General features: G+C 49.0%; 1 protein-coding gene across 3 annotated transcripts; it reads left to right on the forward strand.

The window, feature by feature from the left end:
* The first annotated feature begins 4,984 nt into the window (after nt 1-4,984).
* On the forward strand, nt 4,985-53,798 carry psda (pleckstrin and Sec7 domain containing a). 3 transcript variants are annotated; one of them, XM_085427672.1, is made up of 22 exons: nt 4,985-5,321; nt 7,494-7,664; nt 7,758-8,414; nt 15,575-18,073; nt 18,481-18,583; nt 20,582-20,856; nt 20,934-21,202; nt 22,070-22,304; nt 22,384-22,643; nt 30,795-30,965; nt 37,159-37,356; nt 38,779-38,859; nt 39,283-39,395; nt 39,471-39,529; nt 40,519-40,608; nt 46,692-46,735; nt 47,468-47,658; nt 47,754-47,824; nt 48,354-48,511; nt 48,653-48,797; nt 48,880-49,023; nt 49,857-53,798. In XM_085427672.1, the coding sequence occupies exons 4-22, from the start codon at nt 15,743-15,745 to the stop codon at nt 50,178-50,180; spliced, it is 5,262 nt and encodes a 1,753-aa protein (XP_085283798.1). In that variant the 5' UTR covers nt 4,985-5,321; nt 7,494-7,664; nt 7,758-8,414; nt 15,575-15,742; the 3' UTR covers nt 50,181-53,798. The 3 variants fall into 3 exon arrangements, with proteins under 3 accessions (XP_085283798.1, XP_085283800.1, XP_085283799.1); XM_085427673.1 differs by lacking the exons at nt 4,985-5,321; nt 30,795-30,965; XM_085427674.1 differs by lacking the exons at nt 47,754-47,824; nt 48,354-48,511; nt 48,653-48,797; nt 48,880-49,023; nt 49,857-53,798 and having other exon boundaries at nt 46,692-46,778; nt 46,817-47,491.
* Nucleotides 53,799-54,136: the final 338 nt, after the last annotated feature.

Raw genomic sequence — 54,136 nt, forward strand, 5'->3', positions numbered from 1 at the left:
ACACATATCCAGAGGTGGGACCAAGTCATTGTTTTGCAAGTCTCAAGTAAGTCTCAAGTCTTTATCCTCAAGTCTCAAGTAATGTCAGGCAAGTCCGAGTCGAGTCTCAAGTCACTGGTGTAAAAGTCCAAGTAAAGTCACAAGTCTGAAATTTTGAATTTCAAGTCCTTTCGAGTCTTTAAAAAAAACGAAAAAATAATGTTGCAGTTATGCTAAATGTAAATATTAGACCATGTAATTTTTAAATCTGTGTTTTTCTCAACACATGACAAAATAGTGAACTTAGAAAATATACACAAATTGTGAAATTGCTCCTCTTTAAAATGCAGCTCAATTAAACCTAGCTCCAAGAATAATTTTCACCGACAGTTCTGAGATAAGCTGCATGTTATTCTTGGATGCGCTTGTAGGACTGGCTTTAAAATCGCATGACAAAAATATCATACATAAATAAATGATTTTTTTTTTTAAATATCATTTAAAAAAAACTGTATCACCAACGTAGCCTGGAAAACATTTGCTAGTTAGATGAAGTCAGCCATCTCATCGTAGCATATTTATATGCATATTTATAATCATACGGTTCTTGGAGTGAGTGTATACACTCATGAAGTTTAGTAACGTCAGGTCACTGCAACAAGCCCAGGTACAGTTTACCGACAGATGGGTGCAGGACCTTGAAATGCACCGTGTAGAAAGTAAAGACCATCGTATGTATCATAAGTTTACCAGTCTCACAAATTGTCGTCATAAATACACATTCATTAACCGTTTATTAATAGGACCTTTGAGCTCAACGGTAATTAATTAGCAGTGGAAATAATTTCTGGTTCATCACAGAAATGTAGCAGTGACAATAATACTGTATGTTGTAATCGTACTGGACAATTAGTGATACAAAAAACCTGTTTTACCCTGTGAATAAAAGTACATGTTTTTGTCAATGTACCATAATAACAGAAGCGAAACGCAATATTGTGTCAGGACAATTCACTATTTATGCACAATAAACAAAGGAGCATAGCGCGACAATTTCTGTTCAGCGCCAGACTTGCTTGTAACCTATATCACCAATTATGTTATGAAAATGACGCATTAACTACAACAGCAGACTGACCTGTGTGGAAATGCTTGGAGCAGACTAACCTGTGAGCTGGAGTGTTCTGGGACGTTATATTTGATCTTTGAATGGCTGCAATCCAGGCCATCCGTCGCCTCTTTGTTACTTCGGAAACATGGCTCGAACAATTTCTCTTCAACGAGGTAATCCGATAACAACCGATCTCTTTACCCGTCGGCTTCTCGTGGCTGTCATGCGACCGGCTATTGCAGTTAATAATACAACAGCTTCTTGACATTTTTGTGTTTCTTTTTATCGCTGTGTAACTGATTTTAATTGAAAGCCTGCGTGCGCTAGTACCGCTTGCCACGAGTTCCCAGAATCCTTTGCGGTTCTACCCGTGAATGACGTCACATTTTCAATCTCTATATAATATGCATGTTAAATTTTATATTTGGGGTAAAATATCAAGTCTTTTCAAGTAAACCGGTTCAAGTCCAATTCAAGTCCCAAGTCATTGGTGTAAAAGTCCAAGTCAAGTCACAAGTCTTAGAACATTTTTTCAAGTCAAGTCTAAAGTCATAAAATTAATGACTCGAGTCTGACTCGAGTCCAAGTCATGTGACTCGAGTCCACACCTCTGCACATATATATATATATATATATATATATATATATATATATATATATATATATATATATATATATACATAGCTGATCTACAATACGGCAGCAGTGATCAGTGAGATGCTTGGCTACAAGTTGAACAGCGACAAGGGGCAGTACCCTCCATGGAGAAGGAGGCTAGAGGGCAAGATCAAAGTAGCACGGAGGGAGGTTAGCCAACTAACGGAGTTGCAGAAAGGTGCGACAAAGAAGGTGCATAAGAAATACAGCAAGCTGTCCATACCTGAGGCCTTGGAAACTGCCAAGCAAAGACTCACAGCCTTGGCCAGCCGCTTGAGGAGGTACACCAGAGAGATAGAAGGCAGGAGAATAAACCAGCTGTTCTCCACAGAACCAGCAAAGGTGTACTCTCAGTGGCAAGGGAACAATAAGAGAACAGCACCACCAAGGCTGGAGACGGCGCAATACTGGAAGGGCATATGGGAGAAGGACGCAACCCATAACGGCAATGCTCAGTGGCTAGTGGATCTGAGGGCAGACCACAGCGACCTCCCTGAACAGGGTCCAGTAACCATCACAGTGGCAGATATCCAAGAAAGGGTCTCCAGTATGAAGAGTTGGACAGCACCAGGGCCCGACATGGTTCACGCCTACTGGCTAAAGAAGCTGACTGCACTCCACGAGCGTCTGGCAGCACAAATGAACCAGCTGCTAGTTAACGAGAGACACCCGGAATGGCTAACTGAAGGCCGGACGGTCCTGATCCCCAAGGACCCCAAGAAGGGACCGGTCCCCTCCAACTACCGACCAATAACCTGCCTCAGTACTACATGGAAGCTCCTGTCAGGCATCATATCGGCTAAGATGAACAGGCACATGGGTCAATACATGAGCGGGACACAGAAAGGAATTGGCAAGAATACCAGAGGCGCAAAACACCAGCTACTGGTAGACAGAACAGTCAGCCGAGACTGCAAGACCAGACTGACCAACCTGTGCACTGCCTGGATTGATTACAAGAAGGCCTATGACTCAATGCCCCACAGCTGGATACTGGAATGCCTAGAATTGTACAAGATCAATGGGACCCTAAGAGCCTTCATCAGGAACTCAATGGGGATGTGGCGTACAACACTAGAGGCCAACTCCAAGCCCATAGCACAAGTCACCATCAAGTGCGGGATCTACCAAGGAGATGCTCTGTCCCCACTGCTGTTCTGCATAGGCCTGAACCCCCTCAGTGAGATCATTAACAAGACTGGCTACGGATACCAACTACAGAACGGAGCAGTTGTCAGCCACCTCCTGTACATGGATGACATCAAGCTGTATGCCAAGAGTGAACGAGACATCGATTCACTGATCCACACTACCAGGCTATACAGCAATGACATTGGAATGTCGTTCGGACTGGAGAAGTGTAGTCGGATGGTAACAAAGAGAGGGAAGGTAGTCAGAAATGAGGGGATTGAACTACCAGAAGGAAACATTGCAGACATAGAGGACAGTTACAAGTACTTGGGGATCCCGCAGGCGAATGGGAACCATGAAGAGGCCGCTAGAAAAGCTGCAACCACCAAGTACCTGCAGAGGGTCAGGCAAGTCCTGAGGAGTCAGCTGAATGGTAAGAACAAGATCCGGGCCATCAACACGTACGCCCTGCCCGTGATCAGGTACCCTGCTGGGGTAATAGGCTGGCCAAAGGAGGAGATAGAAGCCACTGACATAAAGACAAGAAAGCTCCTTACCATGCATGGAGGGTTTCACCCCAAGTCCAGCACCCTGAGGCTGTACGCTAAGCGGAAGGAAGGGGGCCGGGGACTGGTGAGTGTCAGCACCACAGTCCAGGATGAGACAACGAACATCCAAGAATACATTGGGAAGATGGCCCCAACTGACCGAGTGCTCAGTGAATACCTCAGGCAGCAGAAACCCAAGAAAGAGGAGGGAGACGAGGAACCATCATGGAAGGACAGGCCCCTGCACGGTATGTACCACCGGCAGATAGAGGAGGTGGCTGATATCCAGAAATCCTACCAGTGGCTGGACAAAGCTGGACTGAAAGACAGCACAGAGGCACTAATCATGGCAGCACAAGAACAAGCTCTGAGCACAAGATCCATAGAGGCTGGGGTCTATCACACCAGGCAAGACCCCAGGTGCAGGCTGTGTAAAGATGCCCCAGAGACAATCCAGCACATAACAGCAGGGTGCAAGATGCTAGCAGGCAAGGCATACATGGAACGCCATAACCAAGTGGCCGGCATAGTGTACAGGAACATCTGTGCCGAGTATAACCTGGAAGTCCCGAGGTCAAAATGGGAGATGCCCCCAAGGGTGGTGGAGAATGACCGAGCTAAGATCCTGTGGGACTTCCAGATACAGACGGACAAAATGGTGGTGGCTAACCAACCGGACATAGTGGTGGTAGACAAACAGAAGAAGACGGCCATAGTGATCGATGTAGCGGTTCCGAATGACAGCAATATCAGGAAGAAGGAACACGAGAAGCTGGAGAAATACCAAGGGCTCAGAGAAGAGCTCGAGAGGATGTGGAGGGTGAAGGTAACGGTGGTCCCCGTGGTAATCGGAGCACTAGGTGCGGTGACTCCCAAGCTAGGCGAGTGGCTCCAGCAGATCCCGGGAACAACATCGGAGATCTCTGTCCAGAAGAGCGCAGTCCTGGGAACAGCTAAGATACTGCGCAGGACCCTCAAGCTCCCAGGCCTCTGGTAGAGGACCCGAGCTTGAAGGATAAACCGCCCGCAGGGGCGTGCTGGGTGTTTTATATATATATATATATATATATATATATATGCTGTACCAGATCATTACGTCATATCTGGAGAAAATAAAAAAAGTGAAATAGAGGAAATAGAGGCACTGCTGGGACACCTGAGCAGCGCTGTGTGACGTGGAAACAGGTTCAGGAACGTTATCCCAGTGGATCCCAGTGGATCCCAGGACACTAGGTTTCCGTTATGAATATGCTAACATACAAAGGTCTACCTGTCCCAGGTTTTTTTAGGAAACATTTTTATTATTAAAAGAAGTAATTTTAGAGGTGAAAGATAGGTGTATACAAAAACTTGTTTTTACATGAGACAAACGTCTGACAAATAATTTTAGGATTCATATTAAACAGAATAAAGAATAAAACATCCACAAGTCTAAAAGCAGCAGGATAAACACAGTTTATTCGAGCTTTTATTTTGAAAGTTAAGCGTACGCGTAATCGATTGTAGGCGTGTCTTCCGCTCGGGCCTGTCTGACGTAGCTCAACGACCCGTTACGTCACCAAAGATGCGGAAGTTGGAGTCACCGTGGAGAACGTAAACTAATGTCAAGCAAGCGCCTGAAAAAGCGAGCAAAGAGCGGCGGAAGCGCGAGAACAAGGAGCCGAGCGGACTCTTCACCTCCGGCTGGACTTTCACTGCTTCCGCCATGGAACCTAGTTCACTTAGCTAGCCGTTACAGTTACTACTCCCGCACTTCGCCGTTACATCTGTCGTTACAGACAGCGTTACCGTGAAATGGAGCGAGCGGGTGACCTGGAGTCCGCCGCGGTGCCGCCGAGCTGCTGCAGGGGTCTCTGAAAGCTGCAGACCCCGCTGCATCCCATCGTATCCCGGAGGTAAGTGGACTGCGTGCGAATCTCCTTTGAAAAATATGACATTTTGAGATGATTCCCTCATGAATGAAATTTAACAAGCGGGAGAACAAAGCTGGGGGTCTGCCCCCGGGGCAGCAGCACCTGCCCATTATTCCGGGGTACGTTTGACCCCACAAACAGTTTGCCATCAGTCACATTTCTACTTTTACAACCCTCCCCGCGCCTCTTCACAAGGATGGTCCACCCTGCCGAGCGGTGCCAACAGCGATGCCAGGCTCTTGGAAAAGTCGACATTTCAGATCATTCAGGGCTGCTGAGTCGATGAAGTGCATGCCGGACATGAAAATGTCTGCCTGTGATGTAAATGAAAGGTTTAGTATGACACGCAGGGATGTGAAGTGTGGATTTTACTGGGGGGAGTGGTAAAAACACACATTTCTGAAAGGAGTTTGGGCTGCTGCCGACAACAGCCGGAACCAGAGCTCTAAAAAAGCAGCAAAAACCGACCCTTTGTTCTTGAAAAGGCTTCTTGCTGTAAAACAAAGTCCCAGCGAGCATGTTTAAGTTGTGTGGATTAGATTTGAGGTCATTTAAAGAGAAACTGCAGCGGGTCCCCGTGTTTATTCGTGTGGATGTGGACAGGCGAACAGTGTTCAGGCTGTCAGTGCTCGCCTTGAAGCTGCTAACAAACCCAAACAGTGTTCGTGAAAGTGGAAGACTCGAACACGATGAGGTCATTTCTGAAGTTGTTGCGTGCTTCAGTCGTTGCTGCGTTTCATCCCTACAAACTGCACGAGTTATTTTCAGTTTCTCTTTGATGCTTCTCATTTCATCTCACAAATAAAAGCAGGAACTCTATCGCACGTTTCACGTCTTCACTTCAACGTGAAATTATTAGCTTAACGCTTTTTAAAGTAATCCAGCACACAGCAGGCCTCATCAAGATCACTGATATCAGGATAGAACAGCTCTGTGATTATTATTATTACACGGAGAGTTAGAAAGTCTTTAAGCAGAGGGGAGCAGAGAAAAGACCTCAGCCCGAACATCTCCAGCCTCATCCAGCTTCTTTCCCTTCAACAGATAAACTGAATTAATTTTAGAAGCGATTCTTGTATCCAAACATTTCATTTTACCTGTAAAAACCAGACGTGCATCTTCAGTATGACTTTATTCTGAAAGGTGAAGTTATGTAAAAATCTACAACTTTTAAAATGTTACATTTCTACTGATAGTTTTTTTTAAAGACTTATGAGGAAATAATAATGTTGTAAGTGACTTGTTGTGGCCCACAGGCAGTAATCTTAGGAGCCCACAGTGAGAATCACTGACCTAAGGTTGGATTTTTATTTTCACGAGAGTGAATTTATTGAAACAAGAGAACGTTTGGAGTGCAGGAGGTGTGGGACCTGACAGCTGACGAGGCACTAATGAGTCCACGGGACGATGACGGGGCTTAAAGGTACAGCAGCAGCGCGTCGTCAGCATAGCAGCGAATATCCTGTGTATCCTGGTCAGCAGTAGTCTAAGCACAGATGGCCTCCACGTGGCAGCCTGGTCAGGTGAACCACCTCAGCTGGGTCCTTCAGACGTGGAGGACTGAGCTGCACATCCTGTCTCCGCCCCTCAGAAGAAGCTCATTTCTGACACTTGCACCCGTCCTTCTGTCACCACCCTAAGCCCGTGGTCATAGATCAGGGTAGGAACGTGGTTCGACGAGTAGCCGGACAGCTTCGGCTTCACTCTCAGGTCATGGCTGTACGAGTCTGTCTGCTCAGCTGTTCCCTCACCCACGAGCAGAACCCAGAGATGCTCCCAAATAGGCAGCTGAGGACTCGGAGGTTCTCATTCTCATTACAGCTGCTTCGCATTGAGCTGCAAAACACCACAGAGCGAGGCAAGACCACCCAGCCAGAAACCATCCTGCACCTTTGTTTTAAGAATGCGGAGCGATAATAAACAAGTTCCTCTGAAAGTGAGCTCTTGGAGGACGCCGTGCTTTACAGGAGAAAATGATTACACTGCTGTCGGTCTAAGCGGAGGCAGAGACGATGCTCAGGTCTACAAGAACGAGCACTCAACACACACCGAACTCACTGATATCAGACAACAGGATCACTGTAGTGTGTCACGCAAAAGTAACTAATGCTGCAAAAACTCATGTTTAACTTATAATTGAACCTATAATTTCAGCTGTTACAAAAGACATCGGCACCTCAAGAAGGTTTCAGGAAACGGGAGATTAAAAATGATGAATGATAACAGGAAAAAACAAGTGTATATTTTTGTGAGTTTGGGATATTCTTCATCCTGAAACTGGATCCAGAGTGGAGCCGACCAGCACTCCCAGCAGCTGCGACACAGGTAAGAGGACCCGTGCAGCTTGGCTCAGATTATTTTGCAGCTGCGTATTGAGTGAATCTGTAACCTTCTGCTTGTTGCTCCTTTGTTTCCCAGCTGTCTCCGCGAGTAACGTCCTCGCCTCGTCTCTGGAGGGGGTCGGCAGGAGAGACTCAAACAGGCCACGAATGTATAAACGTACCAGCTTGATGTGTGTATGTGCTGAGAGCACGGCACGTGGTCACTGGGCTGTCAGAAGAGCGCCCCCTGTGGAGCAGCTGCAGTTTTCCCCTGCAGGTGTACGCTGATGTAACGCAAAGAGTGATGAGGTCACAGGCTGTGGGCCGGTCCCGCTGCAGTGACGTGTGACATCACAGTTTAATCAGCCTGTAATTCTGCACATTATCCTGATACTGGACACCCCCCGCTCCCCGTGCTCCCCCCACCTTTCCTAAGCTGCCATCTGTCACAGCTGCCCGTCATTGGCTGTGAAGGAGCCGGGTCTGCGGACGGCGGAGCGCCCGATTGGCTGGCAGACTGTCTGGAAGGAGGAGGGGTAGGCGGGGCGTCAGCTGATTACAGGAGATGGGAAGTAGAGGTGGAGGAAGACGAGGAAGAGGAGGAGCTGAGCGCAGTCTGTAAATCCACGATGAGCCGGCGCTGCTGCAGACAACAAGTGTTCAGAGAGGAAGAGGAGGCCGAAGGAGGATAAAACCAGCTGTAGCACGCAGAGAGGCGGGTTACCACGGCAACTGCCGCAGCGAGGACACACAGGTAAGGTTACAGCGGCAGGCGTGTGTGTGTACGTGTGGTTTTATGTGGTGGATTGAGCTGTGTGTGGTGGGAGGAGGAGGAGGGAATCCTATTAGCAGAGTCCAGGAAAAGAAGGACTAAGAGTGCTTATCACACACACACACACACACACACACACACACATACACACACACACACACATACACACACACACACACACACATACACACACACACACATACACACACACATACACACACACACACATACACACATACACACACACACACACACACACACACACACACACACACACATACACACACACACACACATACACACACACACACACACACATACACACACACACACACACACATACACACACACACACATACACACACACACACACATACACACACACACACACACACACACACACACACATACACACACACACACATACACACACATACACACATACACACATACACACACATACACACACACACACACATACACACACACACACACACACACACACACACACACACACACACACACACACACACATACACACACACACACACACACATACACACACACACACATACACACACACATACACACACACACACATACACACACATACACACATACACACATACACACACATACACACACACACACACATACACACACACACACACACACACACACACACACACACACACACACACACACACTCTGACAGCATGTCAGGTATCTCACACTCTTTATATCTCAGGTATGAAGTAATCTGACCTTTCACTGCAGTAAAACTTTGTAAAAATACTCTGAAACAAGTAAAAGTACTTCGTGGTTAACTCTGGGAGGAGAGCTCAGGGTGTCTGAACGCTCCACAAACAAAGGCAGTTTGTACCACAGCAGCATGTAAGACACGATTATTGAACGCTCTCATCCATGTAGAGTCCAAAAAATCATTTTAAAGGTCATATTTCAAGGAGCTGCTGCAGTTATCAGGAGACTTTACCTCCCAGCGGACAGAAGCTTCCTCGGTTGGTCGATTAGTTCGTGTAATCGTGAGACTTTGGTTTTAACAGGAAGGAAGAACAGCAGCTCAAAGCCTGGTGGCTTCAGACAGAGTTCACAAAGAATGAACTTCTGTGAACTTTAACATATAATAATGTGCAAGAGATTTATTAAGCTGCAAACAGACATGAACTGCACAATGCAGACACAAACAAGCTTTAGTGTGAGCAGCTGTCAGCTCTGTGAGGATCCTCAGGAAGACGTCTCCTCAGCTGAGGGCGGCTCTGCGGAGGCCCGTCCGTGACTGATGGTGTCCTGCTGTGTGGTGTCAGATCCAGGTGTGCTTTCTCTGCACTGACAGTGTGTTTGCATCGTTGTCATGCTGGAACAGGAAGCTGCTGTCAGTCAGATGTTCCCAGATGTTCCTGCGTGGTGGATCAGACTCTGTGATTCATCAGTTTATCAAAGATCTCCAACAGCTCTGACTGAGCTGCAGCTGAAACCATGACAGAGCCTCCACCCAGCTTCACAGATGGCTGCAGACTCCAGGTTGCCTTCATTAAGAACAGCTTCTCGATCAGCTGAAGGTCCAGATCATCTCTCAGGTCCTGTTCAGCTGCTGTCGAGTTTTTATGGCCTCCCACTTCCTCTTCTGTCCACTTTCCTCAGGGTTTTGAGGACACACTGACACCACGCTGAGATGTGCAGAGTTTCAGCTGACAGCTCTTTGGAATCACCGTGTTGGAGACAAAATCCTGTTTTCATGAGAAGCTGTGATATCGTTGGCATTTTTGACAGATTTGGTAAAGAAACTGGAACAGATGATGAGTTTGTGAGACAGGCTGATGCTAACTAACTGCACCTCTGCTCAGGTGTGTGGGATTCACTGTCATTCCTGTGAGAAAGCTCCCGTACAAGGACTGAACAGGAGAGGAAAAGCAGCCAATGTCCACAGAAGAACTTTAAGGAGCTTCAGGAAGCTCGAGAGCTGCTCAGCAGACCTGAGGGGTGGCTCAAGACTTTTGCACAGCTCTGTGTGGCACATTTGAACAGGCCTGGGAAACAAAGTCGTTTCCAGTCGTCTGGTTTAGAAACTATTGCTTGGCTGCTAAAAGTGTGGTTGGGGCCCCTTTGAGTGGCCGTTAGATAAAAGCGAGGGGGCGATAATAAAATCACCAAAACGGTTTGAAGGCAAAGTGAAACTAGCAGCAGTAATTATTCAAATATATGGAATCAGGAAGTCAAAGTTGGACCACGAACAGGTGAAACAGACAAATCCTTATCAATAATTATTGATCGGTGCACAGCAGCAGTTTAACACACGGCTGCAGTTAGAGAAGCAGAACAAAGTTGACCCCTGACCCTCGTCCTTTCCTCTCGGTTATCTCTGTGAGCGAGGATCGGCAGCGTCAGTGCAAGAGCGGCTGTAAACTGAGGTCAGAGTTCAGGAGCTGCTGCTGCTTTGTGTTTCCTCTGCAGCCAGACTTTTGTCAACGACAGCAGGAAGCAACGCTCGGAGCCTCTTTTACCTCCTCTGACCTTTGACCGGAGAGCTCAGGGTGAGGATCGCAGTCAGTGAGGAAGGACTCGCACGCGCTCGTGCTTCAAGTCGTTCCAGCTGAGAGCCGGCGACGTGTCGGGCGCTCGCAGCAGCTGCAGGAATTAAAGTCACGTTCTGCTTTTAATTGGCTGCAGATATAAAACTTTCCAGCTGCTAAATGCGAGCCAGGCGTCTGGAAAATGACTTCACAGAGACAGCAACAGTTTGCAGAGCTGCAGCTCACAGACCTTCTCAGTGACGCCGTCAGCGTGAGCGCCTCCTTCCATGCGTCGTTTGAACTTCAGTGTTTATGTCCTCTGAAGCACATGTGTGTCCAGGTCAGCGAGTCGGAGAACAGTGGGCTCCTCTCACTGTGACCACAAACCTGAAGCTCCGCCTCCTCAGAAAGTCTGTTAGTACATCTGCCTCACAGCAGCCACGTTATTGGCTGGATAAGATAAAAATTAGCTGAGGTGAAGCCGAATAGACGGCTGAGAGCTATGGCCGCCTGTGGTGCCGTCCACCTGTCAGTCAAAGAGGCCACGCCCCTAACAACACAGACTTTAATCCAGGTGAGCTATGAAAACATCCTCCCCTCGTACAGCTGTTATGAAGGAGGAAATGACCCACACACAGTCTGTGGATCAGGCTGTAAACATGTTTATGTCTGCTGTGAAGGTCTGTGGGGACGGACTCACTGCTGCCTCTGCTGGACCTCAGAGGAACTGCAGCTTTGGCACGAGTTGTGTACCTGTGATGATGTTGCTTATTAAAAGGAGCACCGCCCCCCTGGTCACACCTGTCCATGAAGCAGGTTTGGAGGGATGATCCAGTGTTTTTGTTCAGGACAGGAAGCTGATTGTCTTGAAGCTGCTGTAGTGCAGAGAGGAGGCTTCAGCTTGATTTCTGCTGAGAAGGAAAGAAAATCGGATTGGCTGCAGTTCTGGAAGAACTGTGATTTCTTCAGGTGGACGTTAGAGGAACTGCAGATTTCACAGCGAAACCCATCTCACCGGATTCGTCCGGTGCTGGAGGTGATGAAAGTGGACGTGACGGTGATGAGGACTGATGCGTGAGCAGCAGAGGAGTCAGATTCAATAAAGGCAGAGAGCTGCTTAGAGAGGTTTGGGGGGCGCTTAAGCAGCTCTCTGATGTTCCTCTGCAGGAAAGACAAAGCGCCCTTTGATCGCGCTCCGAAGCAAAAACCTGACACGGCGTCCTGTAGCAGGTTACATCACTCAGGTGTCAGGATTATTTGGAGCTGATGCTCGTTGTGAAGACGAGAGTAGCAGTTTGTTACCAGAAACGCCGTCGCAAAAAGGACGAACCGCCGATCAGATTGTTATTAATGTGTTGATCGTTGCAGCGCCGTCGCTTCTCTGTGGACGTGAACACGTCGGTGCAGAAACACGGGACCTGAGTATGACATAACCCGAGGGCAGCACTTACATCTGATTAAAGCACTGCTGGACCCTGTCAGCCTCAGATGCAGGTTTTACCCTCTGATAGCTGTAAATGCCGCTGATCACGCCACGGAGTCGCTCTCCTCGCTCTCCTCGCCCTAAAGCATCATTCCTGCTCTCCGTTCATCACAGAGCAACGTCTTCCTGCTCTACAGTTTGATGTGGATTTGATGAGTTTGTCCTGTTTTCCTGTTCGTGGTGAACGTGTTTTAATAATGATCGGAACGCTCAGTTTTTTTTCTACTCCTGGGTTTATATGATGTCATAGAGAGTGGGTATCTTGTATGGTCATCTCGGGACCAAAGGAGTCACCCACTGAGTTGGTAGCCATTGTGGAATTTCCACAGATTCATCTCAGAGGTCTGCAGGACATGAAAACTGCAGGTATAGATGTGATTAAAGTTCTCATTTTAAAAGGAGGCTTAAAAACACTCAGCTCCACTGATGGCTCCTCCCACCAGACCTCTGAGTGAACGCCATGGTAATTCTGACCGTGGACGCTTCTGTTCAGCCTGATTTAAGTAGCAGGCCACCGCTTTTATAAATCTCTGCTCTCAGACCTCCGGTTAGTGAGGGGCAGCCAGGAGAGGCGAGGAAGCACCGAGTTAAGACAAAGAAGGATTATTTTGAACCATGAATCATGCTAAGCTGCTGCGGTAGGAGCTAGAAACGAGCCGACAGGTCGCCTTGTTGTTTCTGAGAGGAGACGCGCACTGACTCGCATCTCAGCACCAACATCTGCTCCACATCCGCCGTGGCGCACGCTCTAAAGTTCACTCAGCAGAATAACAAAGTTCAGGTTCTTTGTTCTGGATCTACTCGAGATCAGGAGATCAGAGCAGCAACACTTTGTGTGTGTGTGTCATTTCCTCTGACAGAAACCAGCAAAACTGGTTTTTAAGCCGTTTCACACCCCCACACGTGCCAGCAAGGCGCACGATTGCAGGACGAACACGCACACGCGTGTGGAAGACGCTTGCAGGTGAACGCCGACGACACTGAAAGGGACCGAAATGACCTTTCGACCCTCTGCTCAGCACGTGTCACGCCTGATCAGCATCTCAAACGTCTCCTGTACGCCACTGTTTCCTGCAGCCTCTTGTGTTTTCATGTGACCTCTCCTCGTGATCTAAACTGCTGACCTACATCAGCGAGCAGCACAGAAGCTCAGATTTACTGTAAAATGTGGAACAGGCGAGCGGCGACGACACAGATAGGAGCTGTAAAAAGCCGAGAATAGAAGCACGAGCGGCCTCAGTGAGGTGGTTAAATGGAGCGTGATGGAAGGAGCGGGCTGTGTAAAACACGCCGGTCTGCGCAGACGTTCCTCCGGACACGCTCAGGAGGAGCGGTCACAGAGGTCACGGTGTGGCTGCCGACTCCTCACCTGAACACCCGTCAAGCTGCTTCTGCTCCTCCCTTTAACAGACGAGCTGAACTCACGTGTCAGTCGCAGCCTGCTCGCCCACGCGCTCCTGCCGCCCCGTTGGAGGACGGCCAAGGGCAAGAGAGCACATGTAGATACCAGAGAACTGAGAAGGGCAGCAGCTTGTCTTTCTCAGCTGATAATGAGCCACACTGCACAGCAAACACCTTCCTCACCCCTTTGATCGAAGGTTTCACTCCCAAGATCTCCCTGAGGCCACGCAGAGCCTCCTCACCCCTCAGCTCCTGTTTAGTCACAGTGACGTGCCGCACATCATCCTCACCGACCGACCAAACAAGTACATGTAAACTTTAAGACTTTGAGTTTTTCGCTCCAAACATTCAAACGCTCCTTCCTTCTACGATGAGCTCTGTGCATGAGCAGTAATCCTGTGACTGCTATAAACAGTTTATCACAGCGTTTTTCTTCTTCTAGATCTTTATGACATCGTACAGAGGGGATACCCCCATATGGTAATTTCAGAAGCCCCACCCATGTGCTGTTGAAACAGGGGGTGGGGGTTAAACGGCCTACTTCAGACAGAGGATTATCTGAGGAGCTGAATTATGGCAACGTATGATATAAAGAACCTCAAATCATGCAAAGCTGTTGTGGTCGAATCCACATTTGGTGCTTCTGTAACCAAATTGTGAGCCAGAACCTAGAACCCCTCCAAGGTTCCCCCAGAACCTCCTGAAGGACTGAAACCATGAGCGTTTGGCGACGGTCTCCCTCGGAGTCGGCCTGGTGCACCCTGGAGGAGAGGAGCTGTTGTTTTGACAGCGTTGCTTTCATTTTTCTGTCCCTGAGGTTCGTGCTAGATAAAACCTCCTGTTGTGTTGCTCTCTGCTGGGTCTCCTCTTTGTGGGCCCGGCGTTCTTTGAAAAATGCATTTTAATCTCAAGGAAATGCTTTTAAAATAAAGTTTAAATATATATTTTTTAAAAAAGAAGTGTGAGCGTTATCAGAGAATTTCCCGCTCTGAGTTTTTTCCTGACATTGTCTGAAATTCACTCGTTCTCATCCAGTTTCCACACATTCACCTTCCTAACCCACACTGTGGGGCTGGACTCTGCTTCTGATGACTAAAACATGAGGTGTTTGGTTTCTAGCAGTGAACCAGTCTGAGGACACTGTGACCTAAATACAGGATTGGGTGAGAACTGATGAAGCGTGAGGTCAAACATGATCATCAGCCTGAAGCTGTGCAGTTAGTGGGGTGGAAAACGTCTTTCTGTCACACTTTACATGCAAATTTCATGTGGTACAGTCGAAACCATATGATTGGTAGCTTCTAGTGACATCTGCAACTGTTATAGTTACATAATAACTACTTCCTGTTGATGATGATCATTCTGCGATGCTCAAAGCATTCACCCAGGAAAAGCCTCAAATTCAGTTTGTTTGTACTTTCTTGGTTTGGAAAAGATCTTTTTTTTCAGTCTCCAAGTTTTAGGAATGCTAGGTGTCTTTAACCTCTTAACATCCACTTTGTTGCTGTGGACCAATCCAGACTTGGAGCTAAGGGTTCGGCTTATGCCTAAACAAAACCCAACCCTGCAGAGGTTGGCCTAGTGGGTGAAGTGGATGATTTGATATCTTGAGGAAATGGAAGGTTTAAAACAGCAAAGCTTAAATGATCAAACCTTTATGGATTCAACCCTTGTAGAGGATAAACTGGAATATTAACTTTGAACTCTGTCTGTGTTTCTTGCTGCAGGTCGAAGAGAAGATGTGCAGCTGCAGGATGGAACTGGTACCCCAGTCCTGCCCCTCACCAAAGACTAGATGAATTCTGTGCTGGACACCAACAAGTCTAAGGACCTTTTGGACTTGTAGCACAGGTCCACAGCAGGGAACTCTGGAGCGTTTTAAAGGAAGGGCAGATATGTCCCAGGCCGGTAAGGTCCTCCACCTGTACGTCGAGGTGAGGTCTGTTGCTGAGGAGGAAGGTAAGGTGCCGGGCCGAGGAGATGATGGTTCCAGTCATCTGATGCTTCAATGTCCAGATGTTCTCCCTCACTCTCAGAGGAGCTCTGCCTACTCCAGCCGGAACCCCAGTCCGGATCTCTCTCCGATACAGCACCACATGGGGGGCGAGAACCACAGCTTGCCTCTCTCAAAGACCTCCTCCAGGCAGTCGGTCAACTTCCGGTCGAACGCCCAGCTTCAAGAAGATGCACTGCATGACAGGTTTGGGCAGTTACTTGAAGTCCTTACACCGGGAATGACCGTTCCACGCCACCACGGCTCACTTGGACACATCTGTTCCTCAGACATGGATCCCCACCAGAGGAGGGTGTTTATCTCACCATCATCAACATCCTCTGGGAGGCTGACTGTGCCCTCCACACCAGTCAGCGGTCGCAGGTACTGCAAGGTCCCAGGGGTGGAGGGCAATGAGGGGAGGAAATCCGTGGTGTCGTTTAGCTACATAGAGAAAGCAAACGTGCACAACACGGCCGCCCGCCGAAATTCTCTGTCTCATAATGAGCCGGACAGTCCTTTCAAGGAAATGGGAAGCAGGAAGGTGCTGCCCGCTCACCTTCGGAAGAGGCTCAGCGATCCAATGTCGTACAATGGTTACCTGTCACAGAGCCACACCTGCCCGGCTCAGAGTCCAGCCCCACGGGACTCACTTTACCTGCAGAGAGCTAACCTGGACTCAGTGGCCAGAGGTGCCACCTACAGGGCCCTTGAGGAGTTTGGATCTCCAGAGCTTATGCGCAGATTTGGAGGTCACCGATTTGAGAACAGCAGCCCCTCCCTGCCTCGGCATTATCAGCCTTCTCGCTGCCAGTCCTGGGGGGGCTCACCTGACCTGCCCCGCAGCACCCTCACCCTGCCGTGCAAGACCCAGCTCATGGAACTGGACAGGACCCTCTCCCGTAGTCCAGTGAACGGATTACCCAGAAGTCCTGCCTCCAACCATCTGTGTGCCCACACTAGCTGCTGGTCTTACTCTGCAGATCCAGCTGCTAAACTGCACTCCAATGGCCCGACTCAGAGCAAACCCAGGCCGTGGATGGGAGACGAGAGCCCTAGACACTCAAGTAAATTTCACCCACCGTTACCTGCAGGGAGGCCCACAGACATCCAGCATGAGGTTCAAACTAACGTATTACCTGCCAGCACTTCCTGCACACCTGGGACCTCTCATCACAGCGCCCATAATGCTAACACTACCAACACCAGCCAAAAAGCCACAGACGGGATAGACAGCAGCTCAAGCAATAAACTGAATTTAACCAGCAGGAGTCCCTACAGGTTGTCACGCTGCAGCAGAGCGAGTGACGCAGCCAGCGATGTCAGCGGCAGGAGGAGTGCCTCCCCATCCTCAAACCTCGATGTGGCTTCTAAGTTAGCTCTGGAGGCCAGCAGACTTTCCAGCATTTTTGCAGAGAGACGAACTCCGACTCCTCCTGAGTCTTTTCGGCCCGAGAGTCCCAAGACTGCACGGAAAGAATCACAACCGTACTCCGCCCTTTATGGACAGAGCTCCCCTGAGCTTTTACAGGTGGATCCCTGGAACCACAGCCGGAAAACTGACAAGGAAGTACCTCACACTAAACCAGGACGAATCTCCCCAGTCTCGTCACAGAAAGGCCTCTCCTCACCAGCATCGCCAGCCATGCCTGCTAGATTGTACCGTGCAGCTGCCTCTCAGTCACCTGAACTGGACCCACGGCAGAAACGGAGCGCATCACCTACTAAGGACATGTCCTCCCTGCACCGCTACCAGCCGCCACAGTACACCGGAGACCACAGGTCACCTGGCGTGGAGCGAAGACAGTACGATTACCTGTCTGAGAGATCACCCAGAGACAGCCCTGAAATCACCAGGAAACCTGTCTCCAGACCGACCGTGGAAGCTTTGCCTGTGAGCTGGACCTCCAGGCAGCAGGAGTGGATGGAGGACAGGCGCGAACTCAAAGAAAACTACCGTCAGGCACCTCCCAGAGTTTACGTTTCACACAAAGACGAGAGTCGTGAAAAGGATGGGGGCGATAAAGGGGTGAAGACATCGGGGCAGGAGCAGCAGAGGCTGGGTGTGGGCGTGACCAAGGATCAGACAGAGGACGTCCAGGACCACAGCGGCGGTGCCGGGCCGTCCTCTCACAGCTCCAGTGGAGTGACGGGGAGCCTGAGGGACAGTCTGTCCCCGGAGACCTCGAGCCAGTCGAGCCACGATACGGCAGACGGTGGCTCCGGGATGCAGGTCGGATGGATGGGAGGGGGAGGAGGGTGTGGTTGTGTAAGAGGAGGTCATCAAGTAGAGTGTGTGTTGAGTCAGTGAGCTCCAGTAAGTCGTCATCTTCACCTCGACTGCAATAAATCGATAATGAAAGCAAAGTAAAACTGCAGCTTTCACTTTGATTCAGCGACTTGTCTTTGTTTCCATCGCGCACGTTTCCTCCCGCTGTGCTGAAACAGGACCGGCCTAACGTTTACATAATGATGATTTTTGCTTTAGACTGTCACAGCAATTAAAGCACAAAAGCTTCTGCACCAGCTCAAACTCTGCTTCTCTTTAATGTGTCAGCGAACGGCACGTATCCAACGCACCGCTGCTTCCTTCCCGTGTTTATAAACACATGTAAACATGCTACTTCCTGTCCGTTTCAGTCAGACGTCGGATCAGCAACAGCTCTGTCCTCCAGGTCGCAGAAGATCGCCCAGGCCAAGTGGGAGTTCCTGTTCGGAAGCCAGAAGAGCCGCTGCAGTAAAGGTGCGGTAGGCAGTTCCTACATGACCTTTGACCTCAGGTCCTACACCGTGGACCAAATCCGCATAAACTCTATCAGAAAGAAGCCGCTTCTGTCCATGTTGGGTCCAGACTCTGTTTCTCAGTATGGACGTGTTTATGTCAGCAGACACACATTATTATAAACTCTAACATCTGTAAATGTCAGATTAATTTTATTGCGTCCAGTCGTAGGACGACACACGACGCTCCACCAATGCATTCTTAGATTTCAATAATTCACTCAGTCAGCTAATTTCATGTCTCAGTTTCTCAGAGTGTAAACTGAAATATTAAACAGGTGGGAGCATGAGCACTGACACCTGGATGGGTTAAAACAGTAGTGTTGTTGGAGGTCACCTGCTGAGTGACGGTGTTGGTGGGCTTTCTGAAGCAGGCGGGGCGTCTGCAGGTAAATACCAGTGTTGATGGCGGCTCTTTACTAATGACTGTTTATGAAGCGCAGACATGTGCAGCAGGTGTGTGTTTCTGGCATCACACTGTAAATGTTACAGCATATATAATTTAACAGCAGCCCTTAAGTGAAGCCACACCCACCTCTTCGTAGATACCACAGCAGGTAAATACGACCTTACAGGCTTTGTGTTCTTCCAACCGTCTGACAGCACCGATGCTGGGACTGCTCGTAGTGGTGCAGCAGCAGCAACAGTGTGCTGATGACCCGGAGTCTGTTTGCAGCAGGTTAAAGGGCCGTTCTGTCTTTTCTCTGCTGCTGTGGAGTAAACACGGAGCTCCCGGAGTTCCCAGCGTCTTCTAAGCCAATTAGCCGAAGCTGCAGCTTAACGTAAGCTCAGAGGGGTTTTACAGAGAGTACAACTGTGCTCACAGGTGCTGCTACACATCACCGCTTCCTGTTCTGTACGTTCTCACTTAAAACCGGGCGTCAGCCCTAAACGACACAGAACCGAGTCTTAAAGTTTGCGCTGGCGTGCTCTGAGCTGCAGCTCCGATCGTGTCGGTGTAACTCTGAGCTCAGAGGTCTTCTGTCCTGTTTGTCCAACAGGTCGTTGTAGACAGTTTGATATTGATAAAGTCAAGTCTCAACATGGAACACAGCTTATCTGGAGTCCTTCTGTGTATAAACTGATCTAATTTGTTTGCACTCGTACGTTTCTGTAGTGAAATATCAGAAACGGGTCCAAATCCAGGGTTTTAGTGCTGGTTCCTCTGTGTTAAACTTTATTCACACCATGATCCATCAAAGTTTCACGAGGATATCTGCTGGACTCAAACAGCTTATCCTTCACCACCGATCGAGGAGCGCAGGAGCAACCCTGGGTTTTTTAACCATTACAGCCATCCAACAGGCGCATCATTAGGAACAGCTACTTTTAACACTACTGATATTTACTCTGGACTCTGAGTTAACTTCAATAATTACTTCCTCCAAACCATCAACGTGTCTTTTAGACCCCATTCCTACAAAGCTGCTCAAAGACGTCCTGCCATTAATTAATGCTTCAGCCTTAAATACCAACCTATCTCTAATAATCAGCTATGTACCACAGGCCTTCAAGCTGGCTGCAGTTACACCTTTACTCAAAAAGCATCTCTAGACCCAGCAGTCTTAGCTAATTACAGGCCAATCTCCAACCAGATCTCTGCCTCTTTTAAACAGCATGTCTGTATCCTGTAACCGGGTTGAGTTGAGCAAAGGACGACCGGATGCAGAACCTCGTTCTGAGGTTACATCCAGTTAAAACGCCGTTTTTCCTTCCCGCTGTCGCTAAGTGTTTGCTCACATGGCGTTGTTGATTGTTGGGGTTTCTCTGTGTTATTGCAGGTCAGTACTTTGCAATATGAACACCTTGAAGTTGCCTCTAAGATTTGGTAATAAACTAGAATTGGATAAAAATAACAGAAAACTGGGGACCAATCAGAGTTTAGCTTCAACACTTCGTAGGACCTGTTTTGTGCTCTTTGACACTTGGCGTTATGAACATCTGCTTTTTCCTCCCGTAGACGCTCCGTCCACGACGCCTCCGACCAGCAGCTCGCCCAGTCCCACCCCACCCTCTTCCCTCCATCTGAAACCAGCCAATCAGAGGAGGGGGCGGGAAACCGAGGGACAAAAGCTGTCTCATCACGAGGTCCAGCAGATCGAGGTGGAACTGGTGACCGCCGACCCTCGAGGCTCCTCCCCCAAGACTGGCATCATCCGGCGAACCCTCAAATACTCGGAGACGGACCTGGACGCCGTGCCTCTGCGCTGCTACCGTGAGACCGACCTGGACGAGGTGCGTGCGCCTCCACCTGTTTGCATCTCACCTGGTTCCTTTTAAAATACGTTATCATCATCTCTCGTATGGTGTAGGTAATGCGGGCGGAGGCAGCCGAGGAGGCGGACTCGGCCTTCGGGAGTAACCGCAGTGTCCTCGGAAACTCCAATTTTAACCCCGCTGACCCCTCCCCAAAATCTCGCCCAGGTGGAAGGAAGGAGGTTGATGGGGAGGAGGAGGAAGACGAGGAAGATGAGGAAGAAGGAGGAGTGGTGAGCTGGGCCAGCGTCAGGATGCAGGGAGACCGACAGAGACAGAAAGCCATGAAGGAGGAGGAGGAGGTGCTCAGCCTGCTGCTGAAGGGGTGAGAGGGCGAGGAAAGGGGCTGCGGGGGAGGGGGGGTGAGCTTTAGTGAAGCAGCTTGTTTCATAGTCGAGCTGTTAGAGTAACTGATTACTCAAAGACTTGGCGATGTAAGCTCAGATTGTTGTTTTCAGGCTTGTTTGCATCGAGCTCATTTATACCACAAACCCTCGAAGCTTTACTGAACTCTGCTTTTCTCTCTTCTGCAGCCGCTGCATCGCTTTTACTCCAGTCTGCTGTCTGTTTGCACACGGCTGCATTTACCTGTACAAATATGCACGTTTTCTGTTTATTGGCTGCGTTATAAACTTTATAAACTACGACTTTCATCAGGGTTTCTGCTCATGTTCAAAGCTCCGCCCTGCCTGCGTGAATAATCACACGAGACGCTGCTACACAGAAATGAAGGATTTATTATCCGACAACCACAAAAGTTGTGTTCAGCTGTAAATCCTGGAAGAAGCTTTTCTCCTGTCAGATTAAACATAACAGTAAAGTCCTGACTTCCTGTATCTTACTTTTCTGGCCTATGACAGGCCACGTTTTAAAATGTCACGCAGTGGGCCGTTTCTGGCCCGCAGGCCGTCTATTTGACCCCCCTGCTTTATATTCAGAGCTGCAGCTGAGGAAGAAGGGCTGCCTGTGTAGGAGGCAGTCGTCTCTCCTGCTTCTTTCATCCTCTTTAACGCACATGCGTGTAAACTGAGAGGCCGTGTGCAGGCTTTTCCTCCTCAGATTCCTCCCGCTCGGCTTTTTAAACTTTTCTTTGATCCCAGTTGGGTCTGATGAGGAGACTCGGCGTGAGCGTCTGAAAGCCAGGATTAAACACGCAGTCAGGCTTTAACACGGTTTAACTCTTCTTCCTCAGGTCGCCCGAGTCCTCCGACAGCCACGGGGGCCTCAAGTCTCCAATCTCCATCGGCAGCCCCCGCCGACCTTCCGACAGCAACCTGGACTCCTTCAGCCGCCACTTCGAGAGCATCATGGAGTCCCACCGGGCCAAGGGCACGTCGTACAGCAGCCTGGACAGCGTGGACCTGCTGACCTCGGGATCCACGTCCGTATTCACCTTCGACCTCCCCACCCTCACGCCAGAGATCCAGGTAGGACGCAGAAAGGAGGAGGCGGGTCGCGGCTTCCTGTGCGCAGCAGGACATAACGCTGTCTCGTCTGTGTGTTCAGAGTCAGATCTGCGAGAGCGCCAAGCAGATTATCGAGCTCAGCTTCGCCCCGCTGGCCCATCCGGACCCGTCCGCCGCCTCTGAAACGTCTCGCTCCGAACTTGCACTCTGCGCCTCGGGGGCGGGGCTCCGAGGAGGCTCCAAGGACGACGGCGGCCCTCCGGTCAGGTCCAAGTCGGAGAGAGAGTCGTGGCGTCGCTCCATCCTCAAAGACGGCTTCAGGAAGGCGAGCTCGACACCAGCGCTCCACAGCAGCATCAGGTGAGTCGGAGCGCTCGCTCGTTCTGCGGCCGACCAGACGAGGAGACGAGCTCCTGGTTAGTGTGTGTGTGTGTGTGTGTGTGTGTGTGTGTGTGTGTGTGTGTGTGTGTTGTAGCACTTTCTGGATGCTGTGCAAACGTGATCTGCAGATTAAAGTGATGAGAGCTGAAAACTGCTGCAGGGACTCAGATCAGCCACAAGGTGGCAGCACAGCTCTGTGTGTGTGTGTGTGTGTGTGTGTGTGTGTGTGTGTGTGTGTGTGTGTGTGTGTGTGTGTGTGTGTCATACAGATGGAGAGTGCAGACATTTGCTTGGCTCTGTTTGGCGCTTTGCTGAGTCGGGACATTTTTCCGTTTCTTTTTTTAACCCTCTGGCTCTGCAGCTGTTTTTAACCTCGTTTTATTTTCCTCCAGTTAATCCTCAGATTAAAAGCCTAAAAAACCAGCAGCAGCTTTCAGCCTCGTTCACCTCACGCACTTCACTTAATGAGGCACGAGGTGAGCTGAACTAAACTATGAATTTAAGTTTGATGGCCGAGTCGTGGTTGTTGAGAAATAGTCGATTTGTGTTATTGGCGGCTCGTGTTTCTGTGTTGAACCTCGGCTCAGCTTCGTACAAACATCATGAAACCGTCATTTTAAAGTCGTGTAACAGCCATCTGAGCAGCTGGAAACACTTTTCAGGCTTTTTGCATTAAATTTCTTAAGTTTCAGTTTGTTTTATATGAATTTTCACAGTCAGACGTATGAGGTCACAAAATAAGAAATATTGAGACAGAGACAGTAAATATCACCAAACATGAGGGACATCAAATGTTTCATTAAATAAACAAAATCCCCAAACGTCTCACGCACCACCGCCCTGAGATCATGCTAAATCAGCTGAAAAATCATCCTCTCGATAAAGCTCGCTGCAGAGCGAGCTCACAGCTCGATAGCAACAAAGAAACAGGAAGTCAGTGGCTATTTTGTGATATTATTAAAGGATAACGTGTGGCGTGATTGCTCAGGTCACCTGACAGCAGCGGCTCGACTCAGCGCTGCAGCTGCTTTTCCTCTGGTTGCTGCTGCCTGCAGGGGTGATGGTTGAACTTCTGTCCATGCAGCATGCAACACGCACAGCTCGACCCGACTGAGTCGCAGGCTGACTGCAGGCTGCTCCCACAGGACGATGAGCGACACGTTTCCACGGCGCTCTCCTTTGCTCCGTGCTCTGCGTGGAGAACAAAGATGGCGTATTTGATGCTCGCCGAGCGGTTTTGGTTGCACATCCTCTCGTGCTCCACTTCCAGCTTTATACGGTTACTTTCCTTTAAACCAAACCACGGCGGTCACATGACGCGGGTCCCATCAGCTGATGGAGTGTGGTCAGCTGAAGCGTGTCCCGCTGCATCCATTGTGTTGCAGCAGTGCATCCCTCTAAACCAGTTCAGCACTTGATGCATTAAACTCATCCTGACAGCTGATGTTTCATTTGTTTATCAGGATGATTAATAAGGCAAAAACAAACAGATTTGATTAGACCAGCATCACCTGCCTCCACCACCTCCTGTCCCAGCATGCTTCTCTGTTACACCGCCCCTCTGCACGGCCTCCTTCACTGCTCCCTCTTCTCCTCCCTCCTCCCTCCTCTGCACATGCTCAGACAGTCTCAGCCTCTGTGGCTCTGAGCGGTCTGAACATCTGAACACCTTCATCTTTAAACCTTCTCGTTCTCTCTTTGTCTCGCTTCCACCGACTTTCCTTCATCTTCTCTCCAGAGCACGCCTCCACCTCTCCAGGCTCTCCTCCGCCCGCTCTCGCTGCAGATCGCAGTGTTGTCTGCAGACTCCTGCCTGACGTCACCTGTCAGTCTGTTCGTCAGCGCTGCAGACAGGAAGGAGCTCAGAGCAGATCCCTGATGTAATCCCACCCCCACCTGTCACTCCTGCTCCACACCTCGGTCCTCGTGTCCTGCACCACCCTCACGTACTTCCTCTCTCTGCAGCCAATCATCTGCTTCCTCCTGACCTTAAACATCACATGTTACCGTCACGTTTGCTTTAATTACAACTTACCAAAATACAACATCTGACTGTTGCCGTGTCCGTACCCGCATCGTTGCAGCTCACTCTAATTTTGCAGATTTCCTGCAGATCTTCACAGTTTCACACGTTCACCTGCTTTGGGCTGCTTGAACCACTCATTTTACTTTTTAACAAATGATAAAACATTTCATTTCCTGCTCAGTTTATTTTGACTAAGCGTCATTTGCAGTTGCTGTTTGTGTTGGCTGCAGCACGGCTGTTAAATTGAACCGTTAGTTCTATTTTTCTCCAGATTAGTTGAGCTAATCTGCCCACGTGCAGCTCGGCTCCTGAAGGATTACGACCTGGAGCGTTTGTATTCCTGCTCGGGCTCCAGCGGAGTGCAGGATAACAGCATTCAGGTGGAAATGAGCAGAATATGGATTTAAATTCTGGGGCGGGATAAAATCGGGTAGCTCGCTCCCGCCCGTTGTTGGCTTCAGCGGAAGAATTCGTACGTTTTCTTGCTTTCGTGTTGTTGAAACGTCGCTCTGCTCACGAACACGTTCAAACATCTGAGGAGTAAAATGGAAACAGCCGGCCTGCTGCTGGGAGCTTTCCCAGCATGAGCTGGAGGAGCTCGCCGTTTTCCTTCTTGGCCTCGCGCCACGGCTTCTGCTGGGTGTGGACGAATTCAGACGCAGTCAAAAACTTTATTGTTCTCAGCAGAAACTCACATCGCGCTGCAGCGAGCGAGGAATTCAGACTTGGACATGAAAACAGGATCACGGCCGAAGCTTCGTATCCTTGTCCCCGCTCATCGAGTCCAGGCGCCTTCACGCTCACATGCGCGAAGGACCTCTGTGCGTCGTATCCTAAGAGGACATGATGCATTCCAGCACTACAGCCCCCGCCCCCCTGCCCCCCGCCATAAATCTAATCCTAATCTGCAGCTTCAAACAGCCTCATGTGGGAGGTCTGTCCTCACAGGGATAGGTGTAAAAACACACACACACACACACACACACACACACACACACACACACACACACACATCAGCCTATAGATGGAAATTCCAGATGGGTTCAGGAAGGGTGGAAGTAAAGACCTCCCACTCCTGTCTGAAAACTAGAAACAGTCTGAAATGTTTTCAGTAAAGCTTCCTCCTCCTCCTCCTCCTCCTCGATGTCATTCATGTGGATGTTTTCCATCTGTTGTTTGTGTGTTCAGACCTTTGACCTCTGACCTGCTTCCCCTCGGTTCGTGGTGATGCTTCTGCCGTGGAGCTACGTCCCTTGCTGTTACTGTGAGCTGAAACACATTCGTGTGCGGCTGTAAATACTCTGAGTTGTGTGTCTTCAGATGGATTCTGATAACCGTGGTGCAGAGCGGCGGCTGCACGCTCTTTTCAACGACTCTACGATCAACTTTCAGCTGGAAGGTTTAAAGATGTGATGTGGGTCGAGCGCAGCAGCAGGCTGTGCACAGATGTAGCCTCACAGTGTGACCTGCTGTTTAAACACTTCCACCAATCAGAGCCGTCGCTGTTTCGGTTTGTGTGCAGTGTAGTCGTGTTTCTGCGACGTTGTGAATAAAACGTTGAAGCGAGGCTGACGTGGTGCAGACGAGTGATGGTTACAGGGTCGTGGCTCATATTGAAGATGTGTGAGCAGCGTTTGGACGAGGTGTAGCTTCTGGCCCCGCCCCGCCGAGCTCTGCATGAGTGACACACACACTGTACCCCTGTATGTGTGTGTATATAAATGCTGTACTGAGTTCAGTTTAATGAGTAAATTCTGAATTTATCTTATTCATGTGAACATTAAAGACAAGTTGCTGCTCGCACTCAGCTGAAATCCTCATGTTCCAAGTTTCTCCTTAAGCTTTCAGTCACGTTCATGCGGCGCCTCGATGAGGCTGAAGTTTATCGAGCCGCTGAAAACTTCCAGGATGGTGAGACGAGACAAAGAGAGGAAGAGGGGAAGGAGAGGACAGAGGGGGGAGGGCGAGGAGCCGAGGAGGAGGAGGGGCGTCCTGGGTCAAATGGGGGAGGAAGCGCATACCTCCTTCCCCTCAGTGCTGGAAAATAAGCCAGCTGATGGACGAGAGAGGCAGCACGAGGAGACGGGCCAGCGGAGAGGAGAAAGAGGGAAAGTTGTGAAGAGGAGCCGCGCCGAGGTTTCAAAAGTGTGGAAGAAAGAAGAGGAGGACTGGAAGCAGACGGATCAGAGAGGAGGCGCTGCTGCTGGAGGATTTCCTTACCGAGGCGCCGAATGAAGGGGAGAACTGGGAGCAGATGATGTCATAGCTTAATGATGTCATCAGATTAACGTGTGGGTGACGTCGCTCCGTTTCCCTCGACAACAGCTCGGCGTGGTTCGGAGGCGTCGATGTGGATGTTGTTTGATCGACGGCTGCTCTCTCACAGGCTCTGTGTGAGAGTGGGCGGGGCCGTGTCGTAATGGCGAGATACATCCTGTGCTGGGGGGGCGGGGCTCTGGAGGACAGGTACATGTATGCCTCGCCCTACCCGGCTGTGTACAGGTGAGGTTAAAGCTTCCTGTGTCTGAAACATGAGATCAGTGATGTCATTGATCTGTAAACATGTCAGCAGGGAATTTATCCTTTTAAATTTATTATTTATTAATTTGGTATTGACAAAAATGACAAAGTTAAATGTTGTCAGCAGGAAACAACACCACAGCATAAGGTCAAAGAGATGATCTGTTCTGGTGTGTGATTGGTCTCCGGCTGTTTTTGAGTGATGCTGAGGTTTAAAACCAGTGCGTGCAGATGCCAAACCCTGCAGTTCCTCTACCGTCCAGCAGGGGCAGCAGCGAGTCAGTCCCCACGGACTCCCATGTTAAAACTGGTACACGAACTGTTATTGGCTCTGTAGATAACAATGGCTCGCATTATTAGGGGCGTGGCCTCTTTGAGCTGCTAGGTGTCTGCTAGCTTCACCTGAGCTGGAGGTGTTTGCGGAGTGCACAGTGAGATGTGAGGATTTGATTTGGATGTTGCTAATTCGCAGACGTCCGTGTCTGAGCGAAGCTCCCATACAGTCTGTGGCTGCTAGCGTCCGTCTACCAGAAGCTTCATATCGCCCGTCTTTCACATAAACACAGATTTATTCTAGCGTCGCAAACGAAAACACCGGCAGCGCTGCAGAAATGGCCGTATCCCTGAGCCTGCTTCTTCCTGTCAGTTTTTCCTTCCTGCTGTCACCAAATGTGTGCTGATAGTCTGTTATTGCAGGTCTTTACCTCACTGTATAAAGCACCTTGAGGTGACTGCTGTTGTGATTTGAGCTACAGAAAAAAAGTGAACGAGAATCAGCTGAGTCTTGGGTCTTGTTGTGATTGGTTAACTGTTTTCATGAGTGGAAGTTGTTTCAAAGACGTCGTGAGCTGCAGTTTATCTGTAAAACCAACAGCGGCCTGTTAAAAATGTTCACTGAGGGTAAGCTCAGTCTGTCGATGACTTTCTGAACTTGTGCGGTTGTGCAGAGAGGGATCTGGGCTGGCCTGCTGTTAGACGCCCCTCAGTCCTGTCGCCGTCTCCCAGGACTTCAGCCTGTTCGTTTTTTTTGTTCCACTGATGCAACTCTGTGAAACGTCCCCACGCCGTCGCCGCGCGCTCTCCGCAGCAGTGTTTGTCAGTCGTTGCTGTGTGTCAGGGTACACGAGGAGAGGAAGGAGGCTGGGAGGAGACGCGTGCCGTCCGCCCGCCAGTTTTAACCTCTGCTCAGCCGTTACCGTGCAGCACGCCTTCCTCTGTATTTTCACTCGTTCTGATTCAGTTCTTTCATAATGTGGGCTGTTTGTTTGATTCACAGGAGATTTCACATATAAATAAAAAAGAGGCGGTGCGGGACTCGGGCGTCACGTACCGAGTTTACAGTACAGCTGCTGGTACCAGCCAGCCCAGCAGGAGGCGCTCTTAGGAAACCTGCCCGGTAACTGCAGGTCAGGCTGGAGCTTTACATTCAGTTACAAGTAAAACGACTGTTTAGCTTCAGTGTTGCGTTGGGATTTGCTTCATGGCGCGCTGTTGTCCGTCAGTTTGGTTCAGCTGACGTGACAGATGAAGCTTTGATCTGAGCTCGAGTCACCTGTGGACGGATTGATTTTGGCCCAGCAGGAGAAGAATCCTTTCATTCCCACATTTATTTTATTGACTGAAACTTTCTGTGTGCCGTCCCGGCTAGAGCTGAACCGACAGTTTACTTTAACCTCGTGAGCAGCGGTCACCACCAAAGATGGCGCCGTGGATGTCCTGATGGTCGGACGCTGTGGTGGGCGGGGTTTTGGGGCACGTCCGGGCTGTGGCACCTCGGTCCTTGTTGCTGAACTGAAGTTTCTGAACTGAACTAAAGAGCGAGTGAGCTGTTTGCGACGGGGACACACGGCTGAGAAGCAAAGGGGTGTGTTTGATATGTGACGCATCATCGTGATGGTTTAAAACCAGTCAGCTGAGTCGCTTTAAGGACTTCAGGACATTTCTAACACGGACTCAGGCTCTCGTGCACCGTACGTTCAGTTTTTATTCGTGTTTCACTAAAATGTGTTTTCACATCTATTTTAACCTGGATGTTAAAACCCTAAAAACACTAAAACTGTGGATTTGACACAGTGTGGTTTTAGAAACTTCACATTATGGAACCAAAACAAACCGGTGTTTGTGTGATGTGCTGCACGCACTGACCATCAGCCAGTCTGATATATGAAAGCTTTGCAAACTGCGGCCCACTCTGCCGTTTGTGTGTGCAGGTTAAAGGCAGACCGTCCTTGGACTTTACAAAGTTTTCCTTCAATCAAAGAAACCTAAATGTTCACATTAAAAGTCACTCGGAGCGCTCAAAGGTTTATTCTAGTAAAGCTCTCATTCCTCAGATGTTGGTTTCAGTCACAAAAGCTAACTTGCAGCTCGTGCAGCCTCTCAGTGTTTTGTGTGAACTATGTAGGACACTGAGGCTTTTCCTGCAACACATCTTTTTAGGAGTCCCTTCCCGATGCTGTGAGTGCCTTTGGTCCAGTCTTCACAGCCTGGGTTTGAATTCGTGAGGGCGTGACCTTCACTCCTTTAACAGCCTGACGTGAGCCTCAGGTTTATCTCTCAGGGTGCTGATGGAGGAGTTCGTCGCATGTTTCTGGGCTTGCTTCGGTTTTCCTGTTAAACTGTGTGATCTGACTCAGCAGGAACTCGGCTCTGCTCTGAGGCTTCGCTCCGCATCGCTTCAAACAGACTCCATAATGAACCTTTCTGCGATTTTTACTGGGTCCAGACGTTCCTGCTGAATAAAAGTCCCTGCAGGCAGAGGATCTCCTCTGGAGTTTGCAGGAAGTTTGCTGTTTTAACTTTCCAGCTGAGCATCCATTATAGATCAAGCGCTGGATTCGTGGTGAGGCCTGAGCGGGACATGTGACGGCTGAGCTGTTTTTACCTCCGTCTGAGGAAAGCCTCACGCTTTCACTGAGGTGTCTCATCGTCCTCGGGTTACAGGACGACGTTTGGGTTTGTTTCAGACTGATTGAGGATAAAGTCTGGCACATGTTGCCATGGCAGTGTTTCCAAACCGGATCACTAAATCTGGACGGGTTTGATGACCACGTCTGGACGCGAGGCTAAGCTATTGGCTGCATGTTAGCATCGCTCAGACACAGATATCTGCTAATCAGTAACATCCAAATCAAATTTCACTGTGCAGCCCAACTGAAGCTCCGCCTCCTCACACAGTCTGTATAGTAGCCTCACAGCAGCCATATTATTGGTCACGTGCGTCATTCTGAACTGTGAACCAGTCGGTCTGTGAGCTGTTTGTAGACGCTTTCCATCGGCGCTGCTTTGGGGTCTGCATGTGGGCTTTGTTGACATGAACACAAACACTGATTAACAGCAGGCTAACTCTTTAAACCTGGGCTCCGAGAGCCTCATGTTCGTGTCGGCTGGCTGTCACTCAGCGCCTGTTTGTGGTTTGGTTGTTGTGGTGTGAGTCTGACTGACACGCCCTGGAAAATAACAGCGTTTCTGCCTTTCTCTGCATTCCTGCTTTCCTCCCGTCCGGCCTTTCGTTTTCGAGCTTTCTGTCTTGTTTTTTCGCTCTGCTGCTCGGTGACTCATTGTTCTAAGCCTCTCTGTCTCAGCTGGTGGATCAAACCAGTCTCAGCTCAGATGGGGGGAGCGCCAGGTGTCCAGATTGGGCCTGAGGAAAAATGGAAATGGACGTTTTCAACAACAAGGATCTGGGCGTGCATCCTAATGCTGTCATCCATCTCCACCTGGTATGGAAACAGAGAATCTGCACGTCACAGGAGGTCATTTACATTTAAGTTCTCAAAGTTTTCAATATCCCCCTTCCTGCTGTAGTTCTTCTCTCTGATGTTTAGTTCAGTAAATTCATCATTTATTAGAGAACAGGACAACACAGAGAAACAGACCGCTGCTCTGTGCTTTAAGTGAAAGCTTTACAGCATCACAAATTAATAACAATTATTATCAGAGCTGCTGCTTTTCCATTAGAGGACTCACGGTTCTGATTTACAGGTCCAGTCTGTCATTTGTGAAACATGTTTAACAGAAACACCGAGTGCTGTGCACCTGATGCTCTAGTTATTAAAGCTAAAGCTTTAATGATGTGTTAATAAAAATAAAGGAGAGTACATTTTGAATCCATAACTATTACAGTATCATGATAATCCTGTAATACTGCTGTGACAGTCACAGGATGGATCAGTCACACTGAGTTTAAGAAGCATCAGCAATAAAATAACATCAACTCTGACATCATCAGTAGGGATGGGAATCGAAACCCGGTTCTTGTTGAGAACCGGTTCCCACTGTTTCAATTCCTTGGAAGTGTTTGCCATTTTTGCAAACGATTCCCTTATCGATTCCAGTCGCCCCGAATGACGTCACCACGTTGTGGAGCGTCATTTACCTGGCAGGAAACACGGCGGCTCAAACGCTCAAAAGTTTGGTTATACTTTACGAGAATGGATGACAACAGGGCAACTTGCAATACTTGCAAAGTAGATATTTCATTTAAGGGAGGAAACACTACGAATATGCAAAAGCATTTGCTCACAAAACGATGACCTTAAATGAATGTCGTGTTTTTAATTCCAGACTCGTGAATCTCAACCCAGCAGCAGCGGTAACGTTTGCACGTCCTCTCCCGTTAATGCGGCAGGTAAATAATCAACTAACATATTATGTTAGCACGATCTGCCTTATTACAAACCTGCCATTACTGTGCATTTAGTGACCATGATGAGAGAGACAGAGTCTGGCTGGCTCAGATGCTGGCAGTTCTCGCTGCAGTCTGCCGGTAGCGTCTCCTTTCAGGCCAGGATAGACGAATGTCACCGAGCAGTGACTCAGTTTGTGGTCAAAGGCTTGCACCCGTTTGCCACAGCAGATGATTTTCAGTAAGTGAATGTGTTTAATTGTAGGCAGGGACAAGAGAGGATATAAAACAAAGTTCTAAGCTAATCGACCTTAGTGTTCTCCTTTTTTAAAAAGAATCGATAAAGAATCGAAAATGGAATCGTGAAAATCTTATCAGTACTCATCCCTACTCATCAGTGTAATCAAACCTTCGGCCATTTTTAATGAAACGCAGGCGTTCAAACGCTTTTCTCTCAAAATGAACGTGAGCTGATGACACATTGCGGTCATCGACGAGTTGAGGCTGCTGGATGCAGGCTGATGTGCGTCAGTAACGATGAGCCGCCGTAGCTGAACGAGGACGTTTGTTACTTCACAGCAGACGTGACGACAAACCCGAGCGTGTTCTTCCTGCTGACTCGAGACTCGGCTTTTGTAAAAGCAGCTGCGCTTTCTGTGAAGCGTGTTGGCGGCGGCAGAGCAGGCCGTCGTCTGCCTGCCGTTGACCTTGAACTCGGTCGGTGGAAGTGGGCGGAGCACTCAGAGATGCACTGAAAGAATTTCCTGGCGTCCTGTTGAGCGAGGTTCCCCGGCCGCTGGTTATTTCTGTCCGGGATGAGTGGGCTGCATCGGCGAGTGTGGGAGGGACTCGCCGACAGAAACATCCGGACTCACATTCCCTCCGTTCACCAGGAAATACTACTGATGCAGCTCTGAGTCTGAGGCGCTCGCAGTCCTGCCATTGGCTGTAACAGCAGCGCCCTGTAATCATGTACTCCTACATGATGTTTGAGTAATCAGAGTAAATGTCAAACAAAACAAACTGAAGCTGTAGGAAAAATAAAACATGTTGCAGTGATCCGGCGCAGCGAGCTGCCGCGGCGCAGCCCTGCGCTCTCCTCGTCGTGTCGGTTGTTTTATTGTATTTTCTGTTTTCTGGCCCGCGTCTGGTTTTGGTTCTGACTCGTGTGCTTCTGGTTATCGTGTTGCAGGGATCAGGCGGTGCTTTCTGTACCCGGCGGTGTTGTGTGGTCACGTTTTCTTATTCTGACCTTTTGTCTTTATTGAATGAGACGTGTTTTACTGTCGTGTTTATTTGGACGTTCAGTATGTTTTTCTGTTTTTAATATTAGAAGCTCTTCCTGTAATGTGTCGTGCTCCAGGAGATTCGATTGCACTTCAAGTGTTTTTCTGTTTTATTTCTGTGGTCATGTAGCTGTGTAGTTGTGTTTCCTGTGGTTTGTCCCAGCTTTGTATTCGGCTGCATTTGGTGTGTTTTCTTTCTGGAGAGGCTCTCGGCGTCGTTGTGTTTCTCTGTAATCTCTGACAAACATGCCTTTGCTGCTTTCTGATCCATCATACTTACATGGATAACTGAATGAATTATTATGTTATGAGACAACCTTTAGTTGCCTGCAGGCCTGCTGACCGCCCGGTCCAGTAAAGGGAAGCTCATTAAGGGAAGTAGATGTAGTCCACACGGTGGTTTGACCACTTCCCACTTTCAGACTCTCATTCAAAACTCTGACTTCATTTCCTCTTCGTGCCTGAGGTTTTTTTTATGTTTTAAAAAGTGCGTTTATGTAAAGAGCAACTGCGAGCGAAGAACGGCCGATGGACAACGGACACATTCCCACGACGACGGCGGCAGATAGGTGCGTTAAATTAAAAGTATTCCTGCTCGGCTTGGTGACGTTTGCGCACACGAGGCCGTATCGATCCTTCAGGAGAGGCTGGTCGATGCAGCAGCAAACACTCGGGTTATAAATAGACTGCAGGCTGGAGAAGGAAACACAGCCGCACACGGCGCATTAACGTGTTTGCAGTTAGATGTGCCCCGTCTCTCACGTTCAAATGCTGACGCTGGCTGGGAGCATTTGCACTGAGCACTGGTTGAACTGGATGTTTGTGTGTTGGATGTTACTGAAGGAGGATATCAGGTGTTATCAAAGCGGACGGAGAGCGTCTCCTCAGTTTGAATGAATTCTGTATTTTTATCTCCAGAGTAACAGACAAGTACCTGCTCGAGTTTTCGCTCCACACCCAAAAAGAAGCTGATAAAAACAGAAACCGCTGCTCGCCGCCCGCCGCCACCTGTTTCCATAATTTATCACTTTTTTCAGGAATAACCTCTTCAGTGTCTCCGCCTACGTATGTAAAAGGAAGCTTTTCCCACTCTGTGACCTGCTAAATGTCACACCGCATTAGCTGCTAACAGTTCCTGTTTGCAGGGTAACCATGGCAACAGAAAGCAATCGCTGTATTCATGCTGATGCTCAAAATGTGACACGTGAGCGAGATGTGAGGTCACAAAGACACTGAGGTTCACGGAGTCATCGTCGCGCCTTCGCTCTGCGCTGACGGTTTCATGATCGATCTATAAATCCGTGTCCTGGAACATCCGCTGATCGTTTGTTGCTTCATTTTTATTTTCTGGTGCCTCTGAGAGCGTGATGTCACCCGTGATCGATTCCTCGCTGGCAAGCTGCTGCTCCCGGCTCCCTCGTGCCGGGTTGTGGCGTCCCTGATGTCATTCGGCTGCTCCCGACTCGACTCCTCCACGTTGGGTGCAGCCAGCAGTTCTGGAGCTCCTCCGTGAGCGGAGCCTCGCTCTAACAGAACCTGCGGCAGGTGGAGAGCTGGTTGGTGAGGTACGGCGAGCAGAGCCAGCTGCGAGCGCAGCCTCAGCAGACCCAGGCTGACCCAGGCTGACCAGAGTGGGCTAGCTAGCCTTGCCTGGTGGGCTCGCACTCAAAGCTGTCTCTTCAAACTGGACTTCATAAGGACGTGTATCTCACATATCTAGCATTAGAAAGAAGCTCGTTCTCAGGCTGTATCTGCTCACTACACTCGTACTCTGACATCATACAGTATTGTTAAGCCTTCAGATACCGTTACCACACACACTCTGCTGCACACACACATTTATGGACTTTCTTAGACCAAACCTGTGAATCTTCATTAACAGCTGCCTTCTTCTGCTGATATGGTAATTCCTACTGTCGCCTTCTTATTCCAGTTTTAAACTTCCTATAATAATTCAAAAATCTTCTATTATTAGTAACTCGATCCAATCTTAATGTTGTTAAACTTTCAGTCCGCTCTCTTGGGTCGATGATCACTAATACTGTCCTCTCCTGTCTCATCTCTTGTTCTGTTCCACCCTCTCTTAAAACTGCAACGATAACTCTCCGTCTCCGGACTATAAACTCTCTATTTGTAAATCACGTCTCAGAACTGCAGGCCCTTCATTATTACTTGGGCTTACTCTATTGTTACCTTGTTTAGTTTTATAGTTTTATTTGTTTATATGTTTTTATTTTGCTGTATAATCTAACACTGTCTTATTATTATTGTTATTGTATATGAAGGACACCATAAGTTTGATTTTCATAAAGTTTTGTTTTTAACTGAACATGATGCTGCCAGTTCTGAATAACTACAACTTCCTCTGGGATGTGAAACATCCAACCAAGCATCCATCCAAACAACCGAGCATCCATCCATCCACCGAACCGAGCATCCATCCAACTATCTGTCCAGCCAACCGAACATCCAAACATCCAACCGAGCATCCATCCATCCAAACAACCAACCGAGCATCCATCCATCCAAACAACCAACCGAGCATCCATCCATCCAAACAACCAACCGAGCATCCATCCATCCATCCATCCATCCATCCACCGAACCGAGCATCCATCCAACTATCTGTCCAGCCAACCGAACATCCAAACAACCAAGCATCCATCCATCCATCCATCCATCCATCCACCTAACAACCAACCGAACATCCAAACATCCAACCGAGCATCCATCCATCCAAACAACCAACCGAGCATCCATCCATCCAAACATCCAACCGAGCATCCATCCATCCATCCATCCATCCATCCACCGAACCGAGCATCCATCCAACTATCTGTCCAGCCAACCGAACATCCAAACAACCAACCGAGCATCCATCCAAACAACCAAGCATCCATCCATCCATCCACCGAACCGAGCATCCATCCAACTATCTGTCCAGCCAACCGAACATCCAAACAACCAAGCATCCATCCATCCACCTAACAGAACGTCCATCCAATTATCCGTCCAGCCAACCGAACATCCAAACATCCAACCGAGCATCCATCCATCCAAACAACCAAGCATCCATCCATCCATCCATCCATCCATCCATCCATCCATCCATCCAAACAACCATCCGTCTGTCCTTCCGTACACCCAACCAACCCCCCTCTAAAGCTCGGGTGTCAGACTCTTGAAAAGGTGTCCCTGTTGCAACACACCTGACTAAAATTAAAAGGTCATTAGACTAATTAACTTGACTGCATGCTGAGGTGGCAGTTCAGCCTTTTGATTCATGTTACAGAAGCTGATGAGTGAACGAACACGGTGCAATAAAAGAACTTTTAGAAGTACATTTTTCCGAACACTTATATTTATTTAAATTTACTTCAGTAGGGTTAGGGGTCGCCACCATGCAGTCTAGTTCATTAGAGTCTTGCTAATGACCTTTTAATTTTAGTCAGGTGTGTTGCAGCAGGGATACGTTTTCACTCCCCGAGGCCTGGGGTTTGACACCCCTGCTCTAAAGTGTTTCTGAGTTTTGGAAGTTGAACTGCGTCTTTTACTTGGAGTTTCTCCATATTGATGTGCGTCTCCGTTAACATCCCTCCGACCTGTACGTTCGGGTATAAGCCTGTCACAGAGATGTGGAATGCAGTAATCTTTAAAAGCTTGTAGTCTGGTCACTGAGCTGAGTCTAAGTTCAGTGACTGTTGGGGAGCAGGCTGATTCCAGGCAAAGGGTTTGAGTTTCCCCCTCCAACTGTCCACAGTTGGGTGTTATTCCTCCTTACCCTGAAGCTGAAACTTTTAAGGGATCTTTTCCTCTCCTGCTCAGCTGAGCCTTAAATCCAACAGATTTCCTCACATTAAACCAGAGTCCTCCTCGTGTTTGTCACATTTAAGATAAACTCCAAGTGTTTTTGTGTCGCGTGTTTGCGTCACAGGAGGAACTCTGAGAACAGGAACCAGAAATCATTTTGTCCTTCAGTGAAAAAGGATCTGAAAGTCCTGAAGCATGAATCTCCTTTTGTGTTTATGTTGTCAGGGAGCGTCCAGTGAATCGACCGCCCGAGCTGCTCTACCCGCAGGCCGATGTGGCGGAGCGCCTGGCACTCGGCGGCAGTGACGACACGCTGGCCAACGGCATGAAGCCCGACCTGGAGGCGGCTAAACGTCTCGCCAAACGCCTCTACAACCTGGAGGGCTTCAGGAAGTCTGACGTCGCTCGCCAGCTCAGCAAGAAGTGAGTGTGTGTGTGTGTGTGTGTGTGTGTGTGTGTGTGTGTGTGTGTGTGTGTTAAAACTTTGGGCTCGCAGAGTAACGTGAAGAGCAGGGGACTTCATGCAGAACAGTTGATGAATTAAATTTTATTTACACAGCGCCAAATCACAACAACAGTCGCCTCAAACTCTTTATATTGTAAGGCAGACCCCACAATAACACATACAGAGAAAAACCCAACAATCATATGACCCCGTATGAGCAGCACTTTGGCGACAGTGGGAAGGAAAAACTCCCTTTTAACAGGAAGAAACCTCCGACAGAACCAGGCTCAGGGAGGGGCGGGGCCATCTGCTGTGATTGGTTGGGGTGAGAGAAGGAAGACAGGATAAAGACATGCTGTGGAAGAGAGACAGAGGTTAATAACAGATATGATTCAATGCAGAGAGGTCTGTTAATACATAGTGAGTGAGGAAGGTGACTGGAAAGGAAAAACTCAGTGCATCATGGGAATCCCCGGCAGCCTACGTCTATTGCAGCATAACTAAGGGAGGATTCAGGGTCACCTGGTCCAGCCCTAACTATATGCTTTAGCAAAAAGGAAAGTTTGAAGCCTAATCTTGAAAGTAGAGATAGTGTCTGTCTCCTGAATCCAAACTGGAAGCTGGTTCCACAGAAGAGGGGCCTGAAAACTGAAGGCTCTGCCTCCCATTCTACTTTTAAATACTCTAGGAACAACAAGTAGGCCTGCAGAGCGAGAGCGAAGTGCTCTAATAGGGTGATATGGTACTACAAGGTCATTAAGATAAGATGGGGCCTGATTATTTAAGACCTTGTATGTGAGGAGCAGGATTTTGAATTCTGGATTTAACAGGAAGCCAAAACAGGAGAAATCTGCTCTCTCTTTCTAGTCCCTGTCAGGACTCTTGCTGCAGCATTTTGGATCAGCTGAAGGCTTTCAGGGAGTTTTAGTGTGTGGCCTTTACAGCAGTACACCTGCACACAGAGCTGGTTCACAACATTACATTTTTTCACATCCAACAAAAACAGGAATTTCCAGCGTGCAGTGAACATATCACGGCCTCCTGCTGGTCACACTGCAGCGACTCAACCAGCTAACCGATGATGTCACCGCGCAGTTAGCGCGGGCAGATTCAGCAGAGCTAATGTCCTGATTTCACTTCCTTGAGTCTGAGTGACACGTCACGGGACGAGCTAGTCGAGCTTTACTGTTACTTCCTGGTTCCAGGTTTAATATAAACATGCAGATTTTTACTTCCTGTTCACCTTTCAGGTAAAGTTCTGGTTTGCAGGTGGAGGTTTAATGCTCTGTTCTTTTCTGTAATATCCTGTCACAGAAATAAGGCAGCCGGTGTAGTGATACAGTGATAATCCTTAGTAAAACGTGCTCGTGTTACACCAACACGCCTGCTTCTCTCTGCAGTAATGAGTTCAGTCAGATGGTGGCCGAGGAATATCTCACCAACTTTGACTTCACGGGTCTGACCATCGACCAGGCGCTCAGGTGAGTCCCGCTTCCTGTCCGTGTGTATTTCAGAGCGTGCAGACGCGATTGTCTTACATTCGCTCACTGGCAGCACCTCCCGTCGCTCTGCGGTTCTTTAATGTTTGTGCAACTGCGCGATGGCCTCCTGAACATCTGCAGGAGGTCCAGATGTTCATATGAACCAGTCACGGTGTGCCGTGGCGTGCAGTCAGTCACTTCCTGCGTGCTCTGCTGTCACCTTTCTGATGGAGAAGCTCAGAGTTTAAACGCGGAACTTTTTCTGACTTCATCCCAAATTCTGTCAGTTTACAGCAGGACTGGCACTATCACAGGGCTTAATGTGAAAAACCTGTGCAGTGGGTGTGTCTGTGTTCATCTCACCTGTTCAGGTGTTCTGGTGACATCATAATGAGCTTCTTTAACATCTGTTTCTTCGTTCAGGATGTTTCTGAGGCAGTTTGCTCTGATGGGGGAAACTCAGGAGAGAGAGAGAGTCCTCGCTCATTTCTCCAGGAGGTACAGACAGTGCAACTCGGAGAGCCTGACCAGCGAAGGTACCGTCAGTCCTACCTGTCCTCTTTCACCTGTCCTACCCGTCTGACCCCTCTGTCTGTCGCTCTGTCCCACAGACAGCGTCCACACTCTGACCTGTGCCATCATGCTGCTGAACACGGACCTGCACGGAAACGTGAGTGAACCCGAGCCGTCGGCTGATTGGTCGTTACGTTTAATAGGAACTCCTAATCTGGTCGATTGAAAGCACGTCGGCGTCATCTGCCACTCGAGCGTTCCCGCGAGTTTCCTCCTGTTTCATGTCACCTGCTGCTTCCTTGTTGGTGTGACATACAGGAAATATTAAAGTTCAGTGTGAATTTCATCAATAACAAATTAATAAACGGAAAAAATAATAAAATGATAAATATTTGTTTCCAGAATTTCATTATAATGATATCATTTGAAAAATGTTAAAAAAGGAAAGTTTTATAAAAATGTGAATAAATATAAAAATGAGTAAAGAAATATTCGGAGACGTTAATGTGAAAATCCACTTTGTGTTATTATTGAAATATTGATCTAAAAATGTGACAAATATATGAAAATACTAACAAATAACTGACTGACTCGTCATCACTGAGGAGCGCCGCGGGCTCATCGGGCTCATTCTTCATTTCTGCTAATGAACTTTTTTAAGGAAGTGCTGACTTTTACTGCGGCAACATGCCTGCACGTTTCCTCTGACCGTTACAGCAGGAGTGACAGGAAGACGGTCTCCGCTGCCCCCCTCGCGTTAAACCCGACTCTAGCACCGAATAGAAGGGTTTAACTCCACCTGTGCGGCTTTTATATCAGGTGGAACCGTTTCTGTTTCCAGAGCGTTCTCAGCGCTCCCGTCAGCATCAGCGAGGCGTCCTTTGGTTTGTGGGGTCAGATCCGACCCACAGCTGTTTTAACTTTGGGTAATTTGGGGTAAGACTAGCTTTGCTGCTAACACGGGTGACTTACTGTGTGCTGAGCGGGGACGAGTCGTCCAAGCTCAGCGAGCTGATCTGCTAACCAGCCGATGATTTCACATCCCGAGCTAACGTCACAGATCAGCTGACTGTGTGTTCATGTTCAGTCTGTCACAATCACATCTGAGGTGTGTGTGTGTGTGTGTGTGTGTGTGTGTGCGTGCAGAACGTGGGCAAGAGGATGTCCTGCAGCCAGTTCATCTCCAACCTGGAAGGACTCAACAACGGAAAAGATTTTCCCAAAGATCTGCTCAAGGTACGACACACACACACACACACACACACGCACACGCCTATGACTGATTAAAAGACTGCAGCAAGTCCAGCACGCTTCGAGCGCCGGGATGGATGGCCACCGGCCTGCGATGACATCACTGTTGGTGCTTGCAGCTACCGAGCCCACAGACCAGAACGATGCTTACACAAGTGTGAACCCTTAAATGGGCTGCTCCAGCCCAGTGGAGTGCTCGGATTTCAGACCTGTCCCTGTAATGTGGACGCGTCCTCAGCGTGAGGAGTTCAAAGTGACATCGGACTACACAGAGACACTAAAGCATGAGCGCGCACACATCCTTGTTTCCATTCCCTGTGAGGACATTACATTCTTCCAGCCTTACACTAGTCTTCAGCGTTAAATTGGATGATGGGCACTGTGAGGACTGGCTTGGTGTCCTGAGGAGGAGGTGAAGTCCCCGCAGCGATTCTTGGTTTGTGGCCGTCAGAGCAGAAAAAGGAGAGAGATGCATTAATTTTACTTCTTATGGCCGCCAGGCAGAACGAGTGTGCGTGTGCGCGCGTTCGTGGATACGTGTGTGTCAGTCTCCCACTCTTTTGTTTCCGTCTCAGTTTTTCCATCTCAGCCTCGGAGCGATCAACGTGAATCTGCGTCACCTCTTCACCTCCACCATCATCATCATCGTCGTTGCTCTGTGTTAACGTGTGTGCTGAGTGTTTTCTTGCCTTCAGCTTGGCACTGGTTGGATGGCTGCTTGTTGATGAAGCGCTGAGTGTGTGGGCAGCAGCACCGACTGACTGGCTGAGAGCAGAAAACAGTGAATGTCGAATATTTATGAGACAAAAACATGAATTATCTGCAGTCAGAGAGGAAGGAAAGTCCTCGCGCTGTCCACAGCAGAAGCGCTCTGTATTTGGGACAGTTTGTAAGAAAGGAAACGGATGATCAGATTCAAAGCTCAAGCTCAGACAGTAACACAGTTTACTTCAGTAATAGTCCCAACAGGTGAACAAACACCACAGAAACATCTTTAAATATTCACAGAGCCACAGACGTTGTCCTGGATTGTTTTGTGGTCATTTTTCACTCAGAGTGTCGTTCTGCGTCTCTTTGTGGTCGTTCTGCGTCTCTTTGTGGTCGTTCTGCGTCTCTTTGTGGTCGTTCTGCGTCTCTTTGTGGTCGTTCTGCGTCTCTTTGTGGTCGTTCCGCGTCTCTTTGTGGTCGTTCTGCGTCTCTTTGTGGTCGTTCTGAGTCTCTTTGTGGTCGTTCCGCGTCTCTTTGTGGTCGTTCCGCGTCTCTTTGTGGTCGTTCCGCGTCTCTTTGTGGTCGTTCCGCGTCTCTTTGTGGTCGTTCCGCGTCTCTTTGTGGTCGTTCCGCGTCTCTTTGTGGTCGTTCCGCGTCTCTTTGTGGTCGTTCCGCGTCTCTTTGTGGTCGTTCCGCGTCTCTTTGTGGTCGTTCCGCGTCTCTTTGTGGTCGTTCCGCGTCTCTTTGTGGTCGTTCCGCGTCTCTTTGTGGTCGTTCCGCGTCTCTTTGTGGTCGTTCCGCGTCTCTTTGTGGTCGTTCCGCGTCTCTTTGTGGTCGTTCCGCGTCTCTTTGTGGTCGTTCTGCGTCTCTTTGTGGTCGTTCTGCGTCTCTTTGTGGTCGTTCTGCGTCTCTTTGTGGTCGTTCTGCGTCTCTTTGTGGTCGTTCTGCGTCTCTTTGTGGTCGTTCTGCGTCTCTTTGTGGTCGTTCTGCGTCTCGTTGTGGTCGTTATGTTTCTTTTTGGTCGTTCCGCGTCTCTTTGTGGTCGTTCCGCGTCTCTTTGTGGTCGTTCCGCGTCTCTTTGTGGTCGTTCCGCGTCTCTTTGTGGTCGTTCTGCGTCTCGTTGTGGTCGTACTGCGTCTCGTTGTGGTCGTTCTGTTTCTTTTTGGTCGTTCTGCGTCTCGTTGTGGTCGTTCTGCGTCTCTTTGTGGTCGTTCTGCGTCTCTTTGTGGTCGTTCTGCGTCTCTTTGTGGTCGTTCTGCGTCTCTTTGTGGTCGTTATGTTTCTTTTTGGTCGTTCTGCGTCTCGTTGTGGTCGTTCTGCGTCTCGTTGTGGTCGTTCTGCGTCTCGTTGTGGTCGTACTGCGTCTCGTTGTGGTCGTACTGCGTCTCGTTGTGGTCGTTCTGCGTCTCGTTGTGGTCGTTCTGCGTCTCGTTGTGGTCGTACTGCGTCTCGTTGTGGTCGTTCTGTTTCTTTTTGGTCGTTCTGCGTCTCGTTGTGGTCGTTCTGCGTCTCTTTGTGGTCTCCTGGTCTCGGCGGCACAGCGAAGGTCAGAGAAGCGCTGATGCTAACGGGCATCAGTGTTAGCATAGTAGGGTCGTTTTAGGCTCGGGTGGAGGAAGCTGCCTCTCTTCATCACGGCGCTGTGAAAACGGTTTCCACAGTTCAACATTCAGGTCCTGAGTGTGCTTTTACTGAAGTTGAGCTAAAACTGATTCTGTATTGATTATTGATTTTATTGGGCGTGAATGTGATTGGTGTCTTCGCTCACACGTCGTCGGCTCGCTGTCATATTTTTCACGTTCAGCTGAATTTGAGTTTTTGTTGCTGATCGTCTCTCAGCTGCATTTACATTCAGCTCTGTGAACCCACCGTGACTGACAGCTCCAAGGAGGACAGAAGGCGGGCTGAAGCTCCCATCCCTGGCCTCCGATTGGCTGCTGCAGCTGAGGGAAAATGCGCATTGCGAGAGCGAGGGAAAAAAGAGAGAGGGAGACAGAGGAGGAGGAGGAGGAGGAGGGAGAGCGAGCAAACAGTCCTCAACAGTTCAGTGTCTCAGTGGGGAGGAGGAAGAGAAGACGAAGAAGAGGAGGACGAGTGAGCTCACCTGACCTGACAGAGGGATTCTCCTGCAGGAGGAAATCAAGTGAATGAGGAGGAGGAGAAGAGTGGGAGTGAAGTTGGAGGACGAAGAGATCAAGAGAGATGTGAGGAGGAGGAAGGAGGGATTCTCTCTCTTCATCAGAGTGCAACAGGAGAACCTCCTTTCTCTGCTTTTTTTCTCCTCATTAGCCTCTCCTGTGCCTCCACCTCCGCCCTCCGTCTGTCCGTCCGTCCGTCCTCCATCAGGGAGCTGGAGGAAGCTGACGTCAGTTTTGGGGGTGCTCTCTCTCTCTCCTTGTCTGCCTGTGTGGGTGTGCTCGCTCGCCCAGCCTCCCTGCTTTTCCTCTTTTCTTTTTTGGATGTGAGAGCGAGCTGATGCCTCTCCTCCGTCACGCAGCTTTATTTGCAGTCCAGGGATTCTCCTCCGCTAACAGCACCTCCACGGCCGCTGCATCAGGAGGCTCAACAGCAGCACAGACCCCCCAAAATCCAGGACGAGCTCGGAGCTGTGGTTCGGATGATTTTCATGTCACTGCCTCTGAATCGCTGATGGATTAGACACACACACACACACACACACACACACACAGACACACAGACACACACACAGACACACACACAGACACACACACACACACACACACACAGACACAGACACAGACACACACACACACACAGACACACACACAGACACACACACACAGACACACAGACACACACACACACACACACACAGACACACACACACAGACACACACACACACACACACACACACACAGACACGCACACACACACACAGACACACACAGACACAGACACGCACACACACACGCACACACACACACAGACACACACAGACACAGACACGCACACACACACACACACACACACACAGACACACAGGCACACACACACACACACACACACAGACACAGACACACACACACACAGACACAGACACACACGCACACAGACACACACACACACACGCACGCACACTCTCAGACAGTCTGGAGTGTGCGTGTTTGGAGGCAGATGTGTCGACGGCTGACAGCAACTTTAAAGTCTCAAATTTTCAGTTTTAATTGATTTTGAATTTGATCAAATGTATAAAAACTGTAAAACCCTTTAAAAAAATATTAATTTGTAGAAAACGTCAAACGTTTGATGTTGATTGTCTGAATCGCTCATTTCTGCAGCTAAAATTTTCTGCTTTAAATGAATTGCAGTCCAAACATATTAAAGCTAATTGTAAACAGTTATTTATGAAATAGTTTATCAGACATCGGCATAAATGTGATTTATTTTCAAAATAAAATGATTTTAGCTTTCCTAAACAGAAATATGAGTTCGTGCACAAAAAGGCTCATTTTAGCCTTAAAGCCAACATTAATGTCATCTTGTTTGATTTAAAATAGGAAGAATGAAACATTTTGAGTGATAGAAAGTCGTCCCTCAGTTTGGAAATCACAGCCCTGGGACTAAACTATCGTACGTTTGACTCGTAACTGCAGATTCCAGTGCGTTCCAGGCACAGAGGAGTCCACAGGTTTGTTTCTTGGCAGCGTCCTCCTGCTTTCGTGCTTTTGGCTCTGAACACCTGAGCGAGGCTCCGGCCGGCAGCCAGCAGGATCATGAGGCTGATGAAGAGCTGCTGTGTTTTTATGCATAATGAATAGAGCCGGATCCATAATGCAGCAGGCCGAGCTCGCAGAGGCACCATCCATCCAGCCGCTCGTCAGTGGCCGTCATTAGCCCGTCTCTATTTTACACACCCTCACCTCCTCGCTTCCTCGGCTTCTTCCTGCACTCATCTACAGTCTGGAAGCTCGTGACGTGGGTTCGAGTCTGAAGCGACGCAGACCGGCGGTCATCAACGGGCTGGACTTTGTTAGATCCGCCGCGCCATTCCGTGGAAGCGGTGAATGCTGGCCCAAGGATCTTCTGTACAGGAAACATAAAAAGTTTGGACTTTTTTTATCTGTTGGATCCCGACTCAAACCGCCCAGATGATCGGCGTCAACAGCATCCACTCCACGGGCCGCATGCGCTCGCGCTCGCTGTGCTCGGTCCGGAGCGGGCGGGACTCGAGGGACAACGACCCGTTCAGGTATCCCAGGACCCCCCGCTCCCGCTCCCTCAAACCGCTGGCCTTCCCCGACCTGCTGGGAAAAACCCAGGATGGGCAGCAGCACCCGCAGAGCCGCAAGAAGAAGGTAGAGCCGGAGACACACCTGTGAACCTTTACCTGAACCTGTACCTAAGTTACCCCGTTTAAAAACCTGTGAAGGTTTGTTTTCGTCCTGAAGACGCTCTCCTGACGTGACACACGTTTACAAACCTCTATGAAAGCAATCCTCTGCGCCGACCGCTTCACATTACACCTGTGTTCATCCCTTTGTGATGACATCAGCTGTTTCTTCATATTTCATTGGCTGGTTTTTGTTATTATTGTCGTTGTTGTCGGTCCGTGTCAGACACACATTTATGTTTAGTTCATTAAAATTTTCTTCACGTCTCTGTAATAATGGACAAAGGCCCCTCAGCAGGCTTCCACAATCCGGCCAATCAGAAGAAAGTGGGTTGTCGGTACGGAGTGGGGCTTAAAGGGGGAGGGGCTATACCAGCTGTTTTCAGGCACAGGGTGAACCGAGACTGGGATCAGATACAGATCGATGCTCGAGGGAAAGCGCCTCCACACAGGAAGTGACCCGCTCCTTCCTAAGTTGCTGCCGGCTGGTCCATACTGCACATGCCAGCCTCTGGTTGCCTGGGCAACTAGCTAATTTAAGTACCAGCGGCTCATATGTCAATCAGCTCTCACTGCTAGCTGCTTCAGTCGCGCACATCAAAATATCCCACTTCCTGTCACCAGCGATTATTTTGCTCGCAGGTGCTCGTATGAGGCTGAGTGTCAGCGGCGGTCTCAGGTGATGGCGTGGTTTCCTGTGTGGACGGCCCTTTAAACAGGTAGCACTGGACCAGGTTTGATCGCCCAAGGAAACTCGTCTCCGTTAAAAATGATGACCAGAGCCATTAAATCCACACAGCCAATCAGCACCTGGCTTTTAGGCCATGTGACCATCTTTAGTCTGAGCACGTGAAAAATGTGGATTAAATACTGAATGTCCTATCAAGTAATCAGATTACTGTGAATCCTGAAATCCATATGAGCTCTTCATGTCGTGTGTGTGTGTGTGTGTGTGTGTGTGTGTGTGTGTGTGTGTGTGTGTGTGTGTGTGTGTGTGTGTTTCTGCAGACGCTGTACAGCTCCATCAAGAACGAGAGGCTGCAGTGGACCATGTGAGTTTCTGCTTCGACACACAGCATGTACAAACATCTCCACTGTGTGTGTGTGTGTGTGTGTGTGTGTGTGTGTGTGTGTGTGTGTGTGTGTCCCTGCTGCCCTGACTCCCTTATTTAAGCCTCTGTTGCTGTGGTAACCGTTCCCTGCTTCATTCCTGACTGTAATTACAGGTCAGCATCCCAACGCCCATGCCTGACTGTGGACACACACACACACACACACACACTCATAAATACATAGATTTACTGGGTGTCTGTATCCGTTTAGCATCTGTCCGCCCTCGTGTTCAGCCTGTTCTTTCTCCTAAACTGTTTCCTTCCTGTGTGACATTCAGCTTCTTTCTGATAAATAACGTATTTATTCAGGTCACGTTTAACATTCATGCTGTTATGAAGAGAAATCATCTAAAAATCTCTGCCATCAAACAGCTGACGACTTTCAGCAGGTTCGAAAACTTCTGTTAAAATGATAACCTGGTGAAATGGATCCACTGAGAGGATGAAACTGATCGACAGGCTGACACAGGAAATGAGGTCATTTATTCATTTATGAGAATTAAAGAAAATGAAGTGCGAGGTGACGGTAAGCGGAAAACATGAACCCGACGGGATGATGGAAGAGAACGGTGTTACCCGAGCGAGTCGTTAGCAATGAAACGTAGACACGCTCTGCGATGGCGACGAGGACGAGCTGACGCAGGCTCTTTTAAACTGTTTCCTCTCTTGAAGTGATGAAGAGGAGTTGAGGAAGTCCATGTCGGAGTTGGCGGACATTCGAACAGACTCTGCCTCCCACACCATGAAACGCCTCGGGAGTAGCGGAAACCCGCTGGTGGGCGTGGCCCATCAGGCCGATGGCGAGCTGTACAAGAGCGGCTTCCTGGTCCGCAAAGTCCACGCCGACCCCGACGGGAAGAGAAGTACACCGCTCCTCCTCCTTCAGTTTTCAGTTTTGCCACGCCCCCTGTCAGCTGATCCCTCACTTCCTGTTTGTTTGGTGTTTGTGCTGTTGCAGCGCCGCGGGGGAAGAGGGGGTGGAAGTCCTTCTACGCCATGCTGAAGGGCATGGTCCTCTACCTGCAGAAGGTAAGCGTCTGCACTACGTTTCCCAGCAGCCCCTCTCTCTGTTTGTGTCCCCGGGTCAGGCGCAGGACAGGAAACGCAGCGAGCTGATTAGGCGTCAGCCTGTTTTTCTATCTGCACGGATTCCAGAGCGGCAGTTTTTAACGTCTCCGCCCACCGCCGCGTTCATCTTTAACTTTAGAGCTTTGATTAAAATATCTGAACTAGTGAGGCCTGCTTTACACACTGCCGCACAAAAGTAAGTGGACGGGTTAAACTATAAAGCGTGAGTACCCGTCCACATACTTATGGACTCCTCGCAGCTCCACTTTAACATGAAAACACAGATTTTTGTGCCATGAGAACTTTTTCTCAGAAACTTTGTCAGAGCTTTGAAAGAACCGTTTCAGTTTCAAAGATTTCTTTTTAACTCCTTTAATCAGAAACGGCGAGCGTTTATAGCGAGACAGTCGAGCTGGAATGTGGTGAGCATCGCGTTTAAGCGTCTTTCATGTTTGAGTTTCTGGAGAGCTGACGCCAATCTGATCCGCAGGACGAGTACCGAGCTGAGAAGGAGCTGACGGAGGAGGACGTGAAGAACGCCGTGTCCATCCATCACTCTCTGGCCATGCGGGCTGCCGATTACAGCAAGAGGCCCAACGTGTTCTACCTGCGGACCGCCGACTGGAGGGTCTTCCTGTTCCAGGCCCCGTAAGCACCTCAGTCTGTCTGTGTTAAGGGAGAGGGGGGAGGAGGGTTTCCAAGCAGCTTGCAGGCAGTACAAGAAGGACAAACAGCTTAAACTAAACCGGACGAGACAGGAAGTTACGGTGTTTCCTGTGTTTCCTGCAGGAACGCTGAGCAGATGCAGTCGTGGATCACGCGCATCAACGTAGTTGCGGCCATGTTTTCTGCTCCCCCGTTCCCGGCCGCGATCGGGTCCCAGAAGAAGTTCAGCCGTCCTCTACTGCCGGGATCCAACACTAAACTGTCACAGGTAAAAACGCCGTCGCCGTCCTTTTCAGCTCCGCCCACTTTCACCAGACTCACACCTCTTCCCCCACCCTCTGTCCCGACAGGAGGAGCAGGTCAAATCTCACGAGAACCGTTTCAGGGCGGTGTCCTCTGAGCTGTCTGACCTCACCGCCGCTACGCCGGACCGAAAGGTGAAAGGTCGTGAGCTGGAGGAGCAGAAACTCCGACAGGAGTACCTGGAGTTTGAGGTGAGGAGGTTAAAATAACCCGCAGGAAGTATTTCAGTACTTGTATTCAGTACTGAATCTGCACCTTATTGTGGAGGACCAAAGCTGCCAAAAATAAATGTTTACAAAATAATTTTTAAATGCATTTCAATGAAATACGATATTCATTAAAAATAGTTAGCAGTTAAATTAAAACAAAGAAGTTAATTAATTAATTAATGATTTCGTAGAAAAAATTATTCCAGGCCAAGTATGGAGGACCAGAGATGCCAAAGTCCAAGTTAATTAGATTCACTACCTTATTCTTGTTTTTGATTTTTTTGATCGAGTCACTTATTTGTGGGTTTTTTGTTTTATTTTTGATTTTTGATTTTTTGTTTGCGGTTTTGGTCCTCCGTACCTTGGAACCAAACCCAGATGTTATTGGAGCAGACGATAACCGGAGTCGTGTTTGTTTGTGGCGGCGTTTCATCTTCGTCTCGTGTTTTTTGTCTCCGGCTGAATGCGAAGCCGTAAAATGTCTTCTGCCTCGCGTCTGCTCGTCTTCATCACAGACGGTCGCTGCATCAGTCTGTCGGGTGTCGAACAGGCTGCACACACTCCAGCACGCCGTGTTCTTAGAGGAAGGAACACAGCGCCGTTTTCCTGCCCCCTTCACACACAAGGTTTCGCCCTGATGTCACATAACAACAGAGATGCTGGAAAACCGGAGAGAAGCACCGTTATTATTAATAATAATAATAATAATAATGATGATTTATCAGGTCAGACTCTGAAAAGCCCCCTGATTGGTCCTCGTTAGACCCAGAACGGCACTTTCGTTGTTCACATCTCCTCCTTCTTCTCTCCCACAGAAAACCCGGTACGGTACGTACGCCATGCTGCTTCGGGCCAAGCTGGCGAGCGGCGATGAGGACCTTTCCGCCTTTGAGGCTCGGCTGTTTGATGACGGCGGCCTGCAGAGGGCGCACTCCAGCCCCTCGCTGCCCCAGGACACCACCAACAAGGAAAAGACCCGCAGCTCCAAGACGTCAAAGAGCCTGAAGGTCACGTCCTCCTCGACCTCCAAGGCCGGCGGCAGCAGCAGCAGGGAGGCAAGCAAGAAAAAGAACGGCGGTGGGAGCGGCCAGCGGGCGGAGCTGGAGAAACAGAGCAGCAAACAGGAGGAGGCGCCGTAAAGGGGTGAGGACGGCGTCGTGTAAGTGTCATGTAGCTGGAGACGGACACGGAGCATCATGGGTAGCAGGCTGACATCCTCCTTTAAACCTTTTCTGTTAAACCTCAGTCGCCTGATTGGCCGAGACGTTCGAGGTCCGCGGGAGAGGAGACGCCTGTCAGGTCTGAGGGCGACCCGATGGGCGAGTCGTCCAGGAAACACTAACACGGTTCATCGCTCAGCCGTCCCTTTATTTCCCATAGGCCTCAGCAGGAACGGACAGCTGCAGACTTTCAGAATAAAAGCTTTACTTCCTGCTGGAGTGTGAGTAGCCGCTCAGCTTTCAGCTGCAGCGGGAACTTTTTATTTTAGTCCTCGACCTCACCGCCGCCGCTCTGCTTCTCCCATTAACCCACAGGAGAGCGGGTTGCCATGTCGACGTTATGTGACGGACAGAGTGCGTGGGACTGTTGCCATGGCAACCGAGCAAAGGGGACAAGAGAGCGAGAGATAAACAAACAAACAAAGGGAGCGGCCACACAGGAACGCCGAACCTCCTCGTCCTCTGCACTCCACTGAGCGCGTGCGAGTGTGTGTGTGTGAGTGTGCACAGTAATCACAGTAGTGCTGCGTTGATGTGTAAATACAGCCTGAACATGCTGGATGGAGACGGGTTTTTAGTTTTTCTGACTTCTGCTGGAAAAAAACAGGCTGTACGGAAGACCATTAGTGACAAAAATCTGCTGAGGGAACAAAATAAAACTTCAGGAGTTCACACTGCAGGGAGCCAGGTGTTTTATTTATTCAGATTTTGATGTTTTGTTGTTTGTACTACTTGAAAATCTTTAACTTTAAAAACCACAAGTTAAAAATCTCAGTGTGAACTTTTAAATAAAAATATGAGGATAAATTTAAATTTAAGAGAGAAATTTTGGAAAATCGAACATTTTTGGTGAGAGTATGTTTAATTTTTTCTCTTGTTGAAAAAGTCGGATTTGTTTTGCAGCTGGTTTCACTCTGTGGGTTTTGTCACTAATGGTTTTCCATAGTTTCTGTGTGTGCTGGAGTCTGTCCACCTCATCGTCATGAGGACGGTGTTCTTCTTCATGTAAATCTCATTTAACATGTTTGTAAAGTGCTGTGGACCAAACAGGTGACAGGTGGATTCGGTCACATGACCGTAGGAGAGGAGGAGTTGAGAGTTATTATTGTGTAAACCTTTCTCGTCGTTGACATCCAGGAAGAAGCACCTGACAGCTTTGTGTTAAAGAGCCGTTTGTTTCAAATCCTGACCAGCGTGCTGATGTTCAGCAGCAGTTTCCTCTTTCAGCCACCAGGGGTCGCCAGAGTGCTGTAAGCGTCCACCAACATGTTCTTCACTGGCGGAGGTCGTCAGTCAGGGTGTTAATGTGACAGCGTGGTCTCGTCTGAGCTCAACGCTGTGTGGAAATGTTGTTTCCCACTTTGAGAGTTCAGATTACAGCCCAGAGCGTCTCTGACACCATGACTGAAAACGAGATGTGTGCCAAAAACTGAACATTAGTCCTGAATCACAGTGTTGATGGACGTGCGTTCAACCAGAGGGATCTAATCTGCTCTGTTTACATCCAGGTTCTGAGAATATTATAAATAATCTACACAATCCTAACGTCTCCCTCTGATCCGGTGAAGATGACTTCCTGTTCAGTAGGTACTCTTTTAATTCTGAAATAAGTGCTGACCTTTATTTTTTAGACAGTAAAATCTGTGACTTCAGGTGGATTTGAATATTGGCACTCTGTGACTTCTGTACCTCAGCAGGTCTGAAGCTCAGGAACAGGAAGTTTTTTTATGTAAAGCTGCAGAGTTTGCACGATGCAGCTCATCAGGCTGACAGTGAGAGGGAAGGCCTCCAGGTGGCAGCAGAGGATCAATGTTGAACTCTAACGTCAGGGAAAAACTCTGAAGCTTGTTTCTGTCACTGTTGGCCACGTAATGCTGGAACCGCCGGCGTCGTCTGTGGAGGAAACTCGAGGCTGTGGAAAAAAGAGAAAAAGGGGAAACGGCAGCTTCCACGCTGAAATCAGGAAAAACGTTCTGGACTATTATCTCCAGAACAAGCGTCTCCACGCTGTGTTTCAGCTGCAGGTACAACGCCACAGAGGGAACATTTCAAAGGTACCGAACAGAAATCAGTTCTTTGTGAACATTTTTACCTCATAACATGAAACCCGGGTCACTGGGAGTCTTCATGTGACTGAAAACAAGGAAAAAAACGCTTTTAGGTATTCTGGACACAAGAAGTCCGCTCAGTTTAAGCTGGCGTCTTTGGAAAAACCTGAATCCATCCTGAGTTTTAACCTGCATTCTGTCTAATGTCCAGCAGGGGGCGGCTTGTATAGAAGTGAACTTGTGGTCTCTGTCGCAGCTTTCAGGTCTTTGTTTATAAAACAGACTCATCGTAGTTTTGTCCGTGTTTGAGGTTTGCTCCCCTCGCCTTCTCGCAGTTCCCGACGTGAGGCTGGAAGATTCAGCTGGGGGCGTCTGTGGCATCAGCTAACAGGGCACTGCTGCAGAGCTGTGATTGGTCCATACCAGGAACACAGCCTGTAGTTAAAAGATGGACGGCGCTCTGGGGAACGAGTCATGTTTGGAGCACTTTTGAGGAACTGCGGCTCTGAATTGTTCGGCTCGTTCGCGACGCTCTCGTCTCGTTGGCCCGTCTCTGAGCACAGCTCCGCCGGTACCTTTGAAATGGCTCCGAACTCTCTGCTGATTCCTGAAGAGTCAGCATCCGTTTGAAAATCCATCCTTCAGCTTCTTCTCTTCAACATCAACACGCCTACGGCTGCAGGAATCATTTTTCCATATGTAGATGCAGCGTGATCTTTCAGATTAGGATGAAGGATGAGGAGGAGGTCGGGGTGGATGGAGGGTGAACAAAGCCCTCGGGTCTTCTGAGCTCTGGTTGAGGTTCAGGAAACCATTTTGGTTCAGTGTACATAAATCGTTTGTGGCTTTTTCCTGAGCCTGGACCTGGAGCTGCGCGCAGGTGACCGCCGGGCGGCAGGATTTGGGTCAGCGATGCCGTGGATCTCCGTGCGGAGAAATCGCTGCTTCGCCTGCTAACTTTTCTCGTTTCTGCTCCCGCGGTGCCGACTCCTATTTATCTCCCACATATCCTGTAACACTCCGTGTATTTCCGCACTGTGCAACGTGAAGCAGCGTAGGATGACTTTGTGTGAGCGTCGCGGCCGCTTTCAGCTCTTCGTCTGTGTCCTGTAAATAAATGTTCGCATTAACCTCGAGAAGCCATATCGTAGTTGGGCTGGACGCCTAGCTAGCGCTCGCTGCGTTTTAGAGCACTTTGGTTTAGATATTTTAGATATTTTAGAGTGACGCAGAGGTTGAGCCTCCTCAGAGAGGCGGCGCCATTAATTTATTCTGCTCGTCTCTCGAAGGACGACAAACTAGTTCCTGTGAAAACTTGCTTTGTTTTTGGGCTTTGCTGCGGCCTGAATGTTCGCCGCCGGCTCGCCGATTAGTATCTGTACATACGCTGTCACTTCCTGTGAGGTTTGGTATTAGTGAAACGCAAACAACTTGTTTGTATCATCCTGAAGGCTTCGAGGCAAAAAATAAAGAGATTTTCAAAAGAAAACATCGACGTTGAGTGTTTTTATTCAAAGGATCGTGAAGAGCTCCGTGCGAGTCACGGCTCCTCTGACTCGGTAGGCGTGGCTGGGATTTGAACCCAGCACCTTCGGTTTACAGGCTCACGTTTTAAGCTGCAGAACCTCGGTGCAACCTCACCTCATGCACCGACTTCAAGGAGCTGTGACAGTCCAGCCCCTTCGATGTGAAAACACTCTTAATGATTGTTATCTGCTTAATGTCTCCTCTTAGTAGTTTTAACATGATTCCTGTCATCTGTATGCAGACGCTGTCATTTCTATTAAAACCCGCCTCTCTTTTACTATTCAGCCATTTTCTGGAAGC

The sequence above is a fragment of the Rhamphochromis longiceps genome, linkage group LG13 (assembly GCF_057381845.1).
Source record: "Rhamphochromis longiceps isolate RC_006_pf linkage group LG13, R_longiceps_female_GT1.1, whole genome shotgun sequence".
Lineage (NCBI taxonomy): Eukaryota > Metazoa > Chordata > Actinopteri > Cichliformes > Cichlidae > Rhamphochromis > Rhamphochromis longiceps.

Excerpts from the sequence above, each read along its gene's own strand:
- psda (XM_085427672.1), top strand. The coding sequence starts at position 15,743 with ATGTCCCAGGCCGGTAAGGTCCTCCACCTGTACGTCGAGGTGAGGTCT. Across the intron at positions 20,857-20,933 it reads GTGAGACCGACCTGGACGAG|GTAATGCGGGCGGAGGCAGC; the intron begins GTGCGTGCGCCT and ends CGTATGGTGTAG. Across the intron at positions 48,798-48,879 it reads CCAACACTAAACTGTCACAG|GAGGAGCAGGTCAAATCTCA; the intron begins GTAAAAACGCCG and ends CTGTCCCGACAG.